Here is a 72,089-nt window from a genome sequence, read left to right on the forward strand (position 1 = left end):
AAACAGTAGCAAGTAAAATATATCAACTGCCTTTAAAAGCCAGCACTTTTAGACTATGTTTATGACACTACACGGTCATTTTGTGATATGAAATGTTAACATCACTAAGATAAATACTATTTGTTGGCCAGTTTATTTTGGGCAGGAGGCCATTAATGGAACGAGGCTGCCAAATTCATCTTTCGTTTGGATGGGCTTCAACAACGCATATACACTAACTAATGCATCCTATGGTTTCTCTGAGGAGAGGAGAAGCTTTTTGGAGTACATATATCCCTAAGAAACTATTTAATTACAAATTTTTACAATGTTTAAGCTGCCCCTTTCAAGGATACCTATCTAAATATCTAAATATAATAAATAAATCTCTATGAAAATATCTAAAAACATTCATAGGCAAGTAATGGATCGATAGGTTATGGCAAAACCTTAACAAGTGACTTCCAGAAAGACCAAGGGTACCTATGTAGGTGCTGACTATCTTGACAGTCTATCCTCAGTCCATTGGATCTCTAAATAAATATTAGACATTTTCCATCCTCAATAGAGTATGTAGGTAATGTTCATATTTTACATCTGTTATTTCCAATACTTTTCCTTAAACAAAATTTTGATGAGAATTAGCAACACACGTAGGCAGTATAGTAACTCACAAGGTTCCACAAGATTTACATTATTAATTGGACACTAGCCAATTGCTAAAGTTTAATGGTAACAAGGACCTAGTGAAATAGCATTCAGATTAAAAGTAGATGTTTAGATTGTCATAAATTTGAGTGTAAATTGATAAGATTTAAATTGCTAATACACTAAATGTGGTCTTTCAAGAGCTGATGCCACATAAGAGGTTGATTAGCAAATACGAATAGAAAACAGAATGTCTTTTCTGCATTATTGGCCTTATTTGCATATTACCTAGGCTCTTCTTTTGCTCATATGTTCAATAACATGTGTTACAAAAGAGGCAGCATGCTGTAGTGGGAGAACACTGAATTTGGAGTAAGATCTGAATTAAAATTCTGACTTGACCCTAGGAAATTACATAGCACATGTCTAAAACTAGGAGACTAGATTGGAAGATGTCTAAGATAATGGACTATGTGGTGTGAACAAGAAGAAAACACCTTGTCACCACACGACAGTGACAGACTTCTAGTGGTTTGCCCAACAGTTGTCAAGAGCAGTCAGAGTGTATAGAAAAGCTCTGTGTGGCCTCTTAATATCTATCTAATTGAATTGATGTGAAGTTTTGTCACAATGGATCCTAAGATTGCTTTTCTGGCCCCTATATTATCTCACTCCAATATCTCTTTTCCTTTATTATCTCCGTTTTAAAGGCAGGCAAACTGCAGCAGGAAATGGAGATGCAGTGAGGCAGTGTCAGAACCTAGAGTAGTCATGAGATTGTGTCCTCATTCTGGGTTCTAACTCTGTGGGGTCTTCCATGATTACCAGATGCTTTAATTGGAAGTTCCATCATACTGAATCTTTCCCACTGTTAATGTATTTAACTTTCCGGCCTACATCAAAAATGCAAGTAAAGGCCCTGGCCGGTTGGCTCAGTGGTAGTGCCTTGGCCTGGTGTGCAGGAGTCCCGGGTTCGATTCCCGGCCAGGGCACACAGGAGAAGCGCCCATCTGCTTCTCCACCCCTCCCCCTCTCCTTCCTCTCTCTCTCTTCCCCTCCTGCAGCCAGGGCTCCATTGGAGCAAACCTGGCCCAGGCACTGAAGATAGCTCTGTGGCCTCTGCCTCAGGAGCTAGAATGGCTCTGGTTGCATCAGAGCAGCGCCCCAGATGGGCAAAGCATCGCCCCTGGTGGGCGTGATGGGTGGATCCCAGTTAGGCGCATGCAGGAGTCTGTCTGACTGCCTCCCCGTTTCCAACTTCAGAAAATAAAAATAATGCAAGTATTACATAAACATGTAGTAAGTATCTAAACGTCCACAGGTTTTATGATTTTTAGAATTCAGAATGTAGTAATAACATAATTCCTGACCTCAAAATATTTACTGTCTGGTTAGAGAGGTGAATATAAAAATGAAAAGTCAGCAAAGTGTGTGCAATAGTTCTCGTAATACAGTTTTTATTTTTCAGTTTCCAAGAATCACTTGGAAAGCTTGTTTAGAATGTAGATTCCCAGGCTCCACACCTAGACCCATGGAGTCTAAGACAGTAGAAGTGGGTTGTGTTTAGTAATCTGCATTCTTAACAGCACTCACATAGTTGATTCTAACTAATGCACACTGTCAGTAGACCACAGATTGAGAAACACCAATAGACAAGAGCTCAGGCTTGGGAGTCAAATAGTCTGGGTTTGACTCCCAACCCCTCTACTATCCAGCTGTGTGGCTTTAAGTTACTCAAGTCCACTGGGCCTTAGTGTTCATTTATAAACTAAAGAGGGTAATAATGCCTGTGTGTTAGGTGGTTGTAACATTGGAACCCACTAAGCACTTAATAAAAATGTTCTCACTTTTGTTATCATTAATATTATTATAACACTAGAAACTGACCAAGTGCTAATGGGTCAGGTACTATTTCCAGAATTCAATGAATAAAAGGAGAATTCTGGATAAGAGTAGGGAAAGCCTTAAGGAGGAAGAAGTTGGCCTAAATGCTAAAATCAGTGAAAGGTTGTATTATCAGAGTAATAAATTCTGGGTAAAAGAGACATACTGGGGAAAATTATCAAGGAAGGTGATAATGAGCTGTGTGAGAACCAGTAAAGAAGTGGCCCCTGAAGTGGAGGGTTGGGATGGAGAGAAGTAGGAAATGAGTAACAACAAGACTGAAGGCTCAGAGAACCTTAAGTTCCCCCATCTTATTATTTGAAACACCTGTTTTAAGAGGCAGCTACACTGAGGTAGGACCCCACATTAAGAAAAAGAATATAAAAAAGATCAATTTATAGTAACTTTTTCCAAAAAAAAGCAATCCTTTATTTACAAACTACTTTATCACACAGAACCTAAATTCTTTGGCTACAGTAACAGGTATAAGACACATTTCAATTTACTAAAGACAAATAATTCAACCTTCTAGTCATCAACCAAGGGTCACTGGCACCAATTCAGCATCAAAAGGAAATCCCCAATTTGGGATGCAGTGAAGCAAACTTTTCAGTGTCAAACAGCTCAACTGTGATACAGCACAACTGTGAAAACAGGATGGCTGAGGAGGCAGTGCTGAGGCCAGGCCCCCCAGCTGGACCACTCTGCTCTGCTCCATGCTGCTCTGCTCCACTGTGCTCTGTCTGGTCTGCACTGGTCTGCTCTGCACTGGCAAGACATCTTTGGTGTTTCAGCTCAACCAGGGAAACGCAGTTCACAGTCCCTCCTAGTCTTCGCTGAAAAGAGAAAGTGTGCTCCTTGAACCAGACCAGGGTTTATATAGACAAAAGTCCCCACCCCTGATCCCTGATTGGTCTGTCCTCATGCTAATTAGGACTCCAAATATTAACAGTTTGGTTAGTCCAAAGGCACTGTCCTGGTTGGTCAGAATGAAGCTGCTGGGATTGGCGGGTGAAGAAGCTGAGCGTGGGGCTATAGCTATACAGTTCCCATTGGATGGGGTAAGCCTCAGTCCTATTGGTTGAAAGAGGATTTCAGGAACTCCATTGTAAGAACTGACTCAGAAGGCAGGAACACAATGCAGGCAAGCAGTTTAGCACAGAGGCCAGCAGTTCAGAGTAGACTTCTTCCTACGGTGCCATTTGCATGAGAGGCCCCTGTGTAGAAATGGCTGCTAGGCTCTGTTGCTTTTTTGTTTTTGTTTTTTTCTTGAGCCCAGTTAGCCACCAAGAGCCCTTCTTAGTAGGCATCTTCTAAGTCAGTGTGACCTATATCGGTGCCAGAGTGGCTTGACTACCTACTCTGGTTCCATCTAGTCCCTCGGCGGGACTACGGTGGCAGGACAATAGCCAATAGAGCAACTAGAGCCATTTACTTATGAGAGGTCTCAGGCATCTGCCAACCTCAAAAATTTCATGGTCCCTTAAAAGCAGCCAAAACAAGGTGGGAAAGGTTAAAGAACAACAAAGGCACTTAGTTCCTCAAAGAAACTAGGGCTGATCGACAAAAGGTATCTGGCATCATAATCGTTATGAATCCAAAACATGAAGAGAATACAGTGCCTTGATGGGTCATTTCTATCCTTCATGCAACCTTTACGCAAGTTTTTGTAGAAGACTTTAAATATTTGGTTGTACAGAACATTAACAGCTTGACAATGAAATATATTGAACAAATTAGATTGACAATTTGCAACCCAGACATTAAAATAGCTAAGCCCAGTTGGGAGCCAACTGAAAATATCAGAAAATGTAAATCCTCAGCAGCCATCGACACTAGAAGCAAAACTGGAATGCTCAGTAATGGATCTGACAAGGTTAAGGAGTTTGGTTGTTTCTAATTCTACCTGGGAAGAAGTATCTATCCAGATACAGCAGGAGGTATTGGTTATGGCACATACTCCTCCTTAGACTGCGAGCACATAATCAGGGGTGACTTGTCAAGGACTGCTCATGCTCACAAATCTAAAGATGTTAGTTTGCTGGGCTCAAATGGCTCTGGCAGTGGAGCAAGCGATTCAGTTGACAGTTCTAGTTAGGTTTCACATCATTATAGCTAATTGAGCACTACCAAGGCCACACAATGAAAACACAATTCTGAGAGAGCAATTTGCCTGACCTGTGGTGGCGCAGTGGATAAAGCATCAACCTGGAATACTGAGGTTGCCAGTTCAAAACCTCGGGCTTGCTTGGTCAAGTCACATATGAGAAGTGTAGCATCCACCGGGTACGAGAACAAATGTTGGAGACTTTCAGGAGTTAAGATGTTACTTTATTGGCCAGTTTAACCTGCGCAGGGGCGAACTCCCGAGATGTCCGGAGACACCTTGCCCACAAGGAGCTGCAAATGGGAGTCGCGCCTGGAGCTTACAGCCAGGCCCTTATATATCCTAAGTGAGTAAGCATAGACAGAAGCAGATGTGGCAGTTTAGCTATTGGCTAGGGAGGTCACACGCAGCATAGCAACAGGGGCCGGCATAGCAACAGGGGCCGGTTTTAGCTTAGTGGCGAATTTTAAACCTAAACTTCTGATAAGGGTCTCTGACCTTCTTTGTTCCCAGCCTCACAGGAGCCATATCAGCACTTACTGTTCCTGCAATAGTTACACTCTTTGGCAGCTCCAGTACTCCCTGAATCTAACAAGAAGCACCTATGAGAAAGCAATTACCCTCATCTCCTGAAACACCTGCTAACAAGTGATACCCCACAGAAAGGCTGCAAGAGTTATCTTCATAAACAAAAGGATCTTCATCAGGGTAGGAATCTACTATGGATCTAGCCCTCTTTTTTCTCTGATGAGAACTTGAAGGGATGGCTGTTAATCATTTTCAGGATAATAAAAGATGTCAAGTGACCCAAAAGGCACTGTCCAGTCAGCCTCCAACTATCTAGACAATCAAATGTTCAAGGCTGATTTATGTATATACAGCCCAAAATAAAACCTGTGGGGGCACAATGGGTTCCTTCAAGAGTTTGTTCATTTATAGACTGATTAACAGAAAAGGAGAACATTTTCCAATCAGAGCTCAGTCGGGTTGTAACATCCTTCTAGAAGTTTTCCCAGCATGCTTGAACATTTAGGGTGAATATTCAGGTCTTTGACAGTGTGGGCTGTTTCCATTCACAATAGTCTTACAAAGGGGAGTTCTACAGAAGTAGGGACTGAAATGGGTGCAACCAGATTTGAGGCATTTAAAATACTGGTATCAACAGGATAAGGGGTGGCTAGAAACCAGTTCAACGGTGGGAGATGGCTGTGTCCCGCCTGGAAAGAGTGTGGCCAATGCATAGGTAGGTTTAGGCAGGTACAGGGTGAAACTCCCTTTTGCAGTTTAACCTGATACATTCAGAAGAGAGAGGTTTGGTAAAATCAACAGCAAGGTTAGGGGTAGTTGGGAAATTGCTAACAGATATAACAAGGGGACCATCAGTTTTATCAGAGGTAGAATCAGGCACTGGATGGGAAATCCAGCATTCAGATAGGTTTCATGAAGAGGCTAAAGTTTGAAGCATTGTAAAATAATATGTCTTTGCCTGAGGTTTCCCATTTATAAGGGTTAAAACAGCAAAACCAAGAAGTACTGTATAGTCAAGGGTTAATAATAAGGAAGAACTAGAACACACAATTAGCAACTATAAAATAAAATGTAAGTTATACATAGCAGGAGTTCAGCTTTCTGGCCCAGTGCTGGGTCCTAGCAAATGGTATTTGTTTTTAGTGCTATAAGCTTTTTCTCTGAGTGGTTTTCTGTTCTGAACAACTTTAATTTTGAGGTCTCCGATAGGGCGAGGTGTTATATCAAGTAAATGAAATGCAAGTTTGGGAGCCTTTTAAAATGAAAAACAATATCTTTTAACTATGCAACTCAGGCATTATGGAAAAATACCCAATGTGGTCCATTCCAGTGAGGTTGGAGGGAGCCCTCATGGAAATGTCCTTTTTGATGGGCCATGATGTTGTGTCTTGGTCATCTGGGAGCATGCTGTAGAAAGACTGACCTATAAGCTTGCATTAATTTCTAGAGCCTTTGTAAATTCTTTGAAATAAATCTGAAGGTCTCCTTAATAAGGTAGATTCATATATTCCCTGATCTAACCTCACAAAATAGGTCTCCTGATAACAATTTTAGAAGTAAACAGTGTTTACCAAAAGAAATAGGTCTTAAGTTAAGCAAGACCAAGGGAAAGGCTTTAGGCCAAGGCAGATTAAAAGATTCAGTAAATTTTACCAACTGAATTTTGCCTACCTTGTCAGTTTGTTCTATAAAACCAGAGGACTGAGAATGATAAGCACAATGGAAATGCTACAATATCAGCCAAGTTTTGTATACCTGGTGTAGAATTTATCTAGTAAAATAGGTTCCCCTTTCCCTACGGGACTCTGTGGGGATTTTCCAAGCAAGAAAAATCCTGTCTAAAAGTATTTTAGTAACTGCTGTGGCTGTAGCCTTTGAACATGGAAATGCTTCTGCCCAACGAGAATACATATGGGCCATCATTAACACATTTTTATCCTTGAGGGAGGGAAGCTGGATTAAAAACCATTTTCCAAACATGAAATAGACCTAGTTACTTTCACTTCCCCCTTTTACAAAAAGAGATTCCCTTATTTTAGTTAAGAATTTAATCGTTTATTTAAAGTTCACAAGCTACTGTAGAAAGTTAACTGATTAGAAGTAAAATTTAGCTTTCTAAATATTAAGGTTTGGTTTACCTAAGCAATCAAAGACCTGAAAATGCAGAGCACATCTTTACTTTCCCTTTATCATCTCCTATCAAAAGCACACCAACAGTAGAGGAGGAAAAAACTTGTGTCCGTTTAACAGAGATAGAAACCTAAATTTAAATTCTGCATCAGCACACTTTAAATTAAATAAATCCATCCCAATCTTAGTTTGACCATACATAAGATTTCTTTATCTCAAGATTCCTTTTCCATGAACTTTCTGTAACATACACAAACTTCCCACAATTTTTATAAACTTGCATCTTTTGTCCTTTTTACTTATTGCTTATTCCAGAACAACCATTTACTTTGGGGAAAAAATTAATCTTTTTTTTCAATAAAAATGTATTTCCATTCTTCACACCTTCTTTTACCAAACACACATCTTATCCTCTATATGCAATCATTTTCAATCACCATGACATCTAATCAGGCTTTATCACAAGTGTATGGATCTTAATCTGAGGCACCTTGTGCCTTTCCAACATTGTAAAATGACACATTAAGCTCTTCACCTTATATCCTGGTTTCCCATCCGATTAGTTTCAAAGCTAGAGAAATGTGGACAACTACATTGTCCTTAATTAAACCAACATTCTTAAGCCAGCTTTTATTTACTATAAACATTAAGCCTAGATCATGTGCATTTTAAAAGCAATTATGTTCGTTTCTGTTATTTCTCCAATTTGTATAAGCACTCATTTGTTTTAAGCCAATTGAATCAGGCCCTTTTACAATCTAAACTTGAATTTTACAAATCAATTTGGCAGTTCCATCTAATGATATCATTATCTATAAGAGACATACATATATACACATAAGCACAGAGATAGCACAAAACAAACCCCAAATGAACTATTATGGATCCAGAAGTAAAGAGAATGGTCCCCAACGGTCTTAAAAGGAACATATCTCTTCCTGGGGGTGGAAGGGAGACTGAAAAATGGCTCTAGAGGTGAATTCTGAGCATCAGATGGCTGCTGCCCATCTGGAGACAAAGATGGGGGAGGGGGATAGAGGTAGCATGTGGGCAAGATGGTCGGCAAGGGTGGGAGATTGGAAAGTGAGGGATCTTCTAGGGTTGTTTTAGTAAACCAGGTTTTGGTTGGGTTTTTTTATATTTTTCTTTTTTTAATTTTAATTTATTGATTTTAGTGAGAGAGGAAAAGAGAAACAGGAACATCAATCTGTTCCTGTATGTGCCCTGACTAGTGATCAAACCAGCAACCTCTGTTCTTCGGAATAATACTTTAACCAACCAAGCTATATATCAGGACAGTAAACCAGGTTTTTGAGTTGCAGGTGCAAGGGTCAGAGAAAAACTTTTCCAATGATTTCTCTATTGTTCCACAAACACCATTTCCTTTTAATTTATCAAGGCTTTACCTAATTTAGAATTATTTTTTCCTAAGAAAGACAATAGTAGCCTCTCTTGATTTTACTCAGGGCTCTCAAGGTACCAGTTTTGAAAAAAAGGCCCTGACCAGCAGCCTAGTCAATAGAGGATAGGCCTGGCATATGGACATCCCAGGTTCAACTCCCAGTCAGGGCACACAAGAAAAGTGACTATCTGCTTCTCTTCCCCATCCTTTCCCTCTTCTCTCCCTTTTTTCCTCCCACAGTCAGTGGCTCAACTGGCTTGAGCACCAGCCTCAGGCACTAAAAATAGCTCAGTTGTTTCAAGCATTGGTTCCAGATGGGGTTGCCATGTGGATCCCAATCAGGGTGCATGTGGGAGTCTATCTCACTATCTCCCCTCCTCTCAACTTAAAAAAAAGGGGGGAGAAGACAAGATAGCGCTGGAGTAGGCAGACGTACCAACATCCAACTCCCAGAACCAAAGTGGACTACAAACTAATTTTAAGAACTATCACCTGGAAAAACCAACTTTGGACTAAACTAAGAGGACTCTTAACCAAGGAACACTGAAGAAGCCACACCAAGACTGAGAAAATGCAAAGGCACAGAAATGCAACACAAATGAACCAAGAGAAATCCCCAGAAAAGGACCTAAATGAATCAGATATAACCAAATTACCACATGCAGAGTTTAAAATAACAATTGTTAGGATGCTCAAAGATATTAGAACAACAATAGATGGTCATTAAGAACAACTAAATAAAGAGATAGCAAATATAAAAAAGGACATTGAAATAATAAAAAAGAATCAGTCAGAAATGACAAATACAATATCTGAAATAAAGAACACAATGGAAGGAATTAAAAGCAAGATGGATAAAGCGGAGAATCGAATCAGCAAGTTAGAGGACACGATAAATAAAGGCACGGAAGCAGAACAGAAAAAAGAAAAGAGACTCAAAAAGTCTGAGGAAACTCTAAGAGAGCTCTGTGACAACATGAAGAGAAATAACATCCGCATCATAGGGGTTCCTGAAGAAGAAGAGAAAGAACAAGGGATAGAGCCTTTGTTCAAGCATATCATAGCAGAAAACTTCCCTCAATTAAGGCAGGAAAACATCTCACATGTTCAGGAAGCACAGAGAACTCCATTAAGGAGAAACCCAAAGAAATCAACACCAAGACACATCTTTATTAAAATACCAAAGCTAAGTGATAAAGAGAAAATATTAAAAGCTGCTAGAGAAAAATGACTATCACCTACAAAGGAGCCCCCATAAGGATGACTTCTGACTTCTCAACAGAAACACTTGAGGCCAGAAGGGAATGGCAAGAAATATTCAAAGTAATGCAGAACAAGAGCTTACAACCAAGACTACTTTATCCAGAAAGGCTATCGTTTAAAATTGAAGGAGAAATAAAAAGCTTTACAGACAAAAAAAAAACTCAAGGAATTCACTGCAACCAAACCAAGGCTGCAAGAAATGCTAAGGGACCTGTTGTAAACAGATCAAAGGAGAAAAAGAATATAGCAAAAGAGGAAAACAGTTTTAAAGAATAAAATGGCAATAAACAATTACATATCAATAATAACCTTAAATGTAAATGGATTAAATGATCCGATCAAAAGACATAGGGTAGCTGCATGGATAAGAAAACAGGACCCATACATATGCTGTCTACAAGAGACACACCTTAAATCAAAAGATACACATAGACTGAAGATAAAAGGATGGAAAAAAATATTTCACGCGAATGGAAATGAGAAAAAAGCTGGGGTAGCAATACTTATATCAGACAAAATGGACTTTAAAACAAAGACTATAGTTAGGGATAAAGAAGGTCACTACATAATGATAAAGGGAGCAATCCAACAGGAAGATATAACCATTATAAATATCCATGCACCTAATATAGGAGCACCTAAATATATAAAGCAGAGTTTGATGGATTTAAAGAGCAAGATCAACAGCAATACTATAATAGTAGGGGATTTCAATACCCCATTAACATCATTAGATAGATTCTCAAGAAAGAAAATTCACAAAGAAACAGCAGACTTAAAGGACATATTAGATCAACTCGATTTAATAGATATCTTCAGAACCTTTCACCCTAAAACAGCAAAATATACATTCTTTTCAAGCGCTCATGGTACATTCTCTAGAATAGACCCCATGTTAGGGCACAAAAGCAGTCTCAACAAATTTAAGAAGATTGAAAACATATCGAGCACTTTTCTGATCACAATGGCATGAAACTAGAAATCAACCACAACAGAAAAACTCAAAAATACTCAAACACTTGGAAACTAAAGAGCATGTTATTAAATAACAAATGGGTAAACAATGAGATCAAAGAAAAAATAAAAAAAATCCTGGAAACGAATGACAATGAGCATACAACAACTCAAAATTTATGGAACATAGCAAAAGCAGTCCTGAGAGGGAAGTTCATAGCATCACAGGCATACCTCAAGAAGCTAAAAAAACGCTCAAATAAACAACTTGACCCAACATTTAAAAGAACTAGAAAAAGAACAGCAAGTAAAGCTCAGAGCTACTAGAAGAAAGGAAATAATAAAGATCAGAGCAGAAATAAATGACATAAAGGCTAAAGAAACAATACAGAGGATCAATGAAACCAGGAGCTGGTTCTTTGAAAAGATAAACAAGATCGATGAACCTTTAACCAGACTCACCAAGAAAAAAGAGAGAGGACTCAAATAAATAAAATTAGAAACGAGAGTGGAGAAATAACAACTGACACAACAGAAATACAAAATATTGTAAGAAAATACTATGAAGAACTGTACGCCAAAAAACTAGACAACCTAGATGAAATGGACATATTCCTTGAAACATATAATCTTCCAAAAATTAATTTGAAAGAATCAGAAAACCTAAACAGACCAATTACAACAAATGAGATTGAAACAGTTATCAAAAAACTCCCAAAAAAGAAAAGTCCTGGGCCTGATGGCTTCACAAGTGAATTCTATCAAATATTCAAAGAAGAACAAACTCCTATCCTTCTCAAGCTATTTCAAAAAATTCAAGAGGAAGGAAGACTTCCAAGTTCCTTTTATGAGGCGACCATAATTCTGATTCCAAAACCAAGCAAAGACAACACAAAGAAAGAAAATTATAGGCCAATATCCCTGATGAATTTAGATGCAAAAATCCTCAACAAAATATTAGCAAACCAGATCCAGCAATATATGAAAAAAATCATACACCATGATCAAGTGGGATTTATTCTTGGGAGGCAAGGCTGGTACAATATTCACAAATCAATCAATGTGATTCATTACATAAACAAAAAGAAGGAGAAAAACCACATGATAATTTCAATAGATACAGAAAAAGCATTTGATAAAATCCAGCACCCATTCATGATCAAAACTCTCAACAAAGTGGGAATGCAGGGAACATACCTCAACATGATAAAGGCCATCTATGACAAACCCACAGCCAACATTATACTCAATGGGCAAAAATTAAAAGCAATCCCCTTAAGATCAGGAACAAGGCAGGGGTGCCCCCTTTCACCACTCTTATTCAACATAGTTCTGGAAGTCCTAGCCACAGCAATCAGACAAGAAAAAGAAATAAAAGGCATCCAAATTGGAAAAGAATAAGTAAAACTATCATTATTTGCAGATGATATGATATTGTATATAGAAAACCCTAAAGTCTCAGTCAAAAAACTACTGGACCTGATAAATGAATTCAGCAAGGTGGCAGGATATAAAATCAATACTCAGAAGTCAGAGGCATTTTTATACACTAACAATGAACTGTCAGAAAGAGAAATTAAGGAAATCAATCCCCTTTACCATTGCAACCAAAAATATAAAGTACCTAGGAGTAAATTTAACCAGGGAGATTAAAGAATTGTACTTGGAAAATTATAAAACATTGATAAAAAAAAAATCAGGGAAGATACAAACAAGTGGCAGCATATACCATGCTCATTCATGGTTAGGAAGAATAAACATCATTAAAATGTCTATATTACCGAAAGCAATTTATAAATTCAATGCAATACCGATTAAAATACCAATGACTTACTTCAAAGATATAGAACACATATTCCAAAAATTTATATGGAACCAAAAGAGAACACAAATAGCCTCAGCAATGTTGAAAAGGAAGAATAAAGTGGGATGTATCACACTTCTGGATATCAAGTTATATTATAAGGCCATTGTACTCAAAACAGCCTGGTACTGGCATAAGAACAGGCATGTAGATCAATGGAACAGAACTGAGAACCCAGAAATAAATCTGCACTTTTATGGACAATTGATATTTGACAAAGGGGGTAAGAGCATACACTGGAGTAAAGACAGCCTCTTCAACAAATGGTGTTGGGAAAATTGGACAGCTACCTGCAAAAAAATGAAACTAGACCACCAACTTACACCATTCACAAAAATAAACTCAAAATGAATAAAAGACTTAAATGTAATCCGTGAAACCCCATAAGCATCTTAGAAGAAAACATAGGCAGTAAGCTCTCTGACATCTCTTGCAGCAATATATTTGCCGATTTGTCTCCACAGGCAAGTGAAATAAAAGACAGGATAAACAAATGGGACTTTATCAAACTAAAAAGCTTCTGCACAGCTAAAGACAATAAGAACAGAATAAAAAGACAAACTACACAATGGGAGACTATATTTGACAATGCATCTGATAAGGGGTTAATAACCAAAATTTATAAAGAACTTGTAAAACTTAATACCAGGAAGACAAACAATCCAATCCAAAAATGGGCAAAAGAAATGAATAGACATTTCTCCAAAGAGGACATACAGATGGCCAATAGGCATATGAAAAAATGCTCAACATCACTAATCATTAGAGAAATGCAAATTAAAGCCACATGAGATATTACCTCACACCAGTCAGAATGGCGCTCATCAATAAAACAACACAGAATAAGTGCTGGCGAGGATGTGGGGAAAAGGGAACCCTCCTGCACTGCTGGTGGGAATGCAGACTGGTGCAGCCACTGTGGGAAACAGTATGGAGATTCCTCAAGAAATTAAATATCAAACTGCCTTTTGACCCAGCTATACCACTGTTAGGAATATACCCCAAGAACACTATAGAACGGTTTGAAAAGAAGAAATGCACCCCCATGTTTATGGCAGCATTGTTCACAATAGCGAAGATCTGGAAACAGCCCAAGTGTCTGTCAGAGGACGAGTGGATTAAAAAGCTTTAGTACATATATACTATGGGCTACTACTCAGCCATAAGAAATGATGACATCGGATCTTTTACAACATGTTTGGACCTTGATAACATTATACTGAGCGAAATAAGTAAATCAGAAAAAACTAAGAACTATATGATTCCATACATAGGTGGGACATAAAAATGAGACTCAGAGACATGGACAACAGTGTTGGGGTTACAGGGTGGGGGGGATGAGAGGAAGGGGGTTGGGGGAGGGGAGGGGCACAAAGAAAACCAGTTAGAAGGTGACAGAAGACAATTTTATCAATGTCACCCCATTAAAATTAATAAAAAAAAAAGACTCCCATTGTTTCTGAGAGGTACAGTACTTTCTTTGTTCTAATTGAGTGCACATATAAACAAGCTTTGAAATTGCAAAGTAACCCTATCTTGGTCAAAAAAGTTTGAGAGAAGCCTGACCTGTGGTGGCACAGTGGATAAAGCGTCGACCTGGAATGCTGAGGTCGCTGGTTCGAAATCCTGGGCTTGCCCAGTCAAGGCACATATGGGAGTTGATGCTTCCTGCTCCTCCCCTCCCTCTCTCCCCCCTTCTCTAAAATGAATAAATAAAATCTTAAAAAAATAAAAGAATAGTTTAAAAAAAAAGTTTAAGAGCAACTTGTGTGATTTTTGTTCAGATGCCTAATCAATTGCAATTCTATGGACTATAATTTTGGCACATGTAATCAGCCAAAGTCCCTGACAGTGGCTAATTATCGTGTAAAAATTTAAAGCGTGGGTTACCCATTTTGCATTCCTCCTTATGGGCAGCATCCCTCACAAGTGCCCATTAGTGTGAGCATCCTCACAAACCTTATGGACAAGGCCTAGTCCCAACCTGAAAGATACCTTCCTTAGATACCAAACATGACTGAGGAATACCCCTCCTAGGCACCAAATATGAATGGTATGAAGGAGCCCTCTTGGTCCAAATGTGTGAATCAAAGTCACTGGATGAGTGTCTCCTACCTAAACTGAATAAAGCTTGCATGGCTTCTATCACAACTATGGGAGGTCTTGGAACTGAAAAAACCTACTAGAGGAGCTCCTCAGGCACTGCCAGGAATACAAGTCAAGCACTAGAGGCCCGTGCAGGCACCAGAGGAGTTGGTTTGAGAACATCAGGAGACTGAGTTGTCATTTCAGAGCTCCATGTTGGGCACCATGGAATGTCAATCAATGACATCAGTTCAGCACCAAAAGGAACCCCCAACTTGGGGCGTGATGAAGAAGGGGACTTTATTCAGTGCAGACCAGCTCAATTGTGAAACAGCACAACTGTGGAAACAGCACAGCTGTGGAGGCAGCCCTGGGGCCAGGCCCCTCTCCAGAGAGACAGCTCTGCTCCATGCTGGGTGGGATGCCTTGCCCTGCACTGGTCTGCCCCATTCTGCATCTGCAAGGCATCTTTGGAGTTTCAGCTCAGCCAGGCAACACAGTCCTCAGTCTTCAGTGTAAAGGGAAAGTGTGTTCCATGAGCCACAGGGGAGTGGATTATATAAACCAAAGTCCTTGCACTGGTTCCTGATTGGTCTGTCTTCATGCAAATGAGGACTCCAAATACTGGCAGTTTGACTGATTCAAAAAGGCACTGTCCTGACTGGTCAGAATGGAGCTGCTCAGATTGACTGGTGAAGAAGCTGAGGGGGCTATTGCTGCCCAGCTCCAGTTAGACGGGGAAAGCCTCAGTTCTATTGGTTAAAATAGGATTCAAGAAACTCCTTTATTAGGGCTGGCTCAGAAGGCAGGAACACAGTGCAGACATGTAGTTCAGTGCAGGGACAGGCAGTTCAGTGCAGGCTTCTCCCTGAAGTGCAGTTTGCATGAGAGGTCCCTGTGTAGAAATGGCTGCTAGGCTCTGTTTTTTCACTTTGAGCCCAGGTAGCCACCAGAATCTCTTCTCAGTAAGTATCTTCTCAGGGCCCACACAATAAAGAATTATGAGCTTTTTTGAAAGCAAGGGACTATTTTACTCATTTCAGAAACCTCAGACTCTAGCACAAGGCCAGGAACACAACATCAGCTCAAAAAACATATTGTTGCTCAACTAAATAGTTACAAATCTATATGGTTATATTAAAAGGAATAGCCATGAGGTCCTGGCCGGTTGGCTCAGTGGTAGAGCGTCGGCCTGGCGTGCAGAAGTCCCGGGTTCAATTCCCGGGCAGGGCACATAGGAGAAGCGCCCATCTGCTTCTCCACCCCTCCCCCTCTCCTTCCTCTTTGTCTCTCTCTTCCCCTCCGGTAGCCGAGGCTCCATTGGAGCAAAAATGGCCTGGGCGCTGGGGATGGCTCCTTGGCCTCTGCCCCAGGCGCTAGAGTGGCTCTGGTCGCGACAGAGCGACGCCCCGGAGGGGCAGAGCATCGCCCTCTAGTGGGCAGAGCGTCGCCCCTGGTGGGCGTGCCGGGTGGATCCCGGACGGGCGCATGCGGGAGTCTGTCTGACTGTCTCTCCCCGTTTCCAGCTTCAGAAAAATACAAAAATAAAAATAAAAAATAAAAGGAATAGCCATGAAAAAAGTTTCTCTCCTTTGGAGAGCTGCCACATCCATTTATTGTTCATATTCCCAGGTGAAGCCATTGCTTTGAAATGCAGCCAAATTCATTGTTTATTTATACTTAGTGTTCATAACTATGTAAGCAGCAATAAATTAAATTAAATATTGCATACATCAATAGTCAAGCTGTATAACTCAACTGAAAATACACTGAACTCTCATTTGGCTTTGCAGGTATCTGACAACTTCATTCAAGTCATAATTTAGTGGATGATGAGAAAAACACACTGCACTGAGGTTCTAAGAGCTGTTCTGTTTCTCTTCCCTCGTCTCTGTTTACATGGCACCTTGGAGGGTCACTTACAGTGGCAACTTCATCCTTCATGAAACATGCACATCAAACATCTCTAAATCCCCAGAATGGAAGTATCCCCAAACTAGTTCCTATTGCCCATGAATTTCTTTTCTGATTTAGAATATTTTCAACTTCTCTCACTTTATCTTAGGAAAATAATGTTAAAGGAGCATCTGGGATAGTTCTTTTTTTCCTTTCTTTGACTCGTCAAATATCGCCTTGACAATTATGTCATGACCATGATGCACTCAGAGCACACTGCCACAAGTTCACGGGGGCGCAGGTACTTCACTGTCATGGAGGGTGTCCATACCCGCAGATAGGAAGCTGTGCTTATCACCTATGAGGCACAAACTAAACACAGACCATGGGACTCGATCACCGAGGCATCAGTAGCCTAGGCAAGGGGAGATGGCCCTGTTGGTTATTAAAATATTCATTTTGAAAAATGAAAAGATTTGCCTTAAAAGAACCACAGCAGGAAATGGGAATTTATCTAAAGTGATACTTTTATATTACTATGCCCATGAAGTAATTACTATAATGAAAATATCGCAGTAATACAATTTGTAATCTTTGATGAACTAGAAAATATGTCTACTCCCACTAGAATTCATTTTCTGTTTTTGTGAACTGGAAATAAAATGATCAACTTAAGCTCCACTTCACTAATTTGGTTCCGGTTAATGCCCCAAGGGAGCTATCAGCATGTCTCTTCCAATTGCCTCCTAGGGAACAAAAGAGAAATATTTGGCCTATTAAAAACAATGGTCGCATTCCCTTCTGCGCTGGCCTAGTAGAGACCCCGTGCTTTCATTTACAACTGCCAGGTTCATTCAGCTCTTTGATTACCTTCTGGCAGTGTGTTCACAGCCAAGCAAGCCAATAGCAGGAGACAAACCCACTAAAACAGAGCAGTTTTTATGACCACACCTGTCTAATGTCACCCCAGTCCAGTTTCTGCACATGTAATTAAAAGTATTCTATGACAATAACTCAAACTTCCAGCAACATAGACTTTGGTGTTAAAAGTTTGGTTATTGCTTTGGAGTAAGCCAGGCCCGGGTTTGTGTTCCAGCTGACACATTTGGTAACTGCATGACCCCCAACACATTATTTAACCTCTTTAAATGTCAGTTTCTCTATCTATAAACAAAGATAGTATTACCTCATGAGAATGCTGATAGAAAGAATCTACTACTCAGCCTGTACTCAACCAGCATTAGTTCTTTAATGAACAATGCTCAAACTATATTAAAATAACTTTGATCATATGGGACTGAAATAATGAAACTGAAGATGGGTTCAGAACTGTTAGGTTTTAGTTACACACAAATTAATCTGTCACATAAGTTCAAATAGTAAATAACTGCAATAAATTGATTCCCATCAAATATAAATGTGCCCTTAGAAAGATATACTGCCCTGTTATGAGGAACCTAAAATAATCAACTCATAGAAGTAGGGAGTAGAACAGTGGTTTTCAGAGGCTGAGAGCAGGGGAAAACAGAAGTTCAATGGGAATATATAGTTTCAGTTATGTGACATAAGTAAGTTCTAGAGATCCTCGGCACAACACAGTGCCTATCATTAACAATACACCATCATACACTTTTTAACAAATGTTAAGAGGGCAGATAACATATTAAGTGTTCTTGGCACACACAAAACAGTTGGGACAGCATAAAGGGAAGCATTCTTCATACCATCTTGGAATGAGGAATTGAAGCTTTTTGAACATACACAATCTAGAGGACATGGGCTATGGTATTTCGCCCTGAGAATGCACTAAGATCTGCATTGATCATCCAGAAGCGGTACCGAGGTTACAGTGGTTGGCTGAGGACCAGACAATGCTATGTGCTCACCATCGTCCAGTCCATCCAATATGCCAATAAACAAGGTCAAATGGAGCTATCCAACTTCTTTTTCTTCATGTTGGAAAGTTACACAAATATACATGAGAAAGATTCAGAATTAGCAAATCAACTCTTTGGTACCATCTAAAACAACAAGGATAGACAGGACTATGTGAGGCTGATAGACATCCATTCTCCTATAGTGGCCCTTGGCTGCAATTTGTGCTCACATTTACTGATACTGATTTACTAATGGAGGCCTTCAAGGACAACAATACTTCATGCTCATTATGTCTTAGAATTACTATTTGAAAACTAGAAAGTCCTGAAGCAAATGCTGAATTTTACTCACATAAAACTTGTCCCTCCAGAATGCAGCACAACCACCATGGAAAACAGTGTGGAGGTTCCTCAAAAACTAAAAATGGAACTACCTTATGACCCAGTGATTCTATTTCTGGGAATGTAGCCAAAGAATCACAAAACAATAATTTGAAAGAATATATGCACTTCTATGTTCACTGCAGCATCATTTGGGTTGCCAATATCTGGAAGCAACCCAAGAGCCAGTCTATCAATAAATCAGTGGATAAAAAAAGCTGCGGTACATACAGACAATAAAATACTACTTGGCCATAACAAAAAATAAAATCTTATCTTTTGCCCAGAGGGCATCATGCTAAATGAAATATGTCAGACAGAGAAAGACAAATACTGTATGATTTCCCTTATATGTGGAATCTAATGAACAAAATTTTTAAAATAGAAACAGACTAATAGATACAAAGAACAAACAGACTGACAGTGTCAGAGGGAAGGGGTTGGGGGGCTGGGTGAAAAAGGTGAAGGGATTAAGAAGTACAAATTGGTAGTTACAGAACAGCCACAGAGATATAGATTACAGCATAGGGAATACAGTCAATAATTTCCTGGTAAATATGTATAGGGCCAGGTGGGTACTTGAAGCAGCAGTGGGAGGGAACCACTCTGTAAAGTATATGATTTTCAACCAGTTTGCTGTACATCTGAAACTCATACAGAATAATATTAAAAGTAAAGTGTAATTGGAAAGTTTTTTTTAATTTTTTTTAAAACTTATTCCTCCAAAGAGATAACAATCTGTGGTGATTTGCATGGGAAATTAGATGATCTCTTTTTTGATCTTCTCTACAAGAACGGTCTCCCTTAGGGAGGAACCCATGTGTTTTTCATGGTGAGTTTGTAGATTAAGGAAAAAGTTTCACATAGATCCGAATAATCCTGTTTGTGAATTTCATTGTCTATCTCAGGGACCTGCACTTGAACAGAAGGAAAAATGAAGATTTTTTTTTTAATATGGAAGTATGGCTTCAAAAGAGAAGTCTTGCATAAATATAAGCTATGAGTGTGTGCGGTGAGGGGGCGGGGTCTTACAAATCTTGGAAGAAGTCTACACTTGCCTCCCAATTGAACAATCACTTATAATGAAGTCCTGGTCAAACATGGTGGGATATCGGAGCCCAATGTTTTGAATTTACTCCATTACACAGAAAGAAACAAAATGATATTTGTGCTGATGCCACCAATCCAATAGATGAAGACCATACTTTATGACCTGAAGATATATAAAGTCAGTATGCCTCAGGAAGTCAAAACAAATAGATCTCTTTCCGAACAGTTAACCTTTAAAGCATAAGTAGGAACCGGTTATCAATATTCTGTGGAGTGACCCCAAAGGCAAAGAGGCTGTTATCCAAACACATATTGAGGAGAGAGCTGCTATAGTAAACCAGATATTACCCTCAAGATTCTTAGTACCAATTGAAGATGCTTATTAGGGCTAATGAATGTAAGTCCTAAGGGTATAAAATCTGCCATGACGGGAAGTTTATTACAGTGGTACCTCGAGATACGAGTAGACCAACATACGAATTTTTAAGATACGAGCTGTGACTCGGTCCATAGTTTTGTTCGAAATCCGAGCGAAATTCCGAGATATGAGTCGTGATTCAGAAAGCTGCCTCTAGCTGGCGCGTTGGTGCACAGGTCCAGTATTGGCAGCACAACACCAGCATCTTGTTCTTTCTCACGTGTTACCCACAGAATCAAGTCTAATCTCGTGTGCTGTACTTCTTCTTGCATCATTTTTGCATTTTTTACTAACTTTTTTTGTGTGCTATTATGGGGACGAAGAAAGTGAGTGTAAAGAACAGTGGTGAGAAGAAAATGATGTCGATAGAAGTAAAGCAAGAAATAACAGAAAAACATGAGCGTGGTGTACGAGTGATTGAACTGGCAAGGCTGTACAACTGCAATACATCTACAATTTGTACCATCCTTAAACAAAAGGATGCCATCAAAAGCACAAATCCAGTGAAAGGAACTACAATTCTGTCCCAATTAAGGACAAATATCCATGAAGAAATGGAGAAGCTTCTGCTGGTGTGGGTGAAAGAGAAAGAGCTGGCAGGAGATACAGTGACGGAGACTCTAATATGCAAAAAGGCACGTATTATTTATGGCGACTTGAAGAATAAAGAACCATCAACCTCAAAACAGGCAGCAGAAGATACATTTAAGGCAAATCACAGCTGCTTTGAAAATTTCAAGAAGAGATCTGGCATCCACTCGGTGGTGAGGCATGGTGAAGCTGTGAGCACTGACATTAAGGCACCTGAGGAGCACATCACACGTTTTGCTGCGCTTATCGCAAAGGAAGGCTACATCCCCCAACAAGTGTTCAACTGTGACAAAACAAGATTATTTGGGGGGGGGGGGAAATGCCCCAGAGGACTTTCATCACCGCAGAGAAGAAGCTGCCAGGCCATAAACCCATGAAGGACTGTCTGATCCTTGCATTGTGTGCAAATGCTAGCGGTGACTGTACAGTAAAGCCAATGCTAGTGTATCATTCTGAAAATCCTCGAGCCTTAAAGACTCACAAGATTCTTAAAGAAAAACTGCAGGTTATGTGGCATGCCAATGCTAGGGTATGGGTTAGGCGGCAGTTTTTTACTGAATGGGTAAATCTTGTCTTTGGTCCTGCAGTGAAGAAATATCTTCAAGAAAATAAACTCCTGATGAAAGCATTATGAATCCTTGAAAATGCTCCAGCCCACCCACCTGGTCTTGAAGATGACATTCTCAATGAGTTCAAATTCATGAAAGTCCTCTACCTCCCACCCAACACAACTTCAATCTTGCAACCTTTGGATCAGCAGGTCATTTCCAACTTTAAAAAGCTTTACACAAAGCACTTGTTCCGCTGCTGCTTTGAGGTGACTAAGAATACAATTCTAACCCTTTGAGAGTTTTGGAAAGATCACTACAACATCGTGATATGTTTACACATTATTGACTTGGCATGGCAAGAGGTTACAAGAAGAACCTTGAACTCAGCATGGAAAAAGTTATGGACTGATGTTGTTGCAGACAGAGACTTCGAAGGATTCGAACCAGAGACCGAGATCGAGGTAGAAGCATTGGAGGAGACTGTGTCCCTTGGAAAGTCGATGGGTCTGGAGGTAGATGAGGGTGACATAAACGAGCTCGTCAAAGAACATGAGGAACTCTCAACTGAGGAGTTGAAGGAGCTACGGATGATGCAACATACGAAGCTTCTGCAAGAGATTAGTAGTGAGGAGGAGTTAGAGTCAGAGGAAGTGATTTCTATTGATACAAGTGAAATTAAAGACATGCTGGCAATGTGGGAGAAGCTTTCAAGTTTCATTGAAAAGAAACACCCTGAAAGAGTTTCAACTGGTCATGCTTCAGCACTTTTTAATGACACCTATTTGTCACATTTCTGTAACATTTTAAAAGGCAGGCAAAAGCAAACCTCTTTGGATAGATTTTTATTCAAAAGTCCTGCAAGTGAAAGTGCTGAAACTGCAGCCAAAAAGGCAAACACAGGTGATGATTAAATGAAAAATACGTAATATTGAGCTTAGGATAAGTTTAAAGTTAAAAAAGTGCAGTTTTTTACAATTAAGTTTTTGTGGTTTTATTTTAAGTAAAGAAAGTGCAGTTTTAGTTTTGTTTAAAGAAAATGCAGTTTTAGTTTACATTTAGTGTTAAGTGCAGTTTTAGTTTACGTGTCCACAGTGCCTGCATCCCTTCCTCCCCCCCTCCGTTAGCCGCACTCGTCTGTCTCCAAGATAAGAATACAGTACTAAATAACACTTTTTTCTTTTATTTCATATATTTTGTTATGCACTGGTAAAGTATACATGTGTGTGTCTTAATTAAAAAACATGGGTTTTTTTTCATAATTTAGGATGGTTTGGGATGTTTCACAGGGCTGGAACAAATTAAATCTATTTCAGTTATTTTAAATGGGAGAAATTTGTTTGATATACAAGTTGACTGACTTATGAGCTCTGTTACAGAACAAATTAAACTTGTATCTCAAAGTACCACTGTACTGTAGTTTCTGCTTCTAATTATTATAAAGAAGGCAGCAATCGTGGAGCTTACATTGCTTGGGTTTTGGTATGACCCTTTGCTTTGTCCAGTACTATATAACTAAGGCAATGTGCATAAGGCCTCTTTATCAAAGGATGAATACTATTAAAAGTAGTGCCATCAGGATATTAAAAGAGAGAATGTTTCAGGAAAAATTGACCTCATTCATGCTTCCCATCTTCAAGACCACAATAAGTCAGGAAAACTTCCTATGGACCAATGGGCCTTTCCCATGGGGAATGTTTGAGGTCTGAACTTACCATGAAGATCCCTGGGTTCGCATCAGGTCACCACAGATAGCGATGGGAATATTGACTATATGTCCTGCTTCTACAATATCCACATTCAAAAGCCTGTGAAAGAGGTTCAGTCAGCTCTAATTGAAACTACAGATACTGATCTTACCTGCAAATCATCTTTAATGTCATTGATTCTGATCACCCAGGTCTGATCTCCATGGAAGAATTTTATTTCATGTGGAAACTCTTCAATAGTTACTACCATGTAATCATATTGATGATTCTCACATTGATGAGCTTGCAGAAAGAATAAACAAAGATAGAAGCACCAACTTTAATGAGTTTTTTTATTTAAAAGTTTTTAGTTTTTGTCTCTCCTTATATGTTTTCATTTAAATTTTATTTTTCAAGTACAGTTTACTTTCAATACTATTTTGTATTGGTTTCAGGTGTACAGTGTAATGGTTAGATAATCATATACTTTACATAGTGTCCCTTCTCAATAATTAATTCCAGTATCCACCTGGCACCATACATAGTTATCACAATATTACTGAATATATTCCGTGCTGCACTTTACATCCCCATGACTATTCTGTAACTACAAGGCTGTACTTCTTAATACCTTCACCTTTTTCTCCATTTCCCAACCCCCCTCACCTTTGGAAAACACCAGTCTACTCTGTGTTTATATGTCCAATTCAGTTTTCTTTGTTCATTTATGTTCTTTTGATTCCACATATAAGTGAAATCATATGGTATTTGTCTTTCTATTTCACAGATCATAATATACCCTCTAAGTCCGTCCATGCAGTTACAAATGGTAAGATTTTGTTCTTTTGTATGGCTGAGTAATATTCCATTATAGTATATATATGTACCACTACCTTTGTATCTGATTTACTGAGAGGCACTTGGGTTGCTTTCACATCATGGCTATTATAAATAATGCTGCAATAAACACAGGGATGCATATAATCTTTCAAATTAGTGTTTTGGGTTTCCTTGGATAAATCCCCAAAGGTGGAATTACTGAGTGATAAGGCAGTTCCGATTTTAATTTTTTTAAGAAACTGCAAACTGTTTTCCATAGTGGCTGCACGAAACTGCATTCTCGCTTACAGTGCACAGGGGTTACCATCTCACAACATCCTTGTCAGCCCTTGTCATTTGTGGATCTGTTGATAAATGCCATTCTGACAGGTGTGAGGTGAGATTTCATAGTTGTTTTAATTTGCATTTCCCTGATGATTAATGATGTTGAGCATCTTTTCATATGTCTACTGGCCATCTGTATGTCCTCTTTGGAGAAGTCCTATTCAGGTACCCTGTCCATTTTTTTATTGGATTGTTTATTTGTTTTGGTGTTTAGTATGAGTTCTTTATAAATTTTAAATATTAACCCCTTATCAGATGTATCATTGGCAAGTATGTTCCCCCATTTAGTAGGTTTTCTTTTCATTTTGTTGATGGTTTCCTCTACTGTACAAATACTTCTTAGTTTGATGTAGTCCCATTTGTTATTATTTTTGTTTCCCTTGCATGAGGTGATATGTCAGAAAAAATACTGCTAAGGAAAATGTCAGAAATTTTACTGCCTGTGTTTTCTTCTAGGATTTTTATGGTTTCTGGTCTTACATTTAAGTATTTAATCCATTTTGAGTTTATTGTTGTATATGGTGTAAGAATGTGGTCTAGTTTCATTTTTTTGCCTGTATTTGTCCAATTTTCCAAGCACCATTTATTGAATAGACTGTCCTTATTCCATTTAATGTTCTGCCTCCTTTGTCAAATGTTGACAATATAGGTGTGTGTTTATTCCTGGCCTCTCTATTCTGTTCCATTGATCAACATGTCAGCTTGTAGGCCAGTACCATGCTGTTTTGATTAAATGACCTTATAGTTTCACATCAGTGTGATGCCTCCAACTTTGTTCTTTCACAATATTGCTGAGGCTATTCAAGTTTTGTAGTTCCATGTAAATTTCTGGATTATTTGTTGTAGTTCTATGAAATACGCTATTGGTATTTTGATAGGAATTGTGTTGAATATATAGATTTTTGGGGTAGTATGAACATTTTAATGATGTTAATTTTTCTAGCCATCACTCTGGTATATGTTTTCATTTTTTAACATTTCTTTCTTCAGGATCTTATAATTTTCCTCCTTTTACCTCCTTGGTTAAATTTATTCCTATGTATTTTTAATACAACTGTAAATGGGATTGTTTTCTTAGTTTTCCTTTCTTATAGGTACTGGTGTATAAAAATGTAACAAATTTCTGATTAATTTTGTATCCTATAACCCTGGCCAGTTGACTCAGTGGTAAAGAGTCACCCAGCATATGGATGTCCTGGGTTTCATTCCCAGTCAGGGCACACAGAAGAAGTGACCAGCTGCTTCTCCACCCCTCCTCCTCCCCTTCTCTCTCTCTCTACCCCCTACCCCTGCAGCCATGGCTCAATAGATTCGATTGATTCAAGCGAGTTGGCCCCAGGCACTGAAGATGGCTCTGTGGCCTCTGCCTCAGGTGCTAAAAATAGCTCGGCTGCTGAGCAACTAAGCAGCTGAGCAACTGGAGCAATGTCTCCAATGGGCAAAGCATTTCCCCATAGGGAGCTTGCTGGGTAGATCCTGGTTAGGTGCATGTGGGAGTCTGTCTCTCTGCCTCCCCAGCTCTTACTATGTTGATAAGAATGGTGAAAAGTGGACATCCTGTCTTTCTGGTGGTAGGCAGACATATAACACACAAAGATTAATTCTAAGAGGACATTAATTAATTTTGTATTCAGCTACTCAATTCATTTATCAGTTTTAGTTTTTTGGTGGAATCTTTAGGGTCTCTATATATAGTATCATATCACCTAAAAATAATGAGTTTACTTCCCCCTTTCCAATTTGGATGCCTTTTATTTCTCTTTCTTGTCCCATTGCTATGGCTAGGACACCTCGTACTATGTTGATAAGAATGGTGAAAAGTAGACATCCTGTCTTTCTGGGGGTAGGCAGACATATAACACACAAAGATTAATTCTAAGAGGACATTATGTGTTAGAATATAAGACACTGGTCAGAAGTTTTTAGTAAAGTTTTATGTTTAATTTTATGTTTGTTTAATTCAGATGTATTCAGTTTATGCCAGTGTGAAGGTATCAGAGTTTTAAATTGATTTTTTCCCTAAATACTTTCCTCCTTTAACGTCTATGATATAACTTTATCCTGATATTCTCCTATCGTCTTCCTTCACTATCCTCCTTTTTTCATATTTAAGCCTAATTTTATCATTCCATCTAAGTAAAATTCCACCCACATACTACCTCTGCTCATCCTACATTATTTCAAGTTTAGTGAAAGTTTTTCCCCACTGAATATGATGTTGACTGTTGTTTTATCATACGTAGTCTTTATTACATTGAGATGTTTCCTATGTTCCCACTTTGCTGAGAATTTTTCATCATAAATGGTGCTGGGTTTTGTCAAATGCTTTCTCTGCATCTATTGATATGATCACGTGGTTTTCATTCTTCACTTTGTTTATGTGGTGTATCACATTAACTGATTTGTATATATAGTACCAGCCTTGCATCCCAGGAATAAATCCACTTGATAATGGTCTCTGATCTATTTAATGTACTGCTGGATATGGATTGCTAATATTTTGTAGAGGATTTCTGTGTCTGTGTATCAGGGATATTGGCATATACACTTCTTTCTTTGTAGTGTCTTATCTGGTCTTGGAATTAGCATAAAGCTGACCTTGTAAAATGAATTTAAGAGTCTTCTCTTGAAATTTTTGGAATAGTTTGAGAAGGGTAGGTGTAAGTTCTTCGTTCAATGTTTGATCAAATTCATTATGAAGGCCCTGGCCGGTTGGCTCAGTGGTAAAGCGTCGGCCTGGCGTGCAGAAGTCCCGGGTTCGATTCCTGGCCAGGGCACATAGGAGGGGCGCCCATCTGCTTCTCCACCCCTCCCCCTCTCCTTCCTCTCTGTCTCTCTCTTCCCCTCCCGCAGCCGAGGCTCCATTGGAGCAAAGATGGCCCGGGCACTGGGGATGGCTCCTTGGCCTCTGCCCCAGACGCTAGAGTGGCTCTGGTCGCGACAGAGCGACGCCCTGGAGGGGCAGAGCATCGCCCCCTGGTGGGCAGAGCATCGCCCCTGGTGGGCGTGCCGGGTGGATCCCGGTCGGGCGCATGCAGGAGGCTGTCTGACTGTCTCTCCCCGTTTCCAGCTTCAGAAAAAAAAAAAAAATCATTATGAAGCCATCCAATCCAGGACTTTTGTTTGCTTGGAGTATTTTTTTTTTTTTTTATCAATGCTTCAAATTTCATTAGTTGTAATTGGTCTGTTCAGATTTTCTGATTCTTCTTGATACAGTTTTGGGAGACTTTACGTTTCTAGGAATTTACCCATTTCTCCAAGATTGTCTAATTTGGGGGCACATAGTTTATAATATTCTTACGATCCTTTATATTTCTGTAGTATATTGGATAATATGTTGACAAGGAATATATCCTCTTTTTGGATTGATCCCTTTATGATTATATAATGTCCATTTTGTCTCTTACTATAGCATTTGTTTTAAAGTCTATTTTGTCTGACAGAAGTATTGCTGCTCCAGCTTTTTTTGTTTCTATTTGCACAAAATATCTTTTTCTATCCATTTACTTTTATATGTGTGTATCTTTCATTCTGAGGAGGGGTCTTATACACAGCATAATATGGGTCCTGTATACTTGAGCTACCTTATCTCTTTTGACAGAAACATTTAAGCTGTTTACTTTATAAAAAGATATTATTTATTGATTTTAGAAAGAGAGAAAGCACAAGAGGGATAGGAAACATCAACTCATAGTAGTTGCTCCTTGTTTGCACCTTGGCTGGGCAAGCCTGGGGTTTAGAACCAGCAACCTCAGCATTCTAGGTCAACGCTTTATCCACTGTGCCACCAGAAGTCAGGCTTTAAGCCATTTACTTTTAAAGTAATTATTGATAGGTACATGTTCATTGGCATTTTATTCTTTATCACTATGTTCCTCTTTCCCTTTTTTCTTCTTAAAGAATACCCTTTAACATTTCTTTTAATACTAGTTTGTTGGTAATGAGCTCCTTTAGTTCTTTCTTGACTTGAAAGCCTTTTATTTCATCTTCAATTTTAAATAATAGCCTTGCCAGGTAGAGTAGTCTCAGCTATAGGTTCTTGCTTTTCATCCCTTTGACTACTTCATGCCAATATCTTCTGGCCTGAAATGTTTCTGTTGAGAAATCAGCTGTCAGTCTTATGGGAGTCCCTCGTAGGTAACTTTCTCTTGCCTCTTTTAATATTCTCTCTTTGTCTTTAACCTTTTCCATTTTAATTTTGATGTATCTTTGGTGTGTGGGTCTCTTTGGGTTCATCTTTTTTGGACTCTCTGTACTTCCTGGATTTGTGTGTCATTTTCCTTCACTTGGTTAGGAAACTTCTCAGTCATTATTTATTCAAATGTTCTTGATTCCTTGCTCTCTCTCTTCTCCTTCTGGTACCCCTATGATGCAGATGTTGTTACATTTCATGTTGTCCCAAAGGTGCCTCAAACTATCCTCATCTTTTAAAATTCTATTTCTTTTTGCTGCTCTGATTGGGTGTTTTCTGCTACCTTGTCTTCCAAATTGCTGATTCAACCCTCTGCTTTATTCAATATACTGTTTATTCCTTCTAGTGTATTCTTCATTTCAGACATTGTATTTGTCATTTCTGATGTTCTTTTTTATGGTTTCTATGTCCTTTTTTATACTTGTTATCTCTTTGTTAAAGTTCTAAGTTCCTTCAGCATCCTTACAACCATTGTTTTGAACTCTGTATCTGGTAGCTTGCTTGCCTCAATTTTATTTCTTTTACTGGAAATTTCTCCTATTCTTTCATTTGGGGCATGTTTCTTTGTCTCCTCTGTTTCCCTGCCTCTCTATATTTTTTTCTGTGTACTTACTGGAGCCACACAACCCAGTCTCTTCTTTCACTATTTTAGTCAGTTCTGAGCTGTCCTCTCTCCACTGGAGCCTATGGTGAGTAGCCATAAATGAGATTTTATGCATTGGCCTTTTAAAAGGGTATCTGGGATTCTAGCAGACTCCCATCTCTCTGGCAGACAAAATTCATGCTGATTTTTACAGCCAGATGTTATGTGGGTACCTCTTCCTGGCACTGTTGCTCCAAGCTGGGAAGCCCCATATGGGGCTGAGACCACGTTCTTAAGAGGGGACCTTTGTAGCTGAGATATCCCTCCAGATTCTAAACCACTGCATGTGGGTGCTAGGCCAGCCCTTTTTGTGTCTCCACCCTTCCTAACAGTCTCATGTGGCTTCTTCTGTAAATCCATGGTTATAAGACTTCAGTTCAACTAGTCTTCAGTTGGTTATTCAGGTTAGCTGTTCTATAATTTAGCTGTAATTCCAGTTCAGACCATGAAGGAGGTGAGTATAACTTCTACCTACTCCATCACCATCTTCTTCTAACTAATGAGTTTCTAAAGGCTTTCTATGTAGTACATAAACTTGATAAGTTGAACAAATCAAACACTAAGCTTGTTTAACAAGAATTAGGGCTTTCCCTCCTTGTAAACACAGTCATTGATACAATCTTTTCCAGAACGCTTGAATTTCATGGTCAGTAGTAGAGAGAAGTAAACACCAATTTCTGCCATGAGCAGATGTATAGTGTGGGTATTGGAAATCCCTAGCTGTTACTGGTAAGATTAGGTTGGAAGTCAGCTGATACATTTAGCCCCAATGATAGGATTCACACAGTTCTAGGTAGAATCTGGGTTTGAGCCTAGTATTGGCCTCTTGGATGTTATCTAGCCAGGAGATCAGAGTAGTCTGAAGCACATTGAAAGGAACAGACAGAACAACATCTGTGAGGGATAGGAGGAGGAATGCCAAACTATTAATAAAATATTTCCATCCTCAAAAAGATGTTGGGGGAGGGGCATGAGGGAACTTTTGGAGGTGATGGATGTTTACTACTTTTATTGTAGTGATAATTTCAGGGGTATACACATGTTCAAACTCATCAAATTGTATATGTGAAATATGCACAGTCTTTTGTGCACTAATTATACTTCAATAAAGCTGTGATAAAGATTTTCTAAGTATTTCTATTTCTTTCTTTTTTCTCTTTTAAAAAAAGAAATAGAAATACTTAGAAAGCCTTTATCACAACAGCTGCTCTCTACTCCAACCATGAAGAAGTGCATCTGGTGACTGGAAAGCTCTATAGTCACTGTTCACTGCTTCATCTAACTGAAAGAGACTATTTCCTTTCCTTCTACTTGCCTTACTCAATTCTTCCATCCAGACTCAGCTTGGACATCTCATTCTCCAGCAAACCATCCCTTGAGTGCTCTCTTACATGCTCTACAGTGCTCTGTTCATAGATTTAAGGTTGTACTTAACACTTTCTTATAGTTTAACTCCCTTGGTAGGACCACATCTTACTTATATTTCCAGCACCTACCAACCAGTGTGCAGCACATGCCAGGTGCCCTATAATGACTGCTGATATAATAGACACTGGTTTATAGTCAAGAACATGCAAACAGGCCCTGGCCGGTTGGCTCAGTGGTAGAGTGTCAGCCTAGCGTGCGGGGGACCCGGGTTCGATTCCCGGCCAGGGCACATAGGAGAAGCGCCCATTTGCTTCTCCACCCCTCCGCCGCGCCTTCCTCTCTGTCTCTCTCTTCCCCTCCCGCAGCCAAGGCTCCATTGGAGCAAAGATGGCCCGGGCGCTGGGGATGGCTCCTTGGCCTCTGCCCCAGGCGCTAGAGTGGCTCTGGTCGCGGCAGAGTGACGCCCCGGAGGGGCAGAGCATCACCCCCTGGTGGGCAGAGCGTCGCCCCTGGTGGGCGTGCCGGGTGGATCCCGGTCCGGCGCATGCGGGAGTCTGTCTGTCTCTCCCCGTTTCCAGCTTCAGAAAAAATAAAAATAAAAATAAATTTAAAAAAAAGAACATGGAAACAAATTCTGACTCTACCATTTACCTCTCTGCCTTTTCCAGTACTGTGACTCTAGATAATAAACAGAATGATGAAAGAATACAAATAAAGATAGAAATTACATTTGTTTGCATATTAAGAGTCAGTGCCACTGAGGTTCTCTCATTGACAGTCACCTCTTTTCAATATAAGCAAGGGCAGAGTTGTGCACTGAACCAGACATTTGTTCTCCAAAGAATCATTTGAGTAGTTTCTCTTATGAAGGACAAATATGCACATTTGCTCTGGCACAAGAATAGAAACACTTGTGCCTTAACAAGTCAGACTCTTCATAATACCCATTGGCAACTGGGGCTAGTTTCTGGGAAGAAGGTGGATAACTAATTTGCATATTTCATATTCTAAGACAGAAAGGTCTGATACCCCCAAATGTGCCCTTTAATTCAGTCAGGAAGACCCACGAGAGTAGACCAGGGTGATCCAGAATAAGGTCCATAGGAAAGAAAGGCAAACCCTCTAGAATAAAATTACCTGTGGAAAGTGGTCATCTGAGTTAGCAATCTGAGCTTAAAAGGCCTTGTGATTTGGAAGTCAGAAAGCCTGATAATAGCACAATATATGCTGATGCTGTAAGTCTCTCAGGACCTAGCCATCCTAGCACTTGAAGTCTATACTCAAATGTTCCTTTGTCCAAATGCACTTAAGTATGATCATGAAGCCCAGCTGTGAGGCACCATAGTGGTTTCCACAGGCACCTGGGCCATGATCATACTGTAGAGAGAAACATGAGCATCCCTGGGACACTAGAGTATCCACCTTCAAAAGTAACATGAGTTAATATGAGGCAATGTCCAGGATTCGTATTTCCCTCTAGTTCTGGCTCTAGAAGAAGAAATAACCCTTCCCTCTACTTGAAAAAAATAAGCCTTTGGAGTTTTATTTTTAACTGGGGTTAAAGACCTCAGAGCAAACACTGGACACCTTCCTAGTGAATCCTGGGGTCTTAAACATTTAATTTGACAAAATTAAGGTGATATGACCACATTTCTACACTGAATTTAAAAAGTAAGTTATATGTTTATGGGTTATGCTGATGCAAAGGCAGGATCCTTAAGAACGGGGCGGGCACTGGTCTGCTGAAGCAGCGGTGCCGGCAGGAAACATGCATCGGTCTCCCGGCAGCATGGAGCTGCCACTCTCTGAACCCACACATTTAGTTTACTTTCTTCTGTGTTAGAGTTCCAGACAAAGAGGAAATATGGCCATGCCCATTCCCAGTGCCAATTTAATTTTTTTTTATTTAAACTTTAATAGAGAAGAGTATATGACATCTTCACATGAAAAACACTGACGTATTCCACAATGTTAGGCAAAGGGAACTAGATGGAAGGAAAGGTACCCATTTCATGACGTCTCTCATGTATTGGACAAATTTATCTAAAGAGTAAGTGGGGGGTAGTAATGAGTAAAACAGGTCAAATATATGGTGACAGAAGGAGATTTGACTGTGGGTGGTGAACACACAATGCAATATACAGATGATGTATCATAGAACTGTACACCTGAAACCTATATAATTTTATCAAACAATGTCACCTCAATACATTCATAATAAAAAGTGGAAGAGAACCCACTGGAAGTGACAAGTAATAGAGGAAGGCAAGAGTGTTCTGTGGGGCCATCCTCTGCCACATTTAATTCCCACGTGAGGCTTTGGAGAAAGCATGGGTGCTAGGGACCACATCAAGCAAGAACTCCAGTCAGGGCTTCCTCCTCCTGGCTCCCATCTAAGGGACAATGCCACGCTTGACTCATACAGGGGCACTGTCAGAGCTAGCTCATTTTGAGAGCAGCCCTACCACATCAGAAAAAGTGACATTGCCCTGGCCGGTTGGCTCAGCGGTAGAGCGTCGGCCTAGCATGCGGAGGACCCGGGTTCGATTCCCGGCCAGGGCACATAGGAGAAGCGCCCATTTGCTTCTCCACCCCTCCGCCGCGCTTTCCTCTCTGTCTCTCTCTTCCCCTCCCGCAGCCAAGGCTCCATTGGAGCAAAGATGGCCCGGGCGCTGGGCATGGCTCTGTGGCCTCTGCCTCAGGCGCTAGAGTGGCTCTGGTCGCAATATGGCGACGCCCAGGATGGGCAGAGCATCGCCCCCTGGGGGGCAGAGCATCGCCCCCTGGGGGGCAGAGCACCGCCCCTGGTGGGCGTGCCGGGTGGATCCCGGTCGGGCGCATGCGGGAGTCTGTCTGACTGTCTCTCCCTGTTTCCAGCTTCAGAAAAATGAAGAAAAAAAAAAAAAAAGAAAGAAAGAAAAAGTGACATTATTCTGGTTGAAGCCTGACTGCCACAACCATCAAGGAAATAAATACTGGTTCCAGCTCCTGCTTTTTTCCAACTAGGATGCTAGATCTCTAAATTAGTTGGCGGCTCAAAGCTCCAGACAACCTAACCTTTTCTTTTCCTCCTTCTTCATCTATACCTAATATATTCAAACAAGGATCCACATTCCCTCCATCAGACCCATTTCAACTTCCAATAGAGGATAAGCATTGACATCATTGACATTTTTCTCTAAGATAAACAAAAAGGAGAGGAAAATATCACTATATATGTAAAGTGATAAAGCAAATCAAATAAAGGGAAATTCAGGAGAACAACCAAAGAAACAAGTGCACATCTCTGAATTTATGACCACCTGAAGTAGGAGTAATTTTAGATATTTCCCGGTATGTGTTCTCAAAAAGAGTGGAGAGAAAAGCACACATTACACGTAACTGCCGCAACCTATCAAGAAGTCACAATATCCTGACATCAGAGAAAAAATTACATGGCAATGAAAATGTAGTGAAAACACTACAATGGATGAAGTGAGTAGCTGTTTCAGTCTTTCTAATTTTTAATCAAGATTATAGAAGGCAAGTTCAAACTATTCTCCAACAAATGCAGAAGAAATTGACTAATAGGCTTATTTAATGAAAGAAAGGATAAGATATACAGAGATCAGGAGCAAGTGCAAAAAGGAGGGCGGAAGTAAAAGCATACTGAGTTTCTCATTTCCCACAGGCAGAAGTGGGCTCAGAACAGCGAATGTTACTCCTCCCTTACCAATTCCAAGTTCACATTGTGTCAGGAGCTTGAAAACAGCCATGGGAAAAACATGTACACCACAGAACTCAAAAATGCTACAAATAATGCTCTTTTTCCCCCAGAGAGCCACTACTGTCCCACCAAAGGGTATGGTCAGTAGGTACTCTTTATATATATATATGCACACACACACACACACATATACATATATATACACATATATACATATAGGTATATACATATATATATAGTGGTAAAACACACATAACATACAACTTACCATTTTAGCAATCTTTAAGCACATACTTCAGTGACATTAAGTACATTCTCAATGTTAGGCAATCATCATCATCACCACCTATCCAGAAATTTTTCATCATCATCCCAAACTGCAATTCTGTATGCCGCATACAATAACCTCCATTCCCAAACCCCTCAATCCCTGGTAACAACTATTCTGCCTTCTTTAAATACCTTATGAAAGTGGAATCACACAATATGTGTCCTTTCATTGTCTGGTTTATTTCACTTAGCAAAGTTCATCCATGTTATAGCATGTGCCAGAAATTCTTCCCATCTTAAGGCTGAAAAATCCCACTATCCATATGTACCACTTTTTAATCCATTCATCCATTAACGGAAGCAGACACTTTTTCATACCTGTTGATAAGTAGAAAGAAAATACATGTTTAAATAACAAAGATCAGTAGAAACTCTGTACTTCCTATTAACAGGGCATATATATACCCAAGCAATTACTTGGAAAATAAGATAAGAGTATATTGTAACTCACTATCAGTGAAATGGGTCATACTCTCTAACATGCTCAAGGACCCCAGAACACTGTGCTGGAAGCCACCGCTCACCTAGTCTTGAGACAGGAGTTAATGAATGAATAAACATGCACAGAGCACCTGTTCAATGCCAGGCACGGTGCTGGGTACAGCCACACGCACCATCTCATTAATCCCATGAAATAGAGACTGTCCCTATAAAATCTTATATACACACTTTGAACCAACAGTGTAAATCAATATCTAAACTTTTTAATGATACAAATGAAATGGGTTCTTTGTTAATTTACTAGCCTAGGCTGGACTGACAACAATCAAGGGGTTATCTATATCTAACCTGTTTCCATGTTCTCATAGCACAGAAGCCAGGCTCACAGAGGTATGTTGATGGGAATGAAAGAAGAGAGTTTTCAAATTTTTGCAAGCTCAGGATATTCATATTCATTTTTCAACAATACAAGGGAAGAAGGCAACTATTGCTGCTTTCCAGACAGGGAAAAAGGCTGAAAGTTGTCACGTGACTTACCAACCCGCCAAACAGGCTGGAAGTAAAAGGCAATTTCACCAGGAACTGAAAACCCAGTGTAGGGAATCCGACCCCCAGGACTGAAAGCTATGGGCAGTAAGCGGCTATCATGCAGCCTCGTGGTTTCCCATGACCACAGCCATGATCAGGAGCTGGGGGGGGGGATTTTGCCTCCCTCCCGAATATACCTAGCTTGGGATAGGGATTGTAGAGGGGACGATGTGGCCTCAAGGAATTCAGGCACTCCAAGTAGTCCCCTAACTTTGCCCTTTTGTCTTTCAAGTCAAACAAAGCAGAAAGGTGCAGGACAGTGGTCCTCAACACTGGCTATACCCTGGAGTCACCAGATCAGCTCTTATAAAGCACTGACACCCAGGCCCACCCAAATTAACCACAGCAGAACCTGAGTGAGACACTAATGTAAAGCCACAACTCTCAGTAAGGGACTGGAACCTGCATGTGTCTGCATCAAATATAAAGGGGTTCCCACCTCTGCTGTAACTTTTCTTGTGACCATTATTCCAGAGAGCAAAAGGCCAGAGTCCAGGGAAAGATTAGAAAGTGGAAGAACACACAGATGTTTCATAAACTATTCATCAAAATAAAAAGGAAAGCAATGCAGGCAACTCCAAGAACCTCATTTGAATTGTGGCTCAAATCTAAACAGTCCTCCGCGGGTTTCTTTTCTTCCACTCAGTTCTTTCTGCTGTTTTGACTTTGTTTTCTCTCTAGAGGTGATCTCTGTGGATCATGCCAAACAAGCTTATTCTGATTGATTCACTGCTATTAAGACACTTTCTGTGATTACCCAAGCCTCAGTGGAATTGTGGAAAGCATTCTCTATCCATTCAGACGTAGCAAACGAATAAAATGTTGGAATATATTATCAGCAGGCTACTGTAATGTTACAGTTAATAATACACTGCCTTCCCACAAATGAGCTAGAAGGACAGAGCCCTGGCTAGCTCATGACATTACTGAATTTTATTTCAGCTGGGTGCCAATGCTGATTAACCGGGACAATTTTTTTTTTCACTTCTCAAAATAAATATACAGCAGAGTTCAACTGAAGTGTGAAACATAAGAAACTGGTCCTAGTCTGAGCTCTGCGCTCCCCTCGAGAAGGTGGAGAAGGAAAGGGGGATAGCAACTACTAGATACTCTGAAGTGCTTCCTCGAAAAGAGAAGCTGCCATGGGAAGCTTTGGCCAAGCTTAGGCCAGTTATGTGGCACTATCTACCCTTTAGGTATCACCACATGAGACATCTGTTATGGGTTGAATTGTGTCTCCCAAAATACCCCCCAGAACCTGTGCATGTGACCTTATTTGGAAATAAGGTCTTTGCAGATAATCAAGTTAAACAAAGGTGAACCCTAATCCAATATGACTGGTGTCCTTATAAAAAGTAGAAATTTGGACACAGGCAGATATTTACAGAGGGAAGATGATGTCAAGATACAGCGCGAACACCGCCTACAAGCTAAGGACCACCTGGGGCTACAGAAAGCCAACACGGCACAGATTCTCCCTCACAGCGCTCATAAGGAACTGACCTTGCTGACACCTGGCTTTCTGATTTCTGCTTTCTAGCCTCCAGGACTGCGAGGTAATAAATTTCTAGTGTTTAAGCCAGCAAGCTTGTTGTACTTTCTTACAGTAGTGCTTAAGACTAATAAAGCATCAAAAAAGTAGTGATTTAAAACCCAGTGGGCCATTCAATACCAGACCCGTAATCCAGAGACCTAGGTAAAAAGAGGCATTCAAGATGACTATGTCAAAGAAGGCAGGCACCAGGGAGATGAACAGAGAAAGTTAAAGGGGTGGCAAGAACAGGACCAGAAGCAATCTCAAAAAAACCAAAAAGGAGACTAGGTTCACTTCATGAACATGAATTTAGCATCCACCAGGTGCCAGGCACTGTCCTCGGTGCCAGGGATACTAAGCTGAGTAAGGAGTTCCCACTAGGCTTTTGGCGACACGGTGTGCCCAGGGAGCAGTAGTGGGGTGCTCTGGGTCACAGGGGTGGAGGGTGCTCGCACGCAACCTGGGATTTGGAGAAGACTCCCTAGAGAATACAATATCTGAGCACAATCCTAAAAAATGAAGATTGGCAGGGTTAACCAAAAGATGTCTATTTTCATAAAGAATCCAGGGGTCTCTTGGTACTGTGTTGAGATTGTCTAATAGGATATGATTTAAAAAAAAAAAAAAAGAAGAAGAAGAGGTCCAACCTTCACACACACACACATGAGCATAAACAAGTCCAGCACCTTCCGAGCCAGAGAGCACCTACAGGATTAACCAGTGAAAGCAGCAGCCACGCTAGAGCAGACAGTGCAGGGCCAGTGGGAAGAACTGACTGGCCTACGAGGACGTGAGACCAGAGGGGAGTAAAACTGCACGTGCCACACGGAAATCAGCTGTATTGTCATGATACATGAGAGACAGCCCACACCACTGCCACCTTTGGGAACTACCAGAAAAACACAGAAGACTTTGCATGGGCAGGTGACAGCGAGAGGGAGCAGGCCAGAGAAATCAAGAGTAAAAGTTAAAATAATAAGGATCTCATAGAGATGTTGTAGAAAATGAAGAAGGAATAAATAAGATAATATTTCAAAGCAACTGCAACACCCCCACTCCATCTAGCAATGTTTGGTCCAATCTGCTTTTGTGTTTACTTTATCATCTTGTGTTAATTTGTCATCATTATCACTTACCAATATTCATTTCTTGAAAGCAACCTATTTTGGGAACGATGGTGCCGTACCACAAATGAGGCTGCTTTAACGACTCTGGCGAGTGACAATCTAATGGGGTTCATATCAGCTGCAAACGTGAGCACAGTCAGGCACGGCATGGACCTCCTTTGTGCCGCAGCGCGCTGCTAATTGGGTCTAATGGAGGAGTTGCGAGTATTCTCCTCCTGTTTTCCTAATGATGTTAACGTCTTCAGGAGGTTAATGAAACCATTAACACAAGCCGACTGTGAACGGCTTGCTGTATAACATAAAACCATCTAATTTCAGTCTTATGCAAACACTAGCAATTGTGGCAGTTTTGTATTGTATTTGTTACTGTGTAAAACATTGCAGCTTTTTTTTTTTTTCTTCTTAGGGCCAGAATCAGATACCACCAAAGACCTAATACGATTCGGAGACTCCTAGACTTCTAGGTGGACACCAGCTGGGGTGTTGAGGAGATAGCCCTGATTCTATCACATCCTTTATAGTCTCGACTGCTCCCTGCTGGCCTGCAGAGGGAGGAGCAGACCTCCAGCAACCCCTTGGGAAATGGAAAGCACCAGGAGACAAGATAAAATATGAACAGCTATTATTTACTGTCACTTACTATGTGCTTTCTATTTTAATACATACAACATTCCCATGCGTTGGTCCTGTTGTGGCCATTTTACAGATATAGAAGACTAGACTTGAGCAGTAAACCAAATTACCTAAGGATACAGGGCTTGTGAATGGCAGATCCAGGACAAATTATAAATCTGTCTCACGACTGTTTTTACACTCCCATTGTGAGACATGGTATAGTGAAAAGTACACATATTTCACAACCAGATAAACCTGGGTTTTTATTTTAATTCTCCAGCTTAAGCTATTTAAGATAAACAATTTATTAAATATATTTAAATTTGCTGAACTCGTTTCTTCATCTGTAGAATGTGAATCACCATACCTACTTTGGAGGATTGCTGTGATGGTCAGGGATAAAGTAGGCAAAGCACAGGACCTGGAATCAGTGGCTGCACAGTAGACGGCAGGTGCTATCTGGGGCCAGAGACAGAAGGTTGACAAGGATCTGCTGTCCTGTGGCTCAGTGGTTGCCTCATTCAGGTTCCCAGGAAGTTCGCAACTCAAGTCTTCAGCTCAAAAAAAAAAAAATACTAGAATGTTCGAATAATAATGCCAAAACATCTGAATAGCTCCTTAGCACTTATAAACCACTTTTGTGTACATTTTACTTGCCCTTCACAAACAGGTGCCTAGAAATGCATAAATATGCCACAAATAATTGAGGAAACTCACAATATGCCCAGCATTACATTACACACATAAAACAGATAGTTGAATTTCATCTTCAACCTGTAGGATGGTGGTATTATTTTCCCTATTGTCTAGATGAGAAAACTGAGGCTCAGAAAGGTTAAGTGACTTTCCCAGAATCACACTGCACTAAGTAGCAGAGCTAAGAGTTTAACACTGGCCCCTCTAATCACAAAGCTCATTTTTCCCAACTACTGACCTATATTGTCTTTTTCTGAAGCAGGCAGGGCAACTATTACATTTTCACTATATACATGAGAACATTCTGACCCACAAAAGGGTAATCAACTTGCTCAAGGACTCACAAGCTATAGTTGGGAAAATCAGGCCTGAGTGACGACCAGGAGTTTCTGCAACCAGGAGTAAGTCCCTTGTCTCTGAAGAAGATCAATGAGATAGGATGGTCATTCTCCAGATATAATACAGACAACACTTATAAATCAAATAAATGACATAATTTGCCTCTAAGATTCTTTTCAAACCTTTGATTCTATAATTCCATTTTTAATGTAGAAGGACTGAGTCTTAAGATTAATTTTTTATTAAGATAAATATAAAGCAACATTGGAACAGAAGGTTCCACGTGTGTTGGATTTACAATGTGACAGCTGGATAAGAACTTTGTGAAACTAGTCATTGTCCAAAAGCATTAATGTCCAAAGGTAAATTAATGATTATGAGAAAAACCAATTATTCGTTGAAACTGGAATGAGATAAGGGAAAAAAATATTATCTCTTTACAAATATGGCCCAGCATTATCACTATAAATTAAAAGGTATGTTAAATCACAAACAAATTGACTGAACAGCTGCAGCAGAAATTAAATTACCAAAGAAAAACTGCACATTTGGGGAATTTATGAACATGGAAACCACTATGAGAGATGATTTTAAATTCATTTCTTATTTTAAATCTTTTAAAGAACAAATGTGATGCCTCCCACTTATTAGTTCCTTTTGAATATTATGTATTTTCTAAGAACTGGACCGTGAAGAGAGTTTTCTCCAGGAGTAAATCCAGAAAATGTCATTGTCACAGTATCAGATACATAGGGACACTGTAGCACAGGGAAGAGAATACATAACATAATGTCTAATTTCAAATTTAGCAAGTTGTGGATATAGATCTGAAACTTAAAACAATAGCATAAAACAAATCTCAGTTTAGTTATAATTATGAACATCATAAAAATGGAAAGGAAGCCTTTATATGATATATATGAACTTTCTCATCTTTAAAAATGACTTAGGTTTCTATATATAAAAACCTCCTTTATATTTAAAATGAACAGTGAGGAGAGTGTAAATGTTATACAAGTAAAATAGCATTGTGTTTCCTAAAAGTTGTATATAAAGGGAAATTTTCTTTTTTTTTTTTTTTTTTAAATTTTTTTATTTATTTATTCATTTTAGAGAGGAGAGGGAGAGACAGAGAGAGAGAGAGAGAGGAGAGACAGAGAGAGAGAGAAGGGGAGGAGGAGCTAGAAGCATCAACTCCCATATGTGCCTTGACCAGGCAAGCCTAGGGTTCCCAACCGGCGACCTCAGCATTTCCAGGTCGACGCTTTATCCACTGCTGCCACCACAGGTCAGGCTGGGAAATTTTCTTAATCACTAAAGATCTTGCTATTTAAATAAACCTGTAGCTTGTCCGTTTCCCTTTATAAAGTGAAAAATAATGTACGATTCCTCATACCTTATTGGCTTATTTTTATTAACTTATATTTTTCCTTTTAATGTAAATATTTATAGCTCTTCAAACAAGACTTCCAAGGTCTGAACTGAGGAAAGTTTGCCTTAAATGCAGACTTTCCTGCTCTTCAAAGAGAGTTTTTTGTGACCACAGCATGAATGAGGACACACTTGGCCATTCGGCAATACTGCGCCAGGAAATTGCCTGCATCTCATAAACCACTATGGTCACCACAACATAAAGACAACACAGAAAGATGGCAGGTGCCCAGGAGCTAAGAAGAAAGCTCCCATCTATTACATGCTTTTAATGTAGGGGAGCAGGGGGAGTCATCTCGACAACAAACATCACAAACTGTTAGCCTTTTCCTCTCCAAACCTGTGCCATCTCCTGACAAATTAAGGAGGCATCATTTTATCCTATACACCAGTGGTCCCCAACCCCCCGGCCGCGGACCGGTACCGGTCCGTGGGCCATTTGGTACTGGTCCGCAGAGAAAGAATAAATAACTTACATTATTTCTGTTTTATTTATATTTAAGTCTGAATGATGTCTTATTTTTTAAAAAATGACCAGATTCCCTCTGTTACATCCGTCTAAGACTCACTCTTGACGCTTGTCTCGGTCACGTGATACATTTATCCATCCCACCCTAAAGGCCGGTCCGTGAAAATATTTTCTGACATTAAACTGGTCCATGGCCCAAAAAAGGTTCAGGACCACTGGTATACACCATACTTCGCTGCTTATTATTTTTGCTCTTTCCCATTCCTGTTGATGGTATGATGTAAGACTCTCCTCTATATTCAACAGTGCGTCTCTTGGTAAAGAGGCAGACATAGCATTATTTTAGTTGTCTCTTGAGACATAGACAAGATCCACCCATTAGAACCAAAGCAGACCAAGGTATTCTCCATACCTTAGGCTGGACAGGACACCTGAGGCAATTAGGCCCAGGGTGCCCATGTGTCAGAAAGCCTCCTTATCTTTCCTCTAACAAGGAAGTTTTCACAACCCAGCCAGCACAATAGCTACCGACCTGGCCAAAGAAAATGTCCAGCCTCAATTTCTGCCATGTGTGAGTATAACTTTGACATTTTAGAGAATACTATTATCTGGGTAAATAAATTCTTTTCTTTTAGGGGGGAAAAAAAAGACTGGGGAAGAAGTTTTTAATTTCAGAAATCCTTAAGGGATAAAATCAACCTAAACAACCTAGAGAGGGAAATCAGTAGGTCACAGATCAGAGCTTAAGCTTTCATTGGATACTAACTGTGAGCTGGGAGAGACACGTGGCAGAGGCCCGTCTGCCCCCTATGGGGTCTCAGATAGAGTATCACTACAGCTAAGGCTGCGTTCCATAGCCAGACACTCCAGGCAGACCTGAGAAGATGGTCTTCTTCCTCCATAAACAAAGTCTAACTCAGAAAGCAAGAGACATCTCTATAGCACTTTTCTGACATGAAACTTATAAAAGGAGTTGGTGCTTTCTTTTTTTTCTAATGGTATAACATTATACAAATGTTAATGAGAATCATTATTTTCTGGAATAAATGCAGTAGAATTTAAAAGGAAAACATGCCAAAGTTTTATGGTGTGCTGTGAAGATGACTGGACCTCTATTCAGAAGACCCTGGTTCTCTCTGGCTCTCAGTTTCCTCATCTATAAAACTGGGAGATTGTGGCCCTGGCCAGTTGGCTCAGCGGTAGAGTGTCAGCCCAGCGTGTTGATGTCCTGAGTTCAATTCCCAGTCAGGACACACAGGAGAAGCGACCATCTGCCTCTCTACCCCTCCCTTCTCTCTCTGTCTCTCTCTTCACCTCTCTCCGCCATGGCTCAGTTGGAGCAAGTTGGCCCCAGGCACTGAGGATGTCTCCATAGCCTCACCTCCAGTGCTAAAATAGCTCAACTGCCAAGCAACAAAGCAATGACCCCAGATGGGCAGAGCATCACCCCATAGGGGGCTTGCCAGATGGATCTCGGTCAGGGCACATGCAGAAGACTATCTCTCTGTCTCCCCACTTCTCACTTAAGAAAAACAAAAACAAAAAATAAAATAAAATAAATAAAACTGGGCGATTGCAAGGATGGTGAATTGACAGCCCCTGAGCTGACTACTCCATGTTTCTCAAAAGTCTGAACTGAATCATCTTTATTTTTTTTTATTTATTTTTCTTTTTTTTTTTTTTTTTTTTGTATTTTTCTGAAGCTGGAAACGGGGAGAGACAGTCAGACAGACTCCCGCATGCGCCCGACCGGGATCCACACGGCACGCCCACCAGGGGCGACGTTCTGCCCACCAGGGGGCGATGCTCTGCCCCTCCGGGGCGTCGCTCTGCCGCACCCAGAGCCACTCTAGCGCCTGGGGCAGAGGCCAAGGAGCCATCCCCAGCGCCCGGGCCATCTTTGCTCCAATGGAGCCTTGGCTGCGGGAGGGGAAGAGAGAGACAGAGAGGAAGGGGGGGGGGGGTAAAGAAGCAAATGGGTGCTTCTCCTATGTGCCCTGGCCGGAAATCGAACCCGGGTCCCCCGCACGCCAGGCCGTCGCTCTACCGCTGAGCCAACCGGCCAGGGCCTGAATCATCTTTAAATGGGGCACATGCTGCCAGGATGACAGAGCCCATCACTTTTTTGTCTTACACCTGGTCCTCCTCCACACATTTATGACACTAACCTAGCATTGGAGCTTGAAATTCAAGAACCTCAGAGTCTTTCCCAGTCAAAAAATAAATAAAAAATCCGTGTTTGATGCAGTCAGTCATAGCTAATGTCCCCTCAGTGCCCCTCTAACTGGATATCTCAGTTTGAGCTGCATTTTGAAAATGAAAAAAAGATACAGGCAGCCAGGTGGGAGGAAGGAAAAGCATATGTTAAAGTGTGGCACTGTGAAGCATCATGCCATGTTCCATAAATGCAAGCAGTTGGGCGCGAGCAGACAGAAGGGTGTAAGGGGAGAAATAAGGAGAAGAGGAAAACTGCAGAGAGATGTACAGCAAGTAGCAACTCTTGAAAGGAGTTGTGAATTAACTAAAGACTCTGTACTTCATATTGAAAACAGAAGAGTGACAGCAGAAAGGGAATGGGGTCGTGGAAGGTTCTTAACCTGTTGGATTTGTATTTGAAGCCTCTCTACTCTGGCGGCTACAGGAGAGATGGACAAATACTTCCCCCACCAGCAAAAGTACTCTCCATCAGTAAAATGACTTGGTGTAGACCAAGGGTTCACAATGCTGGCGGCAAATAAAAATTACCTGAGAAACTTGTAAAAGTCTTGTGAAACTAGCCTCATGCCAAGAAATTTTTATTGAATTGGCAGAGGGGGAGAGAAAGGAACAGATAAGGGAGTATTTTTAAAGCTTGCAAATCTTACAAACTGAAATTCCATCAGCTGTATCAAAGAAAGTTCCTACCATTCCAAGTGAAGTGTGGTGAAAAACCACCTCCTTTGCATCTTCAGACCCCAAATCTGGATCAAGGTTTGAAAAGCACCTCCAAACAGTTTATATCAGTCTTCTTTAAATAGGTTTCATTCTTGGGTGTATCGAGTTTCTTCCTGAAAAAGCATAAGATTACCTCAGAGAACAATTTCAAACTCCTATTTCAGAATTTCACACTATCGCCCCTGGCTGATTGGCTCAGCCCAGCTTGCGGACATCCTGGGTGTTCGATCCCTGGTGAGGGCACAAAAGAGAAGTGACCATCTGCTTCTTTCCCCCTCCCTCTCCCCCTTCTCTCCCTCTTCCCCTCCCACAGCCGGTGGCCCCATTGGTTTTAGCTGAGGATAGCTGGTTAGTCCCAGCCACAGGCGCTAAAAATAGCTTGGTTGATTCAAGCATAGGCCCAGACCCCGTATCCCAGTTGGGGTGTATGGGGAAGCCTATCTCCCCTCCTCTCCCTTAAAAAAAAGAAAAGAAAAGAAAAAGAATTTCACACTATTAAATCATTTAGATGTGAAACACCAGCACCTCCCAAATAAATGGAAAACCAATATAAAATGATCAGCAAAACCTTTTCACGTCTTGTGAAGGATTGCTTTTAATCAGTTAATGAACATATATAAAACCTTAGTCTGTAATATTTTCCCAACTTCCAGCCTGGTAAAAGAGTAGGTTCTTGACTCGTTTTCTGCCTCTCTCTCCCCTGAACCTGAGGCCGCTTGTTTATTTACTTGTTTGCATGTTTTTAAAGCTAATATTTATGGAGCACTTCCTATGAGCCAGGCATTGTGCCAAAGACATTCCAAATAAGTATGTGTCACCATTTTATTAACAGGAAACTACAGAGAGGGGGAAAAAATTCCCTGGAGAGCACAGCTAGTAAGAAGCAGCGTCAGCATTTGAATCCAAATTCACGTCTCCTAAATCCACATGCTTCACCATCTTGTATGGTCATTCCTCCCCACGCTCCCATCACATCTTGTCTCCCACCCACTACCCCACACCCCACACCCCACACCTCTGACCAGACCTGTGGAACAGGATTCCACTTTGAGTTCACAAAAAGTATGTAAAAAGGGGACTCACACACACACACACACACACACACACACACACACCCTCAGGTCACCTGGTCCTCACTCCCGGGCAAGCTCTCAGTCTGCCTTCAGCAGGGTGCCCTCTGCTGTTTGCCATGACTAAACACGGGCTAGGAAGAGGGGGACTGAAAGATTCGGAGGGCCACCTTACACTGAGGAGGTGTGATCTTGGAAAGAATCTGTATCTTATAAGCAAACTATACCTCCTGATCATAAAGAAAACATTCCTGCTCCACAGGTCAATTCAAAAGGGGCTTCAACCAGCCGCCCCCCCCCCAAAAAAAAAAAAACCCCATGAGACATCAATCTCAGTTTCCAGATTTTGTCCAAAGCTACAGTTCTTTACAGTTAATCCTGAAATTAGTCCCCACCCCACCACTTAGGTGTTGTTTTTCCTGTGTTCACACTGTTCACATCAAACCAAACCTTTACCGCTACCATCTTCTTTTAAAAGTGTGACTGTGGGTCGGAGGAAGAATGTCTCCTATCTTAGGCTTTCTAACGATGCAGGATTTGCCGCTACAAGAAGCACATGGCCCTGGATGCTTTCTTCCTTTACTCAGGAATTATTAAAACATTTAAGCACCCCTGGGGCAGGCTCCTCATTAAATATTCAGCAACATCTGTGTCACATTATTTCCTGACACACTAGACCCAGAAAACATGGCGCCGGTCCGCAGGCCGCCCCGCAGCACTTGGCCGTTAACTGGTAAACGGAAGCGCGGCTTCCGGTTGGTCCTTCAATGGCCACCATGCTCTTCCTCAGGCACCCTTCCTCACCCGCACTCACAGGCACCGGGCTTCCAGGCCAAGTGTAACAATAGGTTTATACGCAGTGTGTCCCAGAGCAAAGCAGTTCCTAACGACGGCTGCCTGGGAGGCTGATGAGCCACTAGGGAGCCAGGTCACAGCCTGAGGACGGCCTTACCTCCAAGTCAAAGTCAAGAGGACTTGAAGGACACCGCTCCTGCCCTGCCGTTGCGCACGCGCGCGCGCACAGGTGCCCAGGGACACTTCAGGCTGCTCCGCCCCGGAAACTGGCAGAGTCTCGTGGAAATGAAAAGAGGGTGGAGGTCAAAATATCTGATTTCCGTTAGGCTGGCAGTCTATAACGGCAAAAAGTCACCACCTTCTCTGTGCCAGGCGCAGTCCTAGGCTCTGGCTTCCAGCCTTGCCTTTGCTGTCTTGTGACCCTGATACCTCTGTGATCCTCAGTGTGGGTTTCAGGATCCGGTGGGACAAGTCAGTCACCTGAGCTGTTGTAAATACATAGTCTTCCTGACACAGTAAATCTAAACAACTGCCTTCTCCTCCCCATTTCTCCCCACCCCCAATTGCATATTTATTGTGGAAAATATTTCTCACTGGATATAGCCCGTCGCCTTCAAGAACTACTAGATCAGACCCTTTAAAAGCAGAGTGACCGTACACCCAGCTTGTCCAGAACAATTTACACCTGTTGTCCTGGCTACTTTTACTAGTAGTATCCCCTTTCTTTCTCAAAAGTACCCCAGTTTGGGAATGTAAATTAAGGCCCCCTCCAGATTCAATGTGATTTTAAACACACCCTCACCAAAGATTTCAGACCTTCTGGAAACTCTTCTACAAAACTCTCCCCAGCTATTTTGGATTTCCCAGTTGGGATGTGTCCTAAGTGTCTCATCCTTCATACTGAGCCTCCCATGCTTCCTCCCTTCCTGCTGTGCCTCCCCCAGGGTCTCCAGTGAGGAGCTATGTGAAGACCCTCACCACTGAGGCTGCACGGCAGCAACTAACTGCCCTCAATTCTGCATATTGACGGGAGAGAAGCCCGCACACTTGCTGGTGCCACACTCAGGCAGAAAGCCTGGGAAGCAATATGAACCCAGGCTCCCTACGACTCCCAGAGGTCCTTCTTGCATAACACCAATTCTTACCGCTCAGTGCTCCTGTTAGACCACAAAATTAGGGCCAATCAACCAACCTAGGTTACAGGTATGTTTCTTTAGACCCACCCCGTTTTTTTTCATGTTGAACCAACATTTTAAAATTAGATTTCATAGAAAATTAATGATGTGTTCAAAATCCACTTGTGAGAGCCAAACGTTAAATGTTCAAGAATTTTGTGAGTTGTTAAACACAGATATTATTAAAACTTAAATTATACAAGCATGCACCTAAATAAATTCTATTAAAAACAAAGGCCATACTTAGATTTTGATGATTGTTGAACAGTTCAGAAGACATACTAAAACTCATTGAACTATAAGCCTAACGTATTTACAGTGTAAATATTATGGTATGTAAGTTATATTTCAATAAAAAGCTGTTAAAAAGCAAAATTTTATAGGTAATACAAGTCATCACTTTTTAATTATATTATTATAATTTACTATAATCTATATTCTTGATGTTATTTACATCTATTGGATCTGTAGGGTGGAAATTCTATCTAATAGAAAGTTACTGCACACCTCTTCTCAGCTCTACACTATGACATCTCTTCAAAGCTTGAAATAGCCAGAACAAGATTATTAACACCATGGAAATAGGCAAATGTTTCAAATCAGGACTTGGTTCCTTGTTTGTTGATTGTCTAGACTTAAGGTAATGGAGAAAATGTTAATAATTAATGTAAATTAAACTCAAAAGCATGTTGAGCCTGTTGTCTTTACATTGTGAATAGCACCAAGAATTGAGCCGGTGTTCTTCCAGTATTTGAAAACCATTATCCAATTCAGAAAATAAATCATTCACATCATGATGAACATGTGTACTTATGAGTGTTGATTGATATTTTCATTTACCGTAACAAGTAATGTGAAAGTGAAACAAAGGCTTATGTCAGAATCACACTCATAATCAAGCTTTTATCCATAGTCTGATTTTGTGGTCCTCTTGTTGGTGATAGAATTATATAAACTGAGAGTGGATTTGGTAAGAAATAACAGTCACACAGAGTATTAATTTTTTTTTAATGAAAGGAGGGGAGATAGACAGACTTCCGCATGCACCCCACCTGGCATCCATCCAGCAACCCCCCATCTGGGGCCCATGCTCAAATCAATCGAGCTATCTTCAGCAACTGAGGCTGACGCACTCGGACCAACCGAGTCATCCTCAGCATCTGGGGCCGACGCTCAAACCAATCAAGCCACTGGCTGTGAGAGGGGAAGAGGGAAAAGAAAAAGAGAAGGGGGAGAAGGAAGGGAAAAGATGCAGAGGGTCGCTTCTCATGAGTACCCTGACCGGGGATTGAACCTGAGATATCCACATGCCGGGCCAACGTTCTATATCCACTGAGCCACCAGCCAGGGCCAAATATGTTAAATTTTGCGAATTGTTTGCTGTTACTTATCCTTCATATTAGTAAAATTTATAACACAGTATATATGTATACACACACACACATACTTTGTTGTACCAGCATGCCATTGTCTAATGTCCTCATTTCCAGGTTTCTGTTGAAAAATCCAAGCTGGTAATACTGTACCTATATGCCCACCTAATAATTTGAATTGGCTGGAGTTGAGGCAATGTCTTGCCCCCTTAGACAGGCACACAGTCTCCAGTTCATGCACTGTCCTCACCATTTCCTGTTGTCTTTACATTCCGCTTCTCATGTTTTCATTACCTGCCTGATGTCGGTGGGCTTCTGAGTCTAAGCCTACTGTTGTAGGCCCCCGCTGGAGAATCAGACACAAGTTCACGATCCTGACCAGAGGACCAAAAACTAAAACACATACAGTGCTGACCTCCTGTGGAAGGCTAACTAATGGCCCCCAAAGATGTTCAGGTCCTCATCCCCAGAACCTGTGAGTATGTTCCCTTACACGGATAAAGAGATTTGCAGCTGTGATTAAGTTAAAGATACTGAGCTGGGGAGATTATCCTAGATTATCCGTGTGGGAAAAATGTAGTCACAGAGGTGATTGCAGAAGATGTGGGGACAGAGCAGTGGTTGCAATAATGTACTTTGAAGATGGAGGAGGGCTCCATGAGCTAAGGAATGCAGTTGGTCTCTAGAAGCTGGGAAAAGGCAAGGAAAGGTTGTCCTCTGGAGCCTGCAGAAGGAATACAGTCCTCCTGACACTTTGATTTTAACCCCATAAGACTCATTTCCAATTTCTGACCTTCAGAATATAAAAGAATCAATTAGCACTGTGTTAAGCCAGGAAGTTTGTGGTAATTTGTTACAGCAGCAATAGGAAACTAATATACCTTCCAGTTCCCTTCACTGATACATATTCTCCCTCTGCTTAAACTGTCCTTTTTTTTAACCAGCTACATACCTGCCTAATGTTTGTAACCAGATTCTTTAAACTAATAACTGTACTGTCGCTTAAAATCTTGACTTTAATTCTATGATGGATGGATGATCAAGGCAGAATAAGTAGGGAATTCATGTTTTGGAACATTCTCCTGTTCTTCCATCTTACCGTATCTGGTACTACTCAACATATTCTCCATTCTTACTCAAAGAGACAGAGGTGGTGGGATAAGCAGAGTAGATGATCAGAACAACCCATGTTTCCTTCCCATCTGTCAGCATCGTTCTGCGTCTGGCTATCCTATTTCCAAATCTTTCCATTTTACCAACCCAATTTTTATTCTCCATCTCCCTTCCTACTTTGCCTTTCAGATCAAGTAACTCACCAATCTGGTCTCCTGGTTTCTGAAAACTCCATCTAGCATGCTTATTTCTTCCATGGTGTAACCATGGACTGATAGTTCAGAATTAAAAGTCCCCCTGGAGCCCTGGCCAGTTAACTCAGTCAGTTAGATCATGGTCCCAAAGCAGAGAGGTTGCGGGTTCCACCCCTGGTCAGGGCACATACGGCTTGATATTCCTGCTTCTCCATCTCTCTCTCCCTGCCTCTCTCTAAAATAAATAAATAACATAACATAAAAATAGAAGTCCCGTGGCCCAATCCTAAAACCTCTCCTCTTTTCATGAAAACTGCCTTTATTCCACTGCTCAGAACTGTAAAAGAATTCAACTACTTAAAAATTATGAAAATAAAGTACATCGTTGGTACATATACTCTTTGTTAACAGCAGTATTTGAGAATTCAAATTCATATCACATTTTCCTGTAATAATTAAGTGGCAATTAAGCACTTGAACTTCAATGAATACAAAAAAAGAATGTAAAGTATTTCATTAATACTTTGTACATTAAGTAAATGTTTAAGTGGCAATATTTGGGCACATTGGGTTAAATAAAACATTATTAAAATTAACTTCACTTTTTCAAGTTTTTAATGTGGTCTCTAGGAAATTTAAAATTATATTCATGGCTTGCATTTGTGGCTCACATTGTGTTTCCATTGGGCAGCACTTCCCAGACCCTTATATCCAAAGTGTTATCCACAGACCAGCAGCTGGGAAGCTGCTGGCAGAATCACTGGCACACTGATTTAGAGGCTGCAGTTTAACAAGATCCCCAGGTGATTGATTTATCTGTACATTAAAATTTGAAAAGCACAGTTCAGGAACCAGTAAGCTTTTTCTTTAAAGGGCCAGATAGTAAATATTTCAGGCTTTGAGAGTCATACAGTCTCCATCACAACTACAGAACTGTCGTTTTATGATACACAAGTGAATGAGCATGGATGTGTTCCTGAGAAACTTCATTTACAAAAACAGTTCACAAAGTTTGCCCGTCCTTGGCTAGACCAGTGGTTTCTCAAACGTTAGCATTCAATAGCAGCATTTGGAGAGCCAGTTAAAACACAGCTTGCTGGGCCCCTGGCATTTTTTTTATGCAGTAGGCTTAGGGAAGGGTCTGGAAGTTTGCATTTCAACAAGTTTCCAGATGATGCCAGTTCTGCGGGACCAGAGACCACACTTTGAGAAACATTGCCCTATATAGTTATGATTTTTCTATTCTGACTGTACATCGGAATTATCTAGTGTTAAATCAGAACAGCGAGAAAAAGACGTCTTGCCACACACACAATTAAGTAGCCAAATTAAGGAATCTTTAATGCTGGCGCGACCGCACGGAGACCTAAGTCGTTCAAATCAATGCAGCCTCGAATATAGTCTGGGGTAGCTTTTAAAGGCAGAATTACTGATTGAGGAATGGGGAGGAGAGGAAGCATAGCAGTAGGACAGAGCAGTGAAACAAGCTTTCTTACAATGTTTATTATCTACAGGGTTAATTCAGGGAGAAACATTCTGAGAACACCTGCAACCTTGCAAAGCTAGCCCAAGGCCACAGTCTGGAAGACCAGCCTCAAGGCCAGGAATAGGGAGTCTTTTTAGAAAAGTAAGTCCTGCCAGAAGTCTCTTTGTTTTAGAGAAAGTAACTTCTGCTAAGAGTTGTCCATGCTAAGGGCCTTTCTTGTCTATATTTCATCTAGGAGTCTTTTTTAGAGTCCTCAAGGCTGGGTCTCACTCCAGACCAATCAAATCACAATGTCTAAGGGTGGGGCCTGGTGGCATTGATATTTTTCTAAAAGTTCCCCATGTGTTTCTAGTATGTAACCAGGTATCCACACATAACAAAAGTACCTACTTTCCATAAATGATAATGGCAAGGAGTTAGGAGGACAGAAATGTTAAAGAACTAATCTACAATTATCTGTGAAAGATCTATTGCAGTGGTCCCCAACCCCCAGGTTGCGGACCGGTACCGGTCCGTGGGCCATTTGGTACCGGTCCACAGAGAAAGAATAAATAACTTACATTATTTCCATTTTATTTATATTTAAGTCTGAACAATGTTTTATATTTTTTTAATGACTAGATTCCCTCTGTTACATCCGTGTAAGACTCACTCTTGCCGCTTGTCTCGGTCACGTGATACATTTATCTGTCCCACCCTAAAGGCTGGTCCGTGAAAATATTTTCTGATGTTAAAATGGTCTGTGGCCCAAAAAAGGTTGGGGACCACTGATCTATCGCACCTGAACACACCAAAGACAAGTATATTTTCTAAGGGATTTCTTCTTATGGCTCTCAAATAGATACAACAGTCAGCTCAACAAAGCATAGTTTTAAAGCTTGCTGGTTGTTTGGGAAGGTACTTTTAAGTGAGCAGGAAGAAAAATAGGTTATCAGGATTTGCTTTCCCACACTACTTCTTTTTTTGGTTTCACAAGTAAATAACTCAGCAACAGCAAGTACCAAGACCTGACTCCTAGTTCTGACCTTGCTGTTAAACCAGCAGTGTTATCTTGGATAAGTCACCTGAGCTTGTGCTTCCTTGACTATAAAATGAAAGGGTTAGACTTCTGTCCCTTCTAGCCCTAAATGTCTTTGCTTTTTGACTTGCATTTTACAAATCATGACTTATTATAAACATTTCAAGATATTTCTCTCTGCAGCAGTCATGGGTATTGCATCAATATGGCCAGGCCAAGAATGAAGGCAACTGTTCATCCAGAGACATTCTGTACATACTCTTTGTTTATGTGGTTGTAAATCCTTCAGCACCAAGTAGTTGCCAGCTTTGTGGACCACCCTCAGAAATCAGAATCCTAGCCAGGATTGAAATCAAGTGGAGATGTCAGCTGCTGTGCCAAGTTCTCAGCTACTTTGAATATTGATATTGGGCGTGAGAGGAAGAGGAGAGTGAACAATCTTAACCATGAACAAAAAGAGTAAAGATGAAGTCATAGGATACAAGAGGCTTTATCCTTAAATGAAGAAGAGAAGAGACCCAAGAGAAGTCAATAGAGCTATCCCAGCATCGGTATGAAAATACCAGTCAAGTGGGTAATGACAATTGCTGCGTACAGTCAGGAAGGCAACAGGGACACTCATGTGAACCAGAGGAAAACAGATGAGAGGGAAAAGCAGCAGACATACATAATTGACTTTCTGCATCTGTATTTCAGGCATAATTCACTTGAAAATAGTCTAAATGTCCTTAGAAAGACATTTACAGTAATAAGAGCAATTCTGATTCTTTGGGAGCCTCCACCAAACAAAGATGTCCTTATTACTGGACAGATGTTGGAGACTAAGAGTCATAATTTCTAGATGGGCTTTTTAAAGAAAGTATTTTATTAACTGACTTCAGTAGATACTCTTCCTACTGAATCATCTTTTTCATGTCATACACCCAGGGGACTAGCTTTCCAGTTAGATACTTATATTTTACTACTATAAATAATCTCAATTTAATGAGGAATTAATTAAATTTATATAGTGAAAAAAGCAGGTGGAATCATCACTAGCAACAGCCTAGTAATTCACCTTGTAACAATGGATGCGAATCAGGGTAGGATGAATCAGTCTCTTTCTTCCCTTGAAGTCCTGCCTAGAGTCAGAAAATAGAAATTTTCACCAACACATCCACCCTCTTGAGAAACTTCCAACAACAATTCTGCCCTCTTCCTCTTCTGAAAGAGAGGAGGAGCGATTTAGCTGATTTTTGAGGTCGGGGTAAACGCATAGCTAATGTTTATCTTTGGCTGAGTCTTGAGAACCAAAATGAGACACAAAAAAACTGAAAAGTGATGGAATTGGGCTGAATATTACTAAGCATTCCTGTTACTCAGCAGGGGGGAAATTTGAAAAAGATAGGTAAGTGACAGTTATGGAAGAAAATAGAAGCATTACATGTTTATGTTCCAATGAGGTGCGTATTTGTGTCTGCATTTCTTTTTCTTTTTAATTTTAAATGGGATGATATGTTACACATTAATCTCCAACTAGCTCTCTTCACATAATAATGTCCCACTGGAATCCCTCTAGGTTAATATATGTAAATCTAATTTACTCTTTTTAATTGTGGTATGACAGCTTGCAGTAAAGATTATTGTAATTTCTTACCATTCTTCCATTAATGTTCATTCAGATTATTTCCAGCTTGTTATTTTTTGTTGTTGTTGTTTTAACACTACAAACATTAAATAAACATTCTTATTTATATGTCCCTAAGTATCTGTGCTTTTTTTTTTATTATTTTTTCTTTTTTTTTCATTTTTCTGAAGCTGGAAACAGGGAGAGACAGTCAGACAGACTCCCGCATGCGCCCGACTGGGATCCACCCGGCACGCACACCAGGGGCGACGCTCTGCCCACCAGGGGGAGATGTTCTGCCCATCCTGGACGTCGCCATGTTGAGACCAGAGCCACTCTAGCGCCTGAGGCAGAGGCCACAGAGCCATCCCCAGCACCCGGGCCATCTTTGCTCCAATGGAGCCTTGGCTGCGGGAGGGGAAGAGAGAGACAGAGAGGAAAGCGCGGCGGAGGGGTGGAGAAGCAAATGGGCGCTTCTCCTGTGTGCCCTGGCCGGGAATTGAACCCTGGTCCTCCGCACACTAGGCCGATGCTCTACCGCTGAGCCAACCGGCCAGGGCCAGTATCTGTGCTTTTGTTCCATAGTATAGGTTACCAAAAGAGATTACAAGATCAAATGGTATGATGGATTTTAAACCTTGACAGATATTGCCAGGTGTTTTCCCAAAATTTCTCACTATTCAAATTCCAATCAATAATGTATATAACTACCCATTTTTCATTATACCAACATGTAGCATTTTCAAACTTTCCCATTTTTAACACACTAATGACTTAATTTTTATTTTCCTAAAGTACTAATGAAATAAAGCACCTTTTCATGTATTTACTGGATATTTGCTTTCTTTTTGTGAATTTTCTGTGCATATACTTTGCCCATGTTTTTAATTAGGTCTTTTGCTTTATTCTTATCATTGTTTATTAAGGTTGTTAAATTTGTCCAACACAGATGTCAAAATGGTTTTTTTTCCTTTTTGCTCTCTGTCTTTTGCTTTCATTTTTTTAATGTAGATAGTTTTAAGTTTTTTTAAGTTTAAAATCCCAATCTCTTATTGCACCTGGGTTTCTTGTCTTGCTAGAAAGTTCTCCTTACCCAAGGTTATGAAAATATGCTCCTAAATATTATTATTTTATATTTCTACATTGAAATCTTTAATATATCAACAGTGTGTTTTTATTGAGGTAAAATGTACATACAAAGAAAGGCACAGATCTTTTTTTATTTATTTATTTATTTTTGTATTTTTCTGAAGCTGGAAACAGGGAGAGACAGACAGACTCCCGCATGTGCCCGACCGGGATCCACCCAGCACGCCCACCAGAGGCGACGCTCTGCCCACCAGGGGGCGATGCTCTGCCCTTCCGGGGCGTCGCTCTGCCACGACCAGAGCCACTCTAGCACCTGGGGCAGAGGCCAAGGAGCCATCCCCAGCGCCCGGGCCATCTTTGCTCCAATGGAGCCTTGGCTGCGGGAGGGGAAGAGAGAGACAGAGAGGAAGGAAGGGGGGTGGAGAAGCAAATGGGCGCTTCTCCTATGTGCCCTGGCCAGGAATCGAACCCGGGTCCCCCGCACACCAGGCCGACGCTCTACCGCTGAGCCAACCGGCCAGGGCCAGAAAGGCACAGATCTTAAGGGTAGGATTTGATGATTTTTGACAAACATGTGCACCCAAATAGACAAAAAAAAACCCAAACCATTGAGATCTAGAACATTTCCATCACTCCAAGAGTTTTCATGTGGCTTTCTGCCATCAATTCACAGACCTTTGACAGCCACTGCTCTGATTTCTATTAGATACATTAGTTTTGTCTATTATTAAACTTTATATTAAAAGAATCACACAGTGGGAACTTTTTTGTCTATCTTCTTTCACTCAACATAATGTTTTGAGATTTTTCCATGGCCTTGGTAAGCCTGCTAAGCTGTATTCCATTGTATGAATACACAAGAGTTTTTCTACCCATTCTCCTGTTGATGGATATTTGGACTGTTTCCAGTTTGAGCTCTTAAGAATACAGCATCCATGAACATTCATATAAAAAATCTTTTTATGGACAGATTGGATAGATATTTTCATTTCTCCCCAGGGAAATAGCTAGGAGTAGAATTGATATATGTCTTAGGGAAGATGAAGATTTAAACTTTTAAATAAACTGCCAAACCTCTTTCCAGAATGTGTGTATCATCTGATACACCTACCAACAAAAATGAGAGTTCCTATTGCCTCACATCCTCACCATTTATTACAGTCTTCAAAGTCTTAGCCGTGTAAGCAGGTTTGAAGTGTCATCTCATTGTGGTTTAAATCTGCACTTCCCTAATAACTGATATGGAGCCCCTTTGAATGCCATTAGTAGCATTTAAATAGGGCAGTTTGTCTTTTATTGATGAGTTGCAGAGTTCTTTATATGTTCCCGGACATAACCCTTGAACATAACCCTTTTGTCAGATCTATGCATTGCAAATATTCTTTCTCATTTGTGGCTTTTCATTTTCTTTCTGTGTGTGTGTGTGTGTGTGTGTGTGTGTGTGTGTGTGTGTGTGTGTGTATGTGTGTGTGTGTCAGAGACAGAAAGAGAGAGAGAGAGAGGAACAGATCGGGACAGACAGACAGGAAGGGAGAGAGATGAGAAGCATCAATTCTTTGTTGTGGCACCTTAGTTGTTCATTGACTGCTTTCTCATATGTGCCTTCACCAGGGGTCCACAGCGGAACGAGTGACCCCTTGCTCATGCCAGCGACCTTGGGGTCATGTCTATGATCCAATGCTCAAGCCAGCGACTCCTCGCTCAAGCTGGTGAGCCTGCACTCAAGCTGGCAAGCTTGGGGTTTCGAACATGGGTCCTTAGCATACCAGTCTGATGCTCTATCCACTGTACCACCACCTGGTCAGGCTGGCTTTTCATTTTCTTAACAATGTCTTTTGATGACAAGGCATATTTAGTTTAAATAAAGCCTAATTCACAGAGTTTTTTGTTTGTGGTTATCTTCATAAGAGAGCTGCATTCTCTGAGTTTACAAAGATATTCTCCTGTGTTTCCTTCTAGAAACTTTATAATTTTACCATTTAAATTTAGGTCATTGATTAATTTCAATTAAGTTTTGTTCATCAGTATGAAATAGGCCTTGGAGTTCATTTTTCTGAATGTTTAATTGGTTGTTCCAGCATCACTAAACTGAAATCTTCATGAGGGCAAGACTAGTCCAATCAGAATAAGAAGATAAAAATAATTGCAGTGCCTAGAATTGTCAAAGATAAGGAGAATTGGGCATTTTTATACAAGCTGGTATATAAAAATAAATCATAGATTGATAGTACTTTTCTTCATAGCAATTTGGCAAAGTATCAAGATCCTTAAAATATATGTAAACTTGGAACTAGCAATTAATTGATTCAAAAAGTTGAACTGGCAATTTAATTTCTATGAATTTATGGTAAGGAAATAATCATATACCCAAAGATTTATGTACAACAATAGTCAGGATAGAAGTAATCCAAAATCAGGAGATAGGTAAAATAAATTATGACATTTATAATAAATTTTACAATAGAATTTTGTGCACCTATAAAATTGGATTCATAAATGCTTTACAATCCTACTACTATGTATTTATAATATCTTAAGTAAAAAAGAAGTATAAAAGACCAAATATCATTTGATTACATTTTTGAGAAAAGATGACATAAAAGATCAGAAGGATAAACACCAAAACATTCTCTTTTTCTTTTTTTTTTTAAGTGAGAAGAGGGGAGATAGTGAGACAGACTCCCACCTAAACCCAACGGATCCACCAGGTAAACCCTATCTGGGGCCAATACTCAAATCAACCGAGTTATTTGAGCTATTTTTAGCTCCTGAGGCTGCCGTGCTAGGGCCAACCAGAGCCATCCCCAGCACCTGCCAAAGCAACGCTGGAACCAATTGAGCCAAGCGGTGGGAGGGGAAGAGGGAGAGGCGCGAAGAGGGAGGTAGAGAGAAGCAGTTGGTTCTTTTCCCGTGTGCCCTGATTAGGAATCCAACCCAGACATCCATTTGCCGGGCCAGCGCTCTATCCACTGAACCAACCAGCCAGGGCTACATTCTACTCTTTTTTTTTTTTTTTTTTTTTTTTCCTGAAGTTGGAAACGGAGAGGCAGTCAGACAGACTCTCGCATGCACCTAACTGGGATCCACCCGGCACGCCCACCAGGAGGCGATGCTCTGTTGCGACCAGAGCCACTCTAGCGCCTGAGGCAGAGGCCATGGAACCATCCCCAGCGCCTGGGCCATCTTTTGCTCCAATGGAGCCTTGGCTGCAGGAGGAGAAGAGAGAGACAGAGAGGAGGGAGAGGGGAAGGGGTGGAGAAGCAGATGGGCGCCTCTCCTGTGTGCCCTGGCCGGGAATCGAACCCGGGACTTCCGCACGCCAGGCCGACGCTCTACCACTGAACCAACCGGCCAGGGCCCCACATTCTACTCTTAAAAGAGCAGTTTACTCTTGGCACCCATTCATTCTTTAGCCCTCTGCAAAATTTGGGGTTGAGATTATAGACAGTGTTGTTGTTGTTTTTATATATATTTCCTTTTTCTCCACATATGTTGCTTTTGTACTAAGAAAAAAATAATTTTAAAAGAAAAAAAGACAAGGTTCCAAAACCAGAATGTGTTTTGGTCTTTTTTTTTCCAATCAACTTCTAAACAGCAGTATTTCAGTGAATCACTACGTCTCTTCCCTTTCCCTGTGCAGAGATCACGTGGCTACATGGCAGATTTACAATTGCCCCTCCTCCACTTAGCGCATCCGTTATTTTCATCCCAGCTCTGGTAGGTATGTGTCACGTGGGCAGCCATGGAGAAACAATGACAGCTCATCAACACTGCCACAGAGTCGAACAGGAAAATAAAAGACTAGGGTAGGAGAAAAGTTCATTTGTAGCAGGTGTATCCAGAATTTCAGCTTTTGTGTAAAGAAGAAAATTCCGGCAAGACTGGAATTGCATTTACTGCCCACGTGTTAGAACAAAGAGAACTTGTCTCCTCGTCTACTCCCTCCCACCTTCGTACAGTTTGTACCAACATTTTATACACTTGCTTTGCAGATAATAATAGGGGCATGCTGCTGTTGTTCTATTTCCTGTCTATGTCAGTAATATAATTTTAGCCCTATCAGCTGGCCCCATTTGACCAAGTGCCTGAAACCACAGGCTTTTCTTAAACCTTGAGCTGAAAGCACAATTCATTAGGATCAGTTTTCCTCTTCTGAAGTCAATTATTCTACGCAAAAGGAGTAATTTGCTCCTAGCTCCCATTCACTTGTTAGTCCTCAGGACTGCAGCATGCTGGAACCAGAAAAAGTCTTAGATAACAATAGCTCTCACTTAAGAGTGCTCACTCTATAATAGGCACTTTTCTTGGAGCCATGCACATGATATTAACACATTGATCCTTACAATTCTGAGGTCAGCTATATCCTCATTACAAAGAGCAGGGACTAAGGCACAAAGACATTAAGTGAAATTGTCCAATGTCACACAAGAAGTAGTCCAAGATTGAAAGGGAGTTTTTCTGGCACCAAAGTTCCCTTAACCTTCATGCTCTGCCTCACTGACATCATCTGTACATTCAGTCCCTTGGAGCAGTGGTCCCCAACCCCCGGGCCGCGGACTGGTACTGGTCCGTGGGCCATTTGGTACCATTCCACAGAGAAAGAATAAATAACTTACATTATTTCTGTTTTATTTAAGTTTGAACAATGTTTTATTTTTTAAAAATAACCAGATTCCCTCTGTTACATCGTCTAAGACTCACGCTTGTCTCGGTCACGTGATACATTTATCTGTCCCACCCTAAAGGCCGGTCCGTGAAAATATTTTCTGACATTAAACCGGTCCTTGGCCCAAAAAAGCTTGGGGATCACTGCCTTAGAGAACACCAAGTACCTTTCCGATAGGAGAATATTTAGAAAACACAGATTACAAAAACAATACATTATTCATGCATCTGTCTTTTATTTTTATTTATGGTGTTTCTGACATAGAAAACATTTTCCTCTTTATGTATCAAATCTTTCCATCTTATATTTCATGGTGTCTGCCTGTGGTGATACGCTTTGATTTTCAAACTTCCAAATGATATATAGATATGTCACCTGTATTTACTTCAGTTCTTCTACATTTATTTACTTATTCTATATCCTATTTACTTCAGTTCTTTTTAAACATTTATATCTCTAATTTGGATGGGATTTATTTTGGTGTAGTATGAAGTAACTTTTTCCCAAATTGTTTAGTCTGCTGCCTAGCATGATTTATGATACATTTATCCTTCTCCCACTGATTTTAAATGCAAATTTAAACATGAGCCTGTTTTTGGACCCTTCTATTCCATCAGTATGTTTCTTAACACTTTTTTATCCATATTTTTATTTTTAACATATTTTAATATTTATTGGGGAACACTCTTCTAAATTATCACTTTTTTTGCAAAGTTTTTTCTCAACCTTTGGAAAATAATTGATATCATTTGAAATAACTTATTTTCCTTTCATTCTGTTGGTCTCTATTTGTGTGAATGTCTTTTTAGATCTTAGCTCTTGTCTGAAATACTAGAGCAATCATGTTATCTACCTAAAAAGATATGTTCTTAACCCAGGGATGTTTTCTTCAATGATAACTCCGATCATTGTTTCTGTTCTATTTGTTTATATTTCCCATCAGGAATACCTTTCATTCCTAAATTGGCTCATCTATTTCTGTTTTCCACGTTTCATCTTTTTATAGTGTCTTTTGTCTCTCCCCTTTTTCTCTGTATTCTGTGAGTATTCCTATGTATGTCTTCTCCTGTTTTGGTTTTCAGTAGGGTTAATTCTGCTCATACTGTCTCCCTGATACAGATGAGGAAAGTGAGGCTCAGAAAGAGTAAACCACTTCCCCAAAGCCTCTCAGCTGCTAAGTAGAAGAAGTAACATTCTAACCCAGATCCATCTGCTCATTGGTTACTCTATACCCACCCCCTTCTTGCAACTCTGTTGTTTCCTAATAACCTTTTGTGTAAATGAATATTAAAAGAGGGAGAGGTGGAACTTTGTACTTTTGCCATCTTAAAAGTCATCAGTTATGAAGAAAGGAAGATCAGACTGTGAGTTTAAAAGATGAGGCTGATATTGAACAGGAGGAATCACAGTATTTTTCTTTTTTTTCAAATGATGTCTGTTTCATAAGGTCAAAGATGAGTGTGCCAAAAAGAGAAGATAAGGGGGTATTTGTTAATCTACTCTCTGTTGATACATTCTTTTGTTCCAACCTTCTTAGGTGGTATGATATATACTGCTCACAATAATTACAGGATATTTCAAAATGAATATAAAGCGATAAAAAAAAGCATTTAATTTTTTTTATTAAACAAGAATATCAGAAAAGCAAATGACAAGTCAAAGAAAGTTGTTCGATTATACAAATGAGAAGCAAAACCAACTTTTATTTTATTGGTGAAATGCACTATACAAAAGGCTAAAAGTACTAGATATTTGCACGTCCCCTGATCCCCTAATTTTTGTAAACAGTGTAGTTTTATGATTTTCCTTGTACCTTCATAGGCGTGGTCATGCAAAGTCAGGAAAGGCTATGTCAGAGACTGCTAGCCTAATATTATTTTAACCCTTCATTTTTCTTTTTTTTTTTTTTTTTTTTTTTTTAAATAAATTTTTATTAATGGTAATGGGATGACATTAATAAATCAGGGTACATATATTCAAAGAAAACATGTCCAGGTTATCTTGTCATTAAACTATGTTGCATACCCCTCGCCCAAAGTCAGATTGTCCTTCGCCACCCTCCATCTAGTTCTCTGTGCCCCTCCCCCTCCCCCCAACCCTCCCCCTGTCCCCCCTCCCCCCACCCCTGGTAACCACCACACTCTTGTCCATGTCTCTTAGTCTCATTTTTATGTTCCACCAATGTATGGAATCATGTAGTTCTTGTTTTTTTCTGATTTACTTATTTCACTCCTTATAATGTTATCAAGATCCCACCATTTTGCTGTAAATGATCTGATGTCATCGTTTCTTATGGCTGAGTAGTATTCCATAGTGTATATGTGCCACATCTTCTTTATCCAGTCTTCTATTGAAGGGCTTTTTGGTTGTTTCCATGTCTTGGCCACTGTGAACAGTGCTGCAATGAACATGGGGCTACATGTGTCTTCACGTATCAATGTTTCTGAGGTTTTGGGGTATATACCCAGTAGAGGGATTGCTGGGTCATAAGGTAGTTCTATTTGCAGTTTTTTGAGGAACCACCATACTTTCCTCCATAATGGTTGTACTACTTTACAGTCCCACCAACAGTGAATGAGGGTTCCTTTTTCTCCACAGCCTCTCCAACATTTGCTATTACCCGTCTTGTTGATCATAGCTAATCTAACAGGGGTGAGGTGGTATCTCATTGTAGTTTTGATTTGCATTTCCCTAATAACTAATGAAGCTGAGCATTTTTTCATATATCTGTTGGCCATTTGTATCTCTTCCTGGGAGAAGTGTCTATTCATGTCTTCTTCCCATTTTTTTATTGGATTGTTTGTTTGTTTGTTGTTGAGTTTTATGAGTTCTTTGTAAATTTTGGAAATTAGGCCCTTATCTGAGCTGTTGTTTGAAAATATCATTTCCCATTTAGTTGGCTGTCTGTTTATTTTGATATCAGTTTCTCTTGCTGAGCAAAAACTTTTTATTCTGATGTAGTCCCATTCATTTATCTTTGCCTTCACTTCTCTTGCCATTGGAGTCAAGTTCATAAAATGTTCTTTAAAACCCAGGTCCATGAGTTTAGTACCTATGTCTTCTTCTATGTACTTTATTGTTTCAGGTCTTATATTTAGGTCTTTGATCCATTTTGAATTAATTTTAGTACACGGGGACAGGCTGTAGTCGAGTTTCATTCTTTTGCATGTGGCTTTCCAGTTTTCCCAACACCATTTGTTGAAGAGGCTTTCTTTTCTCCATTGTGTGTTGTTGGCCCCTTTATCAAAGATTATTTGACCATATATATGTGGTTTTATTTCTGGGCTTTCTATTCTGTTCCATTGGTCTGAGTGTCTATTTTTCTGCCAATACCATGCTGTTTTGATTATTGTGGCCCTATAATATAGTTTAAAGTCAGGTATTGTAATGCCCCCAGCTTCATTCTTTTTCCTTAGGATTGTTTTGGCTATTCGGGGTTTTTTATAGTTCCATATAAATCTGATGATTTTTTGTTCCATTTCTTTAAAAAATCTCATAGGGATTTTGATGGGAATTGCATTAAATTTGTATATTGCTTTGGGTAATATGGCCATTTTGATTATATTTATTCTTCCTATCCAAGAACAAGGAATATTTTTCCATCTCATTGTATCTTTTTCGATTTCCCTTAACAATGCTTTGTAATTTTCATTATATAGGTCCTTTACATTCTTTGTTATGTTTATTCCTAGGTATTTTATTTTTTTTGTTGCAATCGTGAAGGGGATTATTTTTTTGAGTTCGTTTTCTAATATTTCATTGTTGGCATAGAGAAAGGCTATGGACTTCTGTATGTTAATTTTGTATCCTGCGACCTTACTGTATTGGTTTATTGTTTCTAATAATCTTTTTGTGGAGTCCTTCGGGTTTTCGATGTATAGGATCATATCATCAGCAAAAAGTGATACCTTTACTTCTTCTTTTCCAATATGGATGCCTTTTATTTCTTTGTCTTGTCTGATTGCTCTGGCCAGAACTTCTAGCACCACGTTAAATAAGAGTGGAGAGAGTGGACAACCCTGTCTTGTTCCTGATTTAAGGTAGAAAGTCCTCAGTTTTTTGCCGTTTAAAATGATGTTGGCTGATGGTTTATCATATATGGCCTTTATCATGTTGAGATATTTTCCTTCTATACCCATTTTGCCGAGAGTCTTAAACATAAAATTGTGTTGTATTTTATCAAAAGCCTTTTCTGCGTCTATTGATAAGATCATGTGGTTTTTGTTCTTTGTTTTGTTGATATGGTGTATTACGTTAACCGTTTTGCGTATGTTGAACCATCCTTGAGATTCTGGGATGAATCCCACTTGATCATGATGTATTATTTTTTTAATATGTTGTTGTATTCGGTTTGCCAGTATTTTGTTTAGAATTTTAGCATCTGTATTCATTAGAGATATTGGTCTGTAGTTTTCTTTCTTTGTGCCATCCTTGCCAGGTTTTGGTATGAGGGTTATGTTGGCCTCATAAAATGTGTTTGGAAGTATTGCTTCTTCTTCAATTTTTTGGAAGACTTTGAGTAGAATAGGAACCAAGTCTTCTTTGAATGTTTGATAGAATTCACTAGTATAACCGTCTGGGCCTGGACTTTTATTTTTGGGGAGGTTTTTAATAGTTTTTTCTATTTCCTCCCTGCTGATTGGTCTGTTTAGGCTTTCTGCTTCTTCATGACTCAGTCTAGGAAGGTTGTATTGTTCTAGGAATTTATCCATTTCTTCTAGATTGTTGTATTTGGTGGCATATAATTTTTCATAGTATTCTACAATAATTCTTTGTATATCTATGATGTCTGTGGTGATCTCTCCTCTTTCATTTTGGATTTTATTTATTTGAGTCCTGTGCCTTTTTTCCTTGGTGAGTCTTGCTAAGGGTTTGTCAATTTTGTTGATCTTTTCAAAGAACCAGCTCCTTGTTTTATTGATTTTTTCTATAGTTTTTCTGTTCTCTATTTCATTTATTTCTGCTCTGATTTTTATTATCTCCTTTCTTCGGCTGGTTTTGGGTTGTCTTTGTTCTTCTTTTTCTAGTTCCTTAAGGTGTGAAGTTAAGTGGTTTATTTCGGCTCTCTCTTGTTTGTTCATATAGGCCTGAAGTGATATGAACTTTCCTCTTATTACTGCTTTTGCTGCATCCCAGAGATTCTGATATGTCGTATTTTCATTTTCATTTGTCTGTATGTATCTTTTGATCTCTGCGCTTATTTCTTCTTTGACCCATTCATTTTTTAGAAGTATGTTGTTTAGTTTCCACATTTTTGTGGATTTTTCCCCCTCTTTTTTACAGTTGAATTCTAGTTTCAAGGCTTTATGATCAGAAAATATGCTTGGTACAATTTCAATTTTTCTAAATTTGCTGATATTGTCTTTGTGGCCCAACATATGGTCAATTCTTGAGAATGTTCCATGTACACTAGAGAAAAATGTATACTCTGTCGCTTTGGGATGAAGTGTCCTGTAGATGTCTATCATATCCAGGTGTTCTAGTATTTCATTCAAGGCCACTATATCTTTATTGATTCTCTGTTTGGATGACCGATCTAGAGCCGTCAGCGGAGTATTGAGGTCTCCAAGTATGATTGTATTTTTGTTAGTTTTTGTTTTAAGGTCAATAAGTAGCTGTCTTATATATTTTGGTGCTCCTTGGTTTGGTGCATATATATTAAGGATTGTTATGTCTTCTTGATTCAGTGTCCCCTTAATCATTATGAAGTGACCATTTTTGTCTTTGAGTACTTTTTCTGTCTTGTAGTCAGCATTATCAGATATGAGTATTGCTACACCTGCTTTTTTTTGGGTGTTGTTTGCTTGGAGTATTGTTTTCCAGCCTTTCACTTTGAATTTGTTTTTATCCTTGTTGCTTAGATGTGTTTCTTGTAGGCAGCATATAGTTGGATTTTCTTTTTTAATCCATTCTGCTACTCTGTGTCTTTTTATTGGTAAGTTTAATCCATTTACATTTAGTGTAATTATTGACACTTGTGGGTTCCCTACTGCCATTTTATAAATTGCTTTCTGTTAGTTTTGTATCTAGTTTGATTCTTCTCTTTTGTTTTTCTATCATTTGTTTCTGTTTGTTTGTGTTCCATACTTCTTTCCTCTGTTGCTACCTTTTTTAAGTCATGTGTTTTTGTGGTGGTTTTTTCTAGGGTGGTTACCATTAAGTAATGAAAAGGGTACCTACCATATTCATTGTAGTACCCTATCTTATAAGTATTTCTGCACTTCATCGTCCTTTGCTACTGTTAATCTCCATTCTCTCCCCCCTTTTTTTTCCCTTTGTTGTCACAGTTTAAGTTTGGTTTTATTGTGTTCTTGGTGGAGCTGTTACTTGTGGTGTTGTTTTCTTTTGTTCTTTGAATCTGGTTGGAAAACCCCCTTTAGTATTTCCTGGAGTGGGGGCTTTCTGGTGATAAATTCTCTCATCTTTTCTGTATTTGTGAATGTTTTTATATCTCCTTCATACTTGAAGGATAGCTTTGATGGGTATAGTATTCTTGGCTGAAAGTTCCTCTCTTTCAGGGCTTTAAATATTGGGGTCCACTCTCTTCTAGCTTGTAGAGTTTCTGCTGAGAAATCTGATGATAATCTAATAGGCCTTCCTTTATATGTTGTACTCTTCTTTTCCCTGGCTGCCTTGAGAATTTTTTCTTTGTCATTGGTTTGTGTCATCTTTATTATGATGTGCCTTGGAGTGGGTTTGTTGGGGTTAAGAAAACTCGGTGTTCTGTTTGCTTCTTGAATTTGAGGCTTTAGTTCTTTCCACAGGCTTGGGAAGTTCTCGTCTATTATTTGTTTGAGTATATTCTCCATTCCATTTTCTTTCTCTTCTCCCTCTGATATACCTATTATTCTTATGTTATTCTTTCTGATGGAGTCAGATAATTCCTGTAGGGCTTTCTCGTTTTTTATTATTTTTGAGTCTCTTTCTTCTTCTCTCTGTTGTGCCTCAAGTTGTTTGTCTTCTATTTCACTAATCCTATCTTCAATCTGGGTTGTTCTGCTAGCTAAGCTTGTTACCTCGTTTTTCAGCTCGTGAATTGAGTTTTTCATTTCTGTTTGATTTGTTTTTATAGTTTCAATTTCCTTGGTAATATATTCTTTGTGTTCATTGAGTTGTTTTCTGATCTCCCTATATTGCCTTTCCGTGTTTTCTTGTATATCTCTGAGTATTTTTAAGATTTCTATTTTAAATTCTCTGTCATTTAGCTCCAAGGCTTCCAATATGTTAAGTCTTTTCTCCATAGATTTTTCCACATCTATTTGTGTTACCTCTCTTTCTTTTGTATCCATAATATTCGATTTCCTCTTTCTTATTGGCATCTGAGGGTGGTCTTGTTGATAGCACTAATTAGAATTAATAAAGAGTAAAAAGTAAAAAACAAAAAAAACAAAAAAAAACAAAAAAACAAAAAAAACAAAAACAAAAACAAAAAAAAAAACCAAAAAACAAAGGGTAAAACACCCCACAAAAAAAAAGCAGTAATAATTTATTATTTCCCCCTTTTTTTTTCTTTGTTCTCCTTCCCTCCTCTCCCCTCCTCAGGGAAATATCGTGCCTATAATGGAGGGCCTGGTTTGCGGTGTAGCGTTCAAGGGGGCAAAAAAAAAATAAATAAATAAATAAATAAAAAAAAAAAAAAAGAAAATCTTAGACAAGCATAAGTTGATCTGCCTGCGGGTGACGGTCAACCAAGAGATATAATGAGAGGGACAAGAGGGAACCAGAAAAAAGGACAAAAAAAGGAATAATCAAGAAGAAAAAATAAAAATAATAAGTAAAAATACGTTGTATTAAGTGGAGCAAAGACCAAATACAATGGAGACCTTGGGTTGGGAGGACCCAAAATGCCACAAAAACAAACCAACCAGAAAAAAACAAAAACAAAACCGAAAAAGAAAAACAAAGCCAAAAAAAACCTTGAGTCCCAAATTAACTAATTTGTTCGTGATTGAGGATTAAATGGGAGGAAAGTAAAACGAGAAAAGAAAAAACGAATAGAAAGGAAAAAATAAGAAAAAGAGAAAAACGAAGGAAGAAATAAAAAAGGAAGAGAAAAAAACAAAATAAGGCAGAAAAAAAACAAAAGAGGAGAGAGTGAGAATTAAGTGTCCTGGAGTATAACCCCAAAGGAGGGTGAGGATGAAGAAGAGAAATAAAATGTAACACTTATGGGTAGTGTAGTTCAAGAAAAGGGAAGCATAAGATGGGCAGAGAATAGAAGGACTGAGGTGGAGGAAATAAAGGCAATAAGATAGAAGGAGCAAACAACAACAACAACAAAGAAAAACAAACAAACAAAAAAAACAAACAGTGGAACAAGCTGCAAAGTCTGTGGATTTTTCCTGATTTTGAGATGTCAACCTCTTCCTCCTTCTCCTCTCTCCCTCTTCCCGGTCGGCGACTCTGCACCCCAGGCCCTGCCCCTGCGCCACACCCAGGCAGGGACTTGCAATTGATGGGGTTCTACGGCAATGTCACACAATTGGCTTTAGTCTTGCTGGTAGTCAAGGCCTGCCGGCGTCTGCAGGGTCTACCGACGAGAGAGTTCGCCTTCGTGGATTCTCTCTCCCAGTCCCCCCTTCCCGAACCAGCAGCCTGGCGATCCAGCCACAAGGCTGCCACTGCTTCTGTCTGGGGAGTAAGAGGCTCAAAAAGCTGGGAAATCCCCACTCTATCCCCACTCAGTGCAAGGCTCTGGGAAGGGCTCTGACAGTCAGGGCCTCCAGTGTAATCAGGCGGGGGTGGGAGTCAATTGTTGTCAAGGTGATTGTTCAGCACCTAGCATTCCGTTGGACCTCTCACCCCAGGCTTTCCACACTTTGTAGCCTGTTTTGGCCGGTAAGAAAAGGGACTAGTCTCTGCTTGCGACTAGTGTGCTATAGATCTTATTATCTGCCAAGTCCTTCTTGTTAGCGTTTATCCCTGAATATGGAGGCTCTATCAATCAGAAGTTGCCCCCGCCCCTTTAGCGAGAGGCACCAAAAAATATCAAGCCTCTTGTCTTGGGTCGGTGAACTGAGAGAGATCTTATCAATTAGAACCGAGGGTGCGCAGATTTCACGGGTTAAGTTAATTTTAGTAATTGGGTCGCAGCTGTGCTCCCGAAGGTATTTCAGGCTGCCTGCGCGCGCCCCTCCCCCAACGCTTGATTGTTAGCTTGAATGGCTGGGTGAGGTGCCCCGCCCGCGGAGAGAATCTCCCAAGTAGGGAATACCGCCCTGGGGCCTCTCCCGCTCCCCGTGCGCGGGCCGCTGGGAACGTTAGCGGTGCTCGGTCTGCAATGCTCGGTCTGCAACCAGACCGGGAGGGCGCCAGCAGCTGCTCGCCGCTCGTTCTGCAACCGACCCGGGCGCTGTTCGCGGCGGCTGGCGGCAGCGGCCGGCAGCGGCTTCCGAGTGCGGGATGACTTACCCCAGGCGCACTTTCTCGCTGCTTGAGTGAACGTCCCTGGGGTAGCTTCCTCCACACCCTCGTCTTTCAGATTCGAGTGATAACAGTCCTATTGCTTTCAGTTTGCTCCGAAGATAAATTTTCCTGTTTCTAGTTGATAAATTTGTTGTGATTTTGGGGAGATCTGTCGGACGCGCTGCTCACGGCGCCATTTCCGTCAACCCTTCATTTTTCTACATTAGGCCAGTTAGGTGGTTTACAAGAGCCACTGAAATAAATGGGGCACACTGACCTTCCCACCGCTCTCCGACACGTGAGCCTATTCCGCACAAACATAGATCACTAACCTGGGAACTCACAGAGGTCAAATGGGGAAATTTTCCTGCAAGCATTAAGCCACAAGTTTAAAAATACTCCATGCAGTTTGAGGTTAATTAGGGGACCAGTTTTGTCATAAGGCCAAACATCACCTCCAACCCAAAAGAATGATCATTCAGAGCATGTCAATCAAGGCGACAGAGAAAACCTCAGTCATTCAGTTCTTTTCAGAGTTGCTGGTTGTAATTATCTTTATTTATGTGGCCGTTGTATAATTTCTATTTGAATCAAATTTGGTGAAAAATCACTAATATCCATTCTTTTCATCTCAGCATTCTTTTCATGCATGAATATGTTCCCCAGATATTTTTCCTGGATAAAGCATTAGTTCAACAGAGAAGAATGCTGAGAAAGCAGGATATGATCTGGGTTATAAATTAACAGCTCATCCTATTAAATGATGAGGATCATTCATTAATGAGCTAAATACAATGGACAAAAAAAAATGCACTTTCCTTCTTCCAAGTCATTTGATGAAATATTAGAGCTTAATTAATTGTAACCTGAGAAAGAACATTCTCTAAAAATATTTTGACTTGATTCTTCAGTAACGGAAGCACACTATTTAGTTCCCAGGGGCCATAAAATCTGTCCTTTATGCTCTTGCTATTAAGAATTTTGTACTTGGAACTATGAGTTACTAAAAATATTGAAGGAATTAGCACGGGGCTACAACAGACACTCAAAGCTGAAATCCTATGCCCAGAAACTGCTGTCACTTTGAAATCCCCCATCATTGCTGAGTCAGTTGTACAAGTGCATGTCTGCTGGAGAGCAGTGATCAACTTGTGCCAAATTTGGCAGGTGTTGTCCTCATATTCCCAAGTAGGGACAGAAGCTCTCTAAAAATATCTCCCTTCCTTATTCACACAGGCACCATACTCTTCTGGGAATGAATGCATTACTTCCAACAATAGGGTGTGTTTGTATTTATTTATCTTTTATACCATTCCTTGTTCCAAAAAAATAAAAAAGATTTGTGTTTATATCATATTTTAGGATGGAGCACCTGACCTGATGCCTGGCACATGGTACTCAAAGCAACTCAGAACCTCTTCCCCAGGAATTATATTGTAAAATACTAAAAGCCCAAAGCAGTTGCCTTGTTTATTTATTTTTTTATTAGCGAGAGGCAGGGAGGCAGAAAGACAGACTCCTGCATGCACTACTACTGGGGTCCACCTGGCAAGCCCCTTACCTGGCCATGCTTTGCCCATCTGGGGCTGCTGCTCTGTCACTCAGTAACAAAGCTATTTTGGTGCCTGAGGCAAGGCCATGGTGCCATCCTCAGTGCCCAGGGCCAACTTGCTCAAACCATTCAAGCCATGGCTGTGGGAGAAGGAGAGAAAGAGAGAAGGGAGAGATAAAGGGGAGGTGGAGGTAGAGAAGCAGATGATCTTTCTTCCTGTGTGCCCTGACCAGGCATTGAATGTGGGACTTCCACATGCCAGGCTGACACTCTATGACTGAGCCAACTGACCAGGGCATGCCTTGTTTATTTCTAAGTACCAGTGCATTTCTTAGAAATTTCCATTTATTTTTTTTATAAATTTATTTATTTATTCATTTTTTTAGAGAGGAGAGGGAGAGACAGAGAGAGAGAGGAGAGAGACAGAGAGAGAGAAGGGGGGAGGAACTGGAAGCATCAACTCCCATATGTGCATTGACCAGGCAAGCCCAGGGTTTCGAACTAGCGACCTCAGCATTTCCAGGTCGATGCTTTATCCACTGCACCACCACAGGTCAGGCCTCCATTTATTTTTGTAGTACTGATTCTTGTGATTCTTATCTAGACATACGAAGTTTATGGAACTACAACTCTCTTTGCCAACATAGCCCTTGGCTTCTTTCTGAGCTTTCTCCTAT

At 40.2% G+C, this 72,089-nt stretch overlaps 1 pseudogene; it reads left to right on the plus strand.

Annotated features, from left to right (window-relative positions):
• Positions 1-18,522: 18,522 nt before the first annotated feature.
• Positions 18,523-20,190, plus strand: LOC136391272 (serine/threonine-protein phosphatase with EF-hands 1 pseudogene; annotated as a pseudogene).
• Positions 20,191-72,089: the final 51,899 nt, after the last annotated feature.

The sequence above is a fragment of the Saccopteryx leptura genome, chromosome 2, assembly GCF_036850995.1.
Source record: "Saccopteryx leptura isolate mSacLep1 chromosome 2, mSacLep1_pri_phased_curated, whole genome shotgun sequence".
Classification (NCBI taxonomy): domain Eukaryota; kingdom Metazoa; phylum Chordata; class Mammalia; order Chiroptera; family Emballonuridae; genus Saccopteryx; species Saccopteryx leptura.